Genomic DNA, 59,445 nt, shown 5'->3' with positions numbered 1-59,445 from the left:
TTGAGTGCCTGCAGCTTTTCCAGGCTCAGGGTGCAAGCTGTCAGTGGATCTACCATTCTAGGGTCTGGAGGATGGTGGCTGTCTTCTCACAGCTCCACTAGGCAGTGCCCCAGTGGGGACTCTGTGGGGGCGCCAACTCCACATTTTCCCTCTGCACTGCTGTAGTAGACATTCGCCATGAAGTCTCCACCCCAGCAGACTTCTACTGGACATACAGGCTTTTCCATACATCTTTTGAAATCCAGGCAAAGGCTTCTAATATGGCTTGGTTCTGTATCCCCACCCAAATCTCACCTCAAATTGTACTCCCATAAATCCCACATGTTGTGGGGGGACCCAGTGGCGATAACTGAATCATGGGGGCAGTTTCTTCCATACTGTTCTCATGGTAGTGAATAAGTCTCACAAGTTCTGATGGTTTGATAAGGGAAACCAGTTTTGCTTGGCTGTCATTCTCTCACTTGCCTGCTGTGATGTAAGACATGCTTTTGGCCTTCTGCCTCCCCCCAGCCATGTGGAACTCTAAGTCCAATTAAACCTCTTTCTTTTGTAAATTGCCCAGTCTCAGGTATGTCTTTATCAGCAGTGTACTCCTGTACTTTGTGCACCTGCAGGTTTAAAACCCCATGGAAATTGCCAAGGCTTATGGCTTGCACTCTCTAAAGCAGAGGCCCAAACTGTGTCTGGGGTCCTTTTAGCCATGGCTGGAGCTGGAGTGGCTGAGATCTAGAATGCTGTGAGCACTGTCCTGCACTTGCCCATGGTGGTGTAGCCCTAGGCCCAGCCCACAAAACCATTCTTCCCTCCTAGGGCTCCAGGCCTTTGAAGGGAGGGACTGCCACCAGCCAAGGTCTCTGAAATGTCTTTGAGGCCCTTTCTTCATTGTCTTCTATTAGCATCTGCTTTGCTTTTAGTTACCTAAATTTCTGCAGCCTGCTTGACTTTCAGACAATACCAGTGGTCTTACAAGTACTACATGACCCCTAACACCTTCCTGACTTCATTTCTGCAATATATTTTATTTTTTTACATCATCATGAACATTGAAACTTTTTATATATATTCACCTTCCATTTATTTTCAAGGCCAGTTTACCTCCAAAGAATTTTAGAATATAGAGTCTCCATAAGACTCTAGTTTGTCTGGTTTCTTGTTGTATCCCTTGACTGTGAATGCTTTCTAGTACATATAATACACTCAAAAGTACTTATGAATAAAAAAAGGAATGAATCTTCCTATTTTTCCTTCAAAATAGCCTTAACTCTTTGGTTTCCAACTTTATGTGAGGGTTTTTAGTAGTTGTCTCAAAAATGCAATCAAATTGAACAGGGTGTGTCTCCAGAATGAAGTTTTGATTAGGTTCAGTGTCTGTGCAATCAGGGCATGTCTCTTGGAATGTAGTGGTGATTAGCTTTATTAATTTTTTTTTTTTTTTGTATATAAGGGGAAGCCAATCAGAGGATGCATTTTCCCAGAGAAGGAGCATCTGAAGAGTTTAAGTCCTTGAGGAAAGAGAGTCTTGCTGCTTGCTTGTGGGACTTGCCTTGGAAGGTAGATAAGTTCACTGCATCCTCCAACTTTTTAGTTCTGGTGAGTTCTCCAAGCACTGAGATGTGAACTGGCCTCATTCCCTTACAATGATACTGTTACCAGTTGAAGAGATTCCAGTTACTGGCAGCATATCTGCATGGGTCCATAAGCAGCTTCAGTCGTTGCCTCCTCAGAAGAAAGAATTTGACTGAGGGGCATACAGCGGAAAAAGAGACTGAGGTAAGTTTCAGAGCAGGAGTGGAAGTTCATTTAAAATGGCTTTAGAACAGGAAGGAAAGGAAAATTCTCTTGGAAGAGACCCAAGCGGATGCCTGAAGGTCCAAGAGAGAAAAGAGAAGGGTCTTTAACCTTGATCCTGTGATGGGTTTGTCTCTTTTCCACGATTCTTCCTTTAGGGAGAGATTCTGGCATGCACAGTGCTTTCCTTACCCTTTGGAATTGAGCATGCACGGTGTGTTTAGGGAGTTATATGCATGTCCATCTGTGGCTTTCTTTCCTTTTCCGGTGGAGTGTGCCCCCGGAAGATTATACTTTGCCATTTTTGTCTCTTAACATGCATGCCTAAGAAGTTGCTTCTTCCTGGGATCTGCATTTAATTAACATTTTTGATGTTAACAGGTGTAGACCATCAGGAAATGGCCTCTCTCCGGTGCTGCCTAATTATCATTTTTAGAGAGGCAATGTGATAATTGACAGGCCATCACCTGACGTCTCTAGTGGGTAGGGGAAGAGCCCTCTCCTGCCCTGCTCATGCTCTTCTACCTGTAACAAGACAAGCCTTGTATATCATTAGACATTTGTCCCATTGAGGCAGCAGCTAATTATTAAATTTTATTGTGTGAATTGTTACTTCACATTCTCATATTCTGTGTCGACTATTTGTGTGCCTTTTCCATTTTTGTTTTGACCGTATCTCGTTATTTCAACTGCCTCCTCCAAGATTCTAGATTTGCATTGGCCAATATAGTAACTACTGGTCACATGTGACTATAAACGGTAAATTAATTATAATTAAATAACTAAATGGCATATCCTTAGTAGTAATAGCCAAATTCGTGGCCAAACTAGAAATTTTGTAACTACATATGTGTGGTAGTTACTGCATTGGATAATGCAGATATAGAGAATTTATTTAATCACAGAAAATCGTGTTGGGCATGTTGGCTGTCACTTATTTTTAAATTCTATTTGTGTGTTTTATAGTTAAATTATATTCTGCTTCTGTATATTCATTTCCTTTCATAGATTTTCTCAGGCAATTTTTAAATTTCATTCATTTACCTTATTGAGGTAAGTACTTAGATTTTTTTTTAAATAATGTATAGCAAATAATTTTTCCATGGATATTGTGTTAGCTTTATTGTATTGATACTTTTACGTACTATATTCAGGTATTATTATTTTTCATAACTTTAAAAATTGTGCCAAGTTTATTTAAAATAGATTTCTCCCTTGATTTTCAGATGTTACATTCTGTCTTCCATTGCTGTTATTTTAACTTAATTTTATTTTATTGTATGTAAATATATTGCATATTCCTTTTTTAAAAAATGTGAGATTTTTCCTCTCTCCTGTTACACAAACTTTGTATGCAGTGTTCATTATGCACTTTAAATATTTTGTTTCAGGGCATGGTGCTTTCACACATAAAACCTTAGAATGATTTTAAATTCCATTCCACTTTCACCATTCCTGAACTGCTTTGAATATATTGGATATTGGAAGCCATGAGAGGTTTTGACTTGCAATCCAGTCAAGATAATAGGATTTTCCATTTATAGTGTAATCTGATACATACTCGTTTTGGTTTCATACTTAAAAAAAATTATTCTCTTTTACTCTGTGGTGATCTTTGCTTTTCTATTTGTGCATTGCTAGAATGTCAGCTGCTGTTTCCCTAGCACCTGAGATGTCACTCAACATTGTATAGCACTGGTGTTGAGAACTGAGAGAATCTACTAAATAATATCACTTTTTGAGACTGCAATTCTGAATTAAAAGGAAGAGAAAGGACAGGCAAAAGAATATAGACATCAGCTACTTTTACTGAAGATCTGTTGGAGAACATGGTTTTGTTGTCCAGGAACTTGAGATCTAATACTGCATTCCTAATACTTCACTAACGTGTGTTTAAATAGCCGTGAAAGGGCTAGGAAGTCATAAGTCGGCCTCTTAATTGTTACGGGTGCTCTTAAAATATTAAGGTAATATTGAGGATGCAGAATGGCTCCTTCCTCATGACTTTTTAAGAGATCTGGGCTGGACACGGTGGCTCATGCCTGTAATCCCAGCACTTTGAGAGGCAGAGGTGGGTGAATCACCTGAGGTCAGGAGTTCCAGACCAGCCCGACCAAAATGGAGAAACCCCATCTTGACTAAAAAAACAAAATTAGCCGAGCACGATGACGCGTACCTGTTATCCCAGCTACTCAGGAGGCTGAGGCTGGAGAATTGCTTGAACCCGGGAAGTGGAGGTTGCAGTGAGCCGAGATCGCGCCACTGCACTCCAGGGCAACAAGAGCGAAACTCCGCCAAAAAAAAAAAAAAAAAAAAGAGAGAGACATCTGGAGGGAGATACTAAGCTGTGCAGGCTCTCATCTTGAAGTCACCAAATACATAAGTTGTTATTCCTGCTCTGGTGAGAAGTTTGTCAATACATTTTTTTCCATGAATTAATGAAAATTTTAGACCCATAACATAAGTTTTTAAAAGTTTCTCCTAAAGATTGCTTGTGTATGTATGTGTTTTGAAATATATTTAATCTCTATATCTTGAAATAATTTTTATAGATTCCACAAAATAGTCGTTTATGAAATAAGTATGCTTTAACTTTCTTATAATATTTGTCCTTTTTTGTCCCTGGCACAGTCTGTATATGACCAGTTAAATTACTTTTAGTTCATGTTTGGGTTGTAATTACACACAAGTATTCTCTAAAGCCGGAATCTTATTTTGATATTCAAGGAAGAGTTTACATGGTAATAATATTAAGGGTTACAGCTGGTTTCACTGAAGCTTTGTAGGCATTCTCTAATATCTTATTTTTTTGAAGGAATATCTGTTCTGCTTGGATTACAGACTACATAATATATATGCTGTCAGGTACATTCATGGAAGGGACAGGCAGATGGATTCGTATGTTACTGGAGTCTTGATGAACAGATGTAGAAAATAGTCCAAGGAATAAGAAAAATGTTGATATTGAGAAGTGCTTGTTGAAGTCTGTAAATGTGCATTAAATGTGGCAGTAAAAATAGACACAATGATGTTTGGGAACTGGGTTCTAAATGCTGGAGTCCCCAGAATCATAGAGAACCTTGGTTAAGGGAGTAATTTTGTCAAAAAGCAAGAAGAGGCAGCGACAGGGAGAATATAATTAAGAGTATTGCTGGGTCATTTTCTAATTTTGTAATTTTGTCATATTTTTCAAAATCTGTTGATCATTTATTAAATTGGTAAATAAGCTATAATCATCAGGGTTACTATGAGGGTTAAATAAGGAAATATATGTACATCTGTAAGCACAATGTCACAATTAATGCAAAGTTACCCTTTTTATTTTTCCTGGACTTCATGTACAAATGGGTCAGTAAGTTTTTTGTTTCTGATACATAATTATCATTTGTACCTAAAATATATTTAATTATTTTTATATTTTTAGCAGGGAAATAATACATGCATGTTTCCCCCTGTCTCAAACACATACATTCATATAAACATATGCACCTATATACCTACATATCTATGTATGACTATATACATGGCCATCGGTATTTCTCAGCAAATATGTATCATGATAATCAGAGATATTGCAACTAACAAAGACTAATATAAACCATGATTGCAAGAATTTTAGATACCATGTTAGTAAAATATCAGATTGAGCTGCTAAATTTCTCCCACCCCTAAGTCATTTTGTATTTTCTGAGCATCCTAGAGGATTTTGACTGTATACACAGGACAGAAACACCATGACTCAGGGTACTCCTGCTAATTTCTGATGCAAGAGATTTTAAGGGCTAGATTAGCAGGATGGGAGTGTTGACCCTCGAAATGAAATAAATCCCTGAATTGATTATCCCCATCCTAAAACAGATTTTTTTCTTTTTTTGAGACAGAGTCTCGCTCTGTCGCCCTCGCTGGAGTGCAGTGGTAGGATCTCAGCTCACTGTAATCTCTGCCTCCTGGGTTCAAGCGATTCTCCTGCTTCAGCCTCCTGAGTAGCTGGGATTACAGGCAAGCACCGCCATACCCAGCTAATTTTTGTATTTTTAGTAGAGATGGGGTTTCACCATGTTGGCCAGGCTAGTCTCGAGCCCTTGACCTCAGGTGATCCACCCGCCTTGGCCTCCCAAAGTGCTGGGATTACAGGCGTGAGCCACCGCACTCGACCCTAAAACAGATTCTTACTTGATTTTTTCCAAGTTCCAAGGGGAAATACAAAAGTCAGAGTTGAGAGAAAGTAAAAGTGGAATAAGGCTTCAGAGGGCTGTGATGGGTATTGGAGAAACACTGCTAGGGCATAAAGCTAGGATAATAAAATCTGAGAAATCCCACAGTGTTTATCTATAGGTGGAAATCATATTCCACATGTGGATGGAGTCAGGGATCCCTGTGTTTTAAAATCAGTGAGGGAATTGAATATCTGGACTTGTGCCAATTAACATACAAAACTCAGTGCTTTTGATGTTCTCATTCACAAGACATCTGTGTTCCTTCTTTATTAGCAACTATAGTCATAGGCTTCCTAATTTTGACCATGGGAAAAGAGGAGAGGCCTCTTCGTGTTTTTGTCTGTTGGTTAGGCTGTGGTGCAGGTGGTGTCACACTTCAGTGAAAGTCTGGCTTTTCGTCACAGGTTGATCTGAAAATTGTGCACAAGACTGGTGTCTCACATGTTCTTTCTCCAACCTCAGCTTTTCTTAGTGTCTGAAGTGTCTGCAAGTGGAAATCCAGAGGAAGACAGAGAGAAATTGAGTTCTTGACAATGCATCCACTGGTGAGTAGGGGATGCCTCTTTCTACTGAAATTATACCCATATTGCTGGCAAATGGGCAGTTTTCTCCAATTTGCATGGGTGTTTCATTTTTATTCTTTTTTTCGTTTTGTTTTTACGATGCAAAATCCACCCAGCCTGGGTCTTCCAAATGCAATCAGGAGGCTTTCAGGTGTCTGGTCTCCAATTAAGTTTTCTCAGGACTCTAGGTTGGGTATCATGTGTCAAAGACTCCTAAATTATCAATATAATTTCTAACATTACACTACTTTATTCCAGCCCCTATTAAGACTATTTACTAAAAAAGATATGAGAGATTTCATTTATATGTTTCTTTTTCTTCTATCCATCCTGTAATCTCATAGGGAAATAATTGACACATTAACTGTACTGTTGGCTGAAATAGACTTAGGATTGTGATAAATGCAGGCGATAGAGATGAGTGAAGAGCAGAATATCACAGCCCAACAATGAGTCTGATGTTCTAGCAGCTGAGTTCAATAAATCCAGTGTGATAGGACTTGGGCAAGAGCTGTGCAGTGTTGAGGGAAAAGAAGAGTTTGATAAAATATATTTGAGATTTTAAAAACTTTGTGAAAGGACAACTAAAGAAGTCATTATTATTCTTATCCCCATTCATTTTACCTTTTGGTAATTAACCTTTTTTCCTTCTGGTAACTGAAAGTAACATATAAGAAATATAATTATTTAATTATGGTTGCACACTCAGAAGAAGGAATATAGTAGATAGAGTACAATTTAGGGTTCTGTGGAAATGCTTTATAAGGGCTGGTTAGAAAATAAAAAAAACAATAAAGAGGCTTTTTAAATCCTTGAACAAGTGAAGTGACAAGGTAAATTTAAAAGGGAAACAATGATAACTGATGTTTGGATTGCCGAGAGAAAGTTGAGAACAGGAGGCTTCATATCACAGAAATCATCAGACTAAGACTTCTTCAGTATAGCAGCCTCAGCGGTCTTGTCTTGTGCTACTAGACTTTCTTTAAGCCTTGTCATGAACACCTGAATTACATAACATTAGAGAGACTATATGCATGAATTGAATCTTATATTCTGCATAAAGCTTGTTCAGTTCTGAAGAATGCTGGAGTCTGGTTCATTACTTTCTAACTTTTTAATGAATAAGGGACCAATGACTTATATTTAATAAATATTTGCTAGATAGGATACATGTTTTCTATTAGTTCATTAGATTATTCAAAGCACATAATAAGTCTTTTAACCATTCGATTGGTGAGAAACCTGTGGTTCATCTAGAGAAATAATTTATTTCATCACAGTCATGTTTAAAAATTAGTAAATCATGGTTAGTTGCCTTGTGACAAATCTGTAATTTACTTGAAATTCATGGTGAATTTCATTTTATTTATGAATGTTCAAGTGAAAATTTTATAATCAGTTATGTAGAGGTGATTAACACATTACTGAAAAATATCTGGGTTATATTATGCCACACCTCATGTGATATTTCTTTATAGTAAAGTTTAATGGATTCAGAGTAGGTATGTCTCTGTGAGTGAATCTGAAAGGCAGATACCAGCTTAGTACTGAGAATGAACTGGCTGGAACCCAAAACACTGAGTATTCTGCATACCCAGCTCCTAGCTATGTCATCTCAGCCTTCCACTTTTGGACATTGAAAGGGATTTCTCTGTCTAAACTAAAATGTGTGTGGTGTTTTAGAAGAAAGTGACTTTTGAAGATGTAGCTATTGACTTCACCCAGGAAGAGTGGGCCATGATGGACACATCCAAGAGAAAGCTGTACAGAGATGTGATGCTGGAAAATATCAGTCACCTGGTGTCCCTCAGTGAGTCTCTCAACATTCACGTATGTATGCAGACACACATTCACTCATTCATTCAATAAGTGTTAGAACAGCTTCCCTATACCTCACTCTAATCTCTTCTCTGATTCTCTCACAGATCTCATCTGAAAAAAGTTTGAACTCTCTAATCTGTCTGAAAGAAATATCTTTCTTGTTATTTTATTTTATTTAGTTTGTCACTCAATTAGAATGTAATCTTGACAAGGATTTCATAGTTTCTTTGGTACTCAGTCTCTAATACTCAGAACAGACCTGGGAACTTAATGAATATTTTCAATGTATTAAATTAAATATTTTCTAAATAACTCTTCTGCTTTAGTCACTATGCTTAGGCTGAGACCAATTAGTGAAAACAATAGCAATATCTTTTCCATACAGAACACCAATTATTTTTGTAAATCGAATGTCTTTTTTCATGCTGCATGAAAATAATAATAAACACACTGTGCAGAGATTTAATTACTCTCTTTCTGAAAAGACTGTGTATTATGCATTGTGTCTTGGAACTTAGGCATGGACTCAGCATTCATAGATCCTAAATGTTTTGAATTTCCTTTTCCTGATGGACCTTTGGTTTGGATTTATTTTCTAGTCTCATGTTGGGTCAGAAAAATCCTGGGGAGTTTTCTGTGTTCTAGGTCTTGTGGCCTGAGCTGACTTCACTGTTTTTATTCTTCCTTGATAGCCTGCCTTACACTTGGTGATAATGCACATTTATTGGCAGTGAACTCAAAACACATGTATTCTTTCCACTAACAGGGTACCAGATAAGCAAATCCTATATAATTTTGCAGCTGGAGCAAGGAAATGAGCTGTGGCAAGAAGGAAGAGAATTTCTTCAAGACCAGATTCCAGGTAAGCAACAGGGTCCTGTGCTCTAATAGGAGGAGGTGCTTTGTCAATAAACAATATCAGTTGAATATTAATTAGTGGCTTTATTAAATGAGTGATAATTTCTAAAATGTAGTAAACTTTCACATGCTGACTCTTCCTGATACCCCTGTGAAGACTATCCCTCTGTTTACCTGATAGCTCATCTCCATTTTAACTCTTTTCACATTTTAATTTTAAAAATCTTTTCTAATTGCTGACACTGTACAATCTATTTCTTCTATTCAAGTAGTTTCTTCATTTGACACACTTGCCACATCTAAGTGTCAATTTTTGAAAAAAAGTAAATGGGCCTTGGGCCTTTTCAAACAATTTTATTACCATAATACCAATGTAACAATTTATTTTTCAATTATTTCAGACAGGGAAAGTGCCCTTAAGAAAAAACACATGATATCCATGCATCCGTCATCAGAAAAGATGCATCCACCAGTATGACAATGGTAAGTTTTATAGCTGTGTACCCCAGTCATCTAAGTTAAAGACATGGTAATGGGTTAATTTAGTAATGAATCACAATCACCTGAGTGTAATTAGGCTGGCATTAAGTGCTTTCTAAGCAAAAAAAAATTGGATACTTTGAATTTAGTGAATAAGTTGACCTGTGTTCTAAACCATAACATGAGATCTCTAAAATAGAACAAGTGAATATACATTGCTCATGCCCAGACACTGAAAGATATTGATATCATCACAATTAATGCAATAACTCTGCAGTTGGGATTTTTTTTTTTTTTTTTTGAGACAGAGTCTTGCCGTGGCCCAGGCTGGAGTGCAGTGGCACGATCTCAGCTCACTGCAGGCTCTGCCCCCTGGGGTTCACGCCATTCTCCTGCCTCAGCCTCCCGAGTAGCTGGGACTACAGGGGCCCGCCACCCTGCCCGGTTAATTTTTTTTTGTATTTTTTAGTAGAGACGGGGTTGCACTGTGTTAGCCAGGATGGTCTCAATATCCTGACCTTGTGATCCTCCCGCCTCGGCCTCCCAAAGTGCTGGGATTACAGGCGTGAGCCACCGCGCCCGGCCTGCAGTTGGGATCTTACAGAAGAGAGGGTATCTGTGTCTGCAGGAGATAATGTGTATGCAAGTGTCAATCGAGAAAAATGATGAGACAAGTCTCAATCATTTTAGGAGATTTATTTGCCAAAGTTAAGGACATGCACCCAGGGGACAGGTGTATGCCTTTCTCCAAAGATGATTTTGAAGGCTCCAAATTTAAAGGGGAAAGGGTGGGATATTGAGAAGTACACAATTTTCATGTAAAAGGTGGGTAGAAAAAATAGTCATTCATGCATTTTTCTGGCTCAGTGAATCTGGATTTTTTTACATAAGATGATATAAACAAATGAGGCAGAGGAATAATGCAGGAAAGCTGCATTTTACATAAGACAACATAGGCAAATGGGGCAGGAAAACAATCAGATATGCATTTGTGTCAGGTGAACTGGGGATGACTGCACCTGTAAAGACAAGCTATCAGTTTGTATTGCCATGGTGTAATTTTAACAGCTAATGAGGAATTTCCTTGTGGGCAAAATATGCGGGGGTGGGGCATGTAGCTTTTCATCTTGTAGCCATATTATTTAGGAACCAGAAGGGGAAGGCAGGTTTGTATGACCCAGTTCCCAGCTTGATTTTTCCCTTTGGTTAAATGAGTTTGGGGTCCCAAAATTTAATTTCCTTTCACGCAAGTAACATTGGAAAGATTTCAACTGGGGTCTATCACTGAATGGTTGGTCTAGGATTCAAAGGTAGTGAAATGAATATATAGATGTATATGGGTAAACCATTAAGACTTTTAATCTTTGTCCCCAAAGGAGAACTCTCTCATTCTGGAGGATCCTTTTGAATGTAATGATTCAGGAGAAGATTGCACTCACAGTTCCACAATAACTCAGTGTTTGTTAACTCATAGTGGAAAGAAAACCTATGTCAGCAAACAGTGTGGAAAATCCCTTAGTAATCAGTTGTCCCCTAAACCACATAAACAAATTCACACTAAAGGTAAATCACATCAATGTAATCTATGTGAAAAGGCCTATACTAATTGCTTTCACCTTAGACGGCACAAGATGACTCACACTGGAGAGAGGCCATATGCATGTCATCTATGTGGAAAAGCCTTCACTCAGTGTTCTCACCTTAGAAGACACGAGAAAACTCACATGGGAGAGAGACCGTATAAATGTCATCAATGTGGGAAAGCTTTTATTCAATCCTTTAACCTTCGAAGACATGAGAGAACTCACCTTGGAAAAAAGTGTTATGAATGTGATAAAAGTGGGAAAGCCTTTAGTCAAAGCTCTGGCTTTAGAGGAAACAAAAGAATTCACACTGGAGAGAAACCACATACTTGTCTTCTATGTGGGAAGGCCTTCAGTCTGTCTTCTGACCTTAGATGATATGAGAAAACACGCACTGGAGAAAAGCCACATGAATGCCATTTATGTGGGAAAGACTTCAGTCAATGTACTAATCTTAAATAGCATCAGAAAATTCACCCTGGAGAGAAAATTATAAACTTCTTCAGAACATATTCTGACTTTAGATGACATGGTGTTAGGAATGCGGAAGAGACTTCAGCTGTAGTTGTAGCATCTAAACATGCCAAAGGACTCTACATTTTGAAGAAATACTGTAATCAACATGGAAGATACTTCAGTTACCTTTATTCTTCAGTCCACATCAACAAATTCATATGGAAGAGAAATTGTATGACATGTATGTACCAAAGACTTGTTAGTGATCTGATCATATATGACATGAGAGAGCTGAAACTGTCAACATAATAAACTAAAAGTCTTCAGCAACAGCTTTAACTTAAAACATGTGGGACTTTCAGGTAGAGGATCTCTAACTCTGCATTCAGTGCGAAAATGTTTTTATTTACAATTTATTGTCAAATGACATAAGAAAACTTTACTTGGATGAACCCTTTATTTGTATTTTCTGTGAATAAACATTCAGCCAAGCCCCAGGCTTGATGTTCACAAGAAAACCAAGTGATAAGATGCTGTTAAATGGAAAATAAGAGAGGAAAGCCTTTATAAGCTAAATAAGAAGGGAAAGTTTTTCCAAGGGCAGTGAATTCTCTTGGAATACCAAATACTTCTTACTGGAGAAGTTATGCAATGAAAAATCATGAGAAAGCCTTCCTTCACAGAGCAACACTTGTGGCACATGTGATATTTCACACTGGACAAAACATGGTTAGCATCTTGAAAGGAGAAAATTCTTTAGTGGTAATTCATTTCTTAGTTGACATTAAGTTTCTCACATTGAGGAGCTATCAAACTTGAAAATCACTGTGGAGAAATCTAATAGATTTCTCATCAGAAAAGTGAGTCAAGAAGGTGGACCTCTAGAAAAAACTCTTAACACATACTTTAGCAAAATAATTCAGAAATTTGAGAAAATGTCTATTCACAAAAATGTGGCATGTAAATGTATAATAGCAAAGTGACCAGGGAATAAATTGAATGCAGAATTATATAAGAAATCTCATTAAACTTTTCCAAAAGGTCAACACTTACAAATATTGAAATAATACAATCGGTTGTTGAAAAAACTTAGTATGTTGGTGAAGTCCTTGCTTCATTTATGCAGCCCTAACAAATCGGTTTGTATCTGCACTCCTTGGCTGAGATTCTTGGTTGAGATTCTACCCCAACTTCTGAGTCTCCCCAGTCTTCAACAGCTCTTTCCTCACAGCTCACCTCCCTTTACTTCAGTGTCTACTAAAACCACTTGTTTCCATCCAACCCTCGAGTTGACACACCAGGGATCTTCAGCCCCACTTGCCAGATTTCTCAGTGTGTCATTGCATAGATTTAGCAGGGAAATGGAGGCTGTATCAAAGACACTTAGTATATGCATTTGGGTGTCCCCGGCCCTTGCCTCTGTCTCTGAGCAGTTACCTGGGATCAGAGAATAAGGCAGCTCTTCTCTTCTATCCCTCAGAAGGCTCTTGAACTTTTGTCCCTGGAGCCTCTCTAACTGGAGGTAGCAGTTCATCTCATAACACCCCACATTTTATTCAGGTAAGTCCTGAGTTATTACACAGAGACAGACACAGCTGTGCTCCTTTTGCTGCAGTCCAGAAGATAAAACACCAGCATGATAAAACAGTTGAACCTCTCAGCCACCTTGCAAGCCTTTCCTATATTTGATTCAATGTACATTTCCCGAAGCAAAATGAAAGTTCTCACAGAGGGGACCTCCTCTGCCTTGTCCTCAGAATTGGAAAATGTATTGTCCATCAAGGAGCCTCAATACTGAACCTAAAACTCAAGAGAAAATGTTTCCTGAATATCAAGTGGGATGACTTGAAATTTTGCCAAACAGGCACAATCTTAATACAATAGGCCTTACTAAGGCTAAATGGCCTTATCCATGGTTGAAATTGACACATCATTATATTAAAAAATCTCCACAAGTGATTGATTTTACTCTGCAGCCAGGGTTTATGTCAAGTGTGAGGATAATGAGCAAGAAATTCAAGCCCTTGGCAAACTGGTTGGAGAGGCAAGGACTGTATCCAGACAGAGCTCATATCATTATTTATTGTTTAATCTATTTAATTAAATATGTAATTTACCCACAAACTGTGGCTGACATTATATTTACTCCTGAGCCACATTAAGATGTACTATTTGTGCTGTGAAATTCTACGGGATTTGACAAATGCATGGTGGCAGATCTCCAGCCATTATTAAAGCATAACACAGAATGCTTCTTTTATTCAAGCTCGTCTTCCCTCCACATAGAAGGAATCAACTGACTTTTGTATACTGATTTTTGAATTTGCTTCTTTATTTCCATCTTCTTTAATTAAAGCACAAGATATCGTACTCAATTTCCATTTGATCTTCCAAAAGAAAAGTACTGAATAATCTACACCTGAATTTCAGTGAGTCAGACTCAGGTCCACCGCTAAGGCCAAACGTCCTGTGCTGCCACCTCATGGCCGGCAGAGGGCAATGAAACCCATCTTTCTGGCCACGCAGGGCGCATGCGCGATCTGCCTCCCTCAGCGGGCCGGGTCTCCAGGGAGGACCTGAGTTTTCTTTACCCATGGTCAAGGAAGCGCCTTCGCCCTGGTTTTGGGGCTGGGGCCTCCAGGGAGGTTCCTGTAGGGGCGTTGGAGAGGCCACTCTTTTTGCAAGGCCTGAGACGGCAGGCTCTGCGCAGGCCGCCCTATTCCGCGCCCTCAGGGCGTCAGTATCCTCCTGAGGCCGCATACCGCCGCTGGGCCCGAAGCATCCTCGGCGCTGCCCTCCCAGAGCCCCGCAGAGGCTGAGGTGGCGCGGGGGGCCCCTGGCTCCGCGAGAAGCGGCGGCAGCGAGGGCTGGAGGACCCGGGCTCTGGGGCTCCGGGGCGTCTGGCCTGGGGGGGACTGAGCCCATCCAGGGACTGGGACTCCGGGCTTCTGGTGTGGGTGGATCCGGTGCAGGCTCAGGACCAAGTCCCTCTCCTTCCACCAAGGAGCGCCCAGAGGCCGGCAGGAGCTCCAGGTTCACCTCCTCCTCCTCCGGGTGTTTACTTTTCCTTTATTTCTGTGAGGCCAGAAATTGGCGCCATCCTTCACATAGGTGAATCGGGACCCTAACACTCATTACCTCAGGTTTATTGTTATTGCCATTAACAGTGTTGGTGGCATTATCACTAAGATCATCATTGTTGTTATTATTGTCATTCATGATTATTAGCAGATGTGTTCATTTTGTCTCACGATGTTTTTTTTTTTTTTTTTTTTTTTTTTTTTTTTTTTTTTTTGTGATTGGTTTTGTATGACGTTGAATTGAGCTTCTTTAATCTTGACCAGTGTTGTCAGATTTCTGAAGAGCATTCCGGAGGATAACTCCTGGCTTTCAGCGCAGCCACAGAATTTCGTGGGCACAGGAGAACACCTAGAATATTCCCCTTTCATTGCACAGCAGCTTTGGGAAATAGTGGCTGCCTGGCTCTGAGATGAGGTAGAAAAGACTGGATACTGGGGCAAGTGTAGCACCTCCACTGGTGTTTTTATGAAGCTAAGGGCACTGTCTCCCACGTAGACTTAGAATAAAATCTGATGGCTCTAAAGGGCCATGGCTGCCCTTCCTGGGACCTCCTGGGAATCTTTAAACCTTCTATGATTCCTGGAGTAGGTAGGTTGCCAAGTCTGTGCCTCATATGGTAGCACCAGTCTTTTCTGGGCCAACAAGGGCACTTAGAATGTTTCCAGAAGCTCAGGCATGCTGTCTCTGTTCCTCCCTTCTGTTCAATGGCAATTCACTGGCTGACATAGAACTTCCTGCAGAAGGTTGGGCTTGGGTGACTTCCTGGCCAGCCTTCCCAGGCAGTCACCTTTGAAAAACTTGAAGAGACTCACAGAGGCCATTCACTGGTATTTCATGACTGCAAGTGGGGTTTCTGGATCCTTGAGTTTGCTTAGAATATTTGAATGGCTCTGAATGGCCAAGAAACCCTCCCTGGTCTTAGAAGCTTCCAAAAGCTATTACTGGGCCTCTGAAGAGACTTTTAAATTTTTTCAAGTACATTTGGGCATAGGAAACTTTTCCAGGTCTAGCTGAGTCAGCTCAGGTCGAGTCCTGAAAAACTGGTGGGTATTGGGAGATCTCATCTTACGAAAGAGCAATTGATAGCAAAGCTGGGTCTCCAGGACAGCTGTGTGTGTGTATGTCTGTAGAACATGCCTTTTAGTCATCTTTGGTAACTGAACACCATTTGTGAATGGATAAACTATATTCATTGCTGTACAATAATGAAAAATCCATATTAACAATGGCAGTAATAAAAATATTGATGATACTAACAGGAATGATGATCATCATGATACTAGTACTAATGGTTTTAATACTGATAATAATACTAACCCTATGGACTTGGGACATATAAGTTTTCCATAAGTGGATAATAGGCATAAATATTTGGCTGCATAGGATTATTTCAAGTCCCAAAAAGCAAGGATGAACATCTAGAATGAGAGGAAAAACAATCTGGAGGTTGGTATGTGCACACCTGGGGACTCCTGTGTTAACTTCTGGTGTTTCAGCCTAAGAGGAAATGTTAATATAACCCTGGTCCTGGAACACCATGCTGACCAACACCTACCAGCTTTCAGGAGATAAGACAGCTGGCTGATGGGGCAGGGATTCAGAGAAGGCACGGGTCCAGACCTGCACATGTTGCCCAGTGGCAGAGTTCATCACAAGCAATAAGGCCCAGGACAATGTCATTCCCAGCCACCTGGCTGTCATCTGCTCTTTCATGGCCCCTGTCTTCTGGTACCTCTAGGCACTGGCATGTCCTCTAGTGGCTGTAGGAGGGCATGATACTCAGTACTGTCCCACCTGCAGGAGGCAAGAAAGATGGAAACAGCTAAATACCATGGCTTCTGGATTTTTTTTTTTGGTGGGCATGGCATATTTTGCGTTTGCTTTAATAATGGTGGAACCCAGTCAGTGGCTTTCAATACAGCTCTAGATTTCTGTGGACACCTGTAGAGATTTTGACAATTTCCAGAAGGTCACAAGTTCTTGGAGGACTTTTTCATGAGTTCTTTGACTGAAAAGGTGGTTCAAAGAGCTTCTATACTGACTTAGAAAATGTTGCAGAGGCCAGGTGCGGTGGCTTACGCCTGTAATCCCAGCACTTTGGGAGGCCAAGGCAGGCGGATCATAAGGTCAGGAGTTTGAGACCAGTCTGGCTAACATGGTGAAACCCCCTCTCTACTAAAAAATACAAAAATTAGCCAGGCATGGTGACACGCACCTGTAATCCCAGCTACTCAGGAGGCTGAGGCAGGAGAATCGCCTGAACCTGGGAGTTGGAGGTTGCAGTGAGCCAAGATTGCGCCACTGGACTCCAGCCTGGGTGACAGAGTGAGGTTCTATCTCAAAAAAAAAAAAAAAAAAAGAAAGAAAAAGAAAATGTTGCAGACACTCTGGTGAACAGGTAGGCCCTCTCCTGCCACTCCAGGTAAAAGTTTCTTGGCCACAAACCTGATTTAGCAATATCCCTTGTTAGGTGGGTAACAGAAAGCCATTCATGACCTATCCAAGCATGGAGGGGGAATTTGACTTAGAAAACTTTTAGGTGGACTAGTTGGTGAAAGAAAGTGCATTCTAGGGCTCAGAGGCCTACACATAGAGTTGCTATCACATAAAGCATATGTATGAATTATTTCTGAGCCCATGGCAAGATGAGGGTGCACTTCATCAGTCTCCTATGCTGGTATGAATAGGTACTTGCCTGAAAAATAAAAGAATAATTCAGGAAGCCCATTCTTTTACAGGACACCAGGCAGTACAGTAGGAGTCCTGGGGTTGCTGTGGTATTTATGTTTTAAGGTTGCCTTTTAATCATCTTCAGCAAATTCAACAGTCTTCAGGAACATAAAAAAATTATTCAACATTGAATAAAAACTACCACAAATATATCCATGATAAAGAACTGTACCAATATAATAATAACATTAATAACAATCATAATGGTGATGATATAAATGTCAATTTAATGAAGAGAGTAATAAAAAAGCAGATATTTAAGAACATATTCCTGTAAGCCTGTGACAATGTTCCCATACGAGCCCTCATGTTATTGATTAGAAGGAGAAGCTTAGGGCTACATCTTGAAATATCTTCTGTGATGGCAAAGAAGAGTGGCAGTAGGGAGAATAATTCTGAGCCACATGAGAGCATGGGCAAAAGTGGAGATACCTGTGCCACGTGGAAATGTATTACAAATGGACTATGGCAAAGGGTCTGGCCAGAGTCTTGCCTGACACAGGTCATATAAAAGCCTTCAGTAGTTCACCCCAAGAAATAGCTAGTCCAGGCTGTAGATGAGAGACACTGGCAGACAGATCCACACCTGCCTCCTGAGTCTCAGAAGTCTGGTGTGCATCGAACATTAAGCCCCTAGCCTACTGAGACTTCACCTCCCAGCTGGTCTTCTACCATCTGATTCTTGAGCCCCATCACGTTAGTGTCATCTCCATACTGGAATTGCCAACAATGTCTGATGGAGGGTTTCACCCTGGGTACTTGGTACCAGCAATGGATGAAATACCAGAAGGGAGGCTCCAGGGCTTCCATAGAAGACACATTCTAAAGTTACTCAGGTGATCAAATGGCCATCTCAGAGATTTTCAATAGAACTGCAGCATTTTGTGAATACCTGAGTGAATGCAGAAAATATCCAGAGGCCTGGGCATTCTGGGAAGCTCCCTGTGTAAATCAAATACAAGGAATATCTACGTCTGTGCTCAAAAGCTAACTTAGAGAAAAAAAAAGTGAGATGCTGGCAGAAGGCAAATAACTCCACTTTAGTTCCCAAGAGAAAAATGGTTCTTTAACCTCTGAGTTTATTTAGAAAAACTTTGGAGCCTCAGGAAGACCGAGTATATCATTCCTGATATTTCCAGGACAGATTGGACTGCTTAGGCCTTTGAGAATATTCTAAGTCCTCTCAGGTTTCCATGGGAGACTGTAACTCTACTCCTAGAGCTCACACCACCCCCAAGCAAGCTCATTGTTTTCTAAATATTCCAAGGAAGCCCATCCAGGTTATGCCTGTATTGGTGAGTTTCACCTTGGACTGGCAGGAGAAGACTGAGAATGATACATCCTGAGTTCACTTGGTAAAGGTAGGGGAGCCAAGAAGTCCAGATCTGGAGAGCATCTGAAACACCAGATGGCAGAAGGACAGTAAGGAGGTAAAGTCAGCTATGGAGTTGGAGCTTCATGTTTACTGCATATAGGATTCTGAGTTCCAGGACTGATGGGCTAGTGGGGATCAGAGATACATCTTCTTTGCAGGGAACCAGGCCAAACCAGCCATCTGGTTGCACTACTGAAAGCTTTTGTGTGCCCAGTGGTAGGCAGGACACAAACAAGAGTCCCTTCACCTCTGGCTGGTAATTCTTGATGAGAGAGGTTTGCACACAAGTGTTCATATTAACCCATGGTCTCCTGTGGCTTGCTTTTCTTTCACCTCCTGTTTTTGATGTTTGCCATCATGGAACACACTTCATAGAGAAATTCTTTGACTGTGACTCCAAATTACACAAGGAGGACCCAATTTGTGAAGTTTTCATATATTTAGGAGAATCTCCATATTAATTTTTATATCCTTATGTTCATATTGTCACCAGTATTAAAATTTGTACTATTTAGGTCATTGTGTTCATTATCATGATTATTAATTTTTTTCATTTATCATTTCTTTTTATTGGTTAATTTTTGTGGCAGCTGTTATATAACAATCACTAGAGTTTCTCTATTCATGAAAGGTGTCCAAGTTAATGAAGAAAACTAGGAGTGTTACTTTACAGGTATGTAAATACAGATAATCTTGGCTGAACTGTTGCTATATTGTCTGGTGGCACTTTGAAGGTGAAGACTCTTGTATTATTCTAAGTGACCTCTGGAGACAGAAACTGTCTCATAATTGCAGGGATGACTTGAGAAGGCATCCCGAGCCTATACAGAAATGCAGAAGCACTTCCATGATCTAAACAACCTATGTGAAGACCTGAAAGCCAAAGCAAGTTCCTCTTATTACAAAGCTGTCCAACAAAAAGTTTTCCAAGTAACACTGGAGGTCCATCAGTCACTCTTCCTGGTCTGGAAATGCCAGAAATGTCCTCCTTGGTCCTTCTGAGAGTTGAGATCTTTTCAAAATCACCTCAAGAACCACAGAACCACTCCATCCTTCCTGAAATTGCAGGATGACTCTTCTTTTGACCAGAGTCTCAAAAATATATTCGTTGATAGTTTTCATTCCTGGGAGCCACAATTGCTTGCAAAAGATGTGCCAGAGACTAGACATTTTCTGTCTCCTCACTTGTCCAGGGAAGACTGAAGTTTTACTGAAACACAGAGATGGGAATCTGACCCTCTGAGCAGCCTCAGGATTTTCTAAGTCTTCCAAGCAGAGTGGAAATACTGGTGGGAACCCATTGCATCCCCTGATGGTCTGGAATCACATAGGATGATGCCTTCAAACAACTCTAGGTGGAGATACATTTTCTGAGATATTCCGAGGAGGAGGGACACAACTGGACCAGATGTTAGAAGGACAACTGAGCATTAAGTGCCTATGTAGTGTTTGCAGCTTAGTGTCCCATGCAGAAGGGGAACCTGGGCCCTGGTGTTAGAATTCAGTGTAATTCTGGGTTCCTGCTTTCCTTCCAGGAAATCCCACTTCCAACTGGATGTCTGGATGAACTACTGAAGGCTGCTGAGTGTCCTGCAGCAGGTGAGCTGTGGCCAGAGCCCAAGGATTAAGGGGGCTCCCTCAGTCTGCGACTGTGAAGAGGAAGCCTGAGGTGTAGCAGGCCCAGGCCCCAGAAGTATGGGAAAAATAAGGTAGAGAGGGAGGGGACCTCAGGAGAAGACTGAAATCTACAGAATCCCAGGGTCAAGGGGATGATGTGGTGTCCTGGCACTGTCCTTGATGTTCCAAGAGGGGCGAGAATCCATCTCCTGAGTAAAAGCTTCACATGGGGTGATGAGGGGAGAAGTGAACACAGAGGAAGCAGGGAAGGCCAAGACAGCGACCAGCCTTACAGCAATTTTAACCAGAAATGGACACAGAACCTGGACCCCATTACAGAGGTGCAGGCCTAAGACCGTCTCCAGGCGATGCATAGCTCCCTTGTCAGGTTAGCGGGTGCAGGGATTGTGACATCTGCAGGGGTGTGGAAGGCTGGGCAATGAGAGCAGCTTACTGGGCTGGACCAGAAATAGTGAACTTCTTTTCCGTCAGTGAAATCCGCTTCCAGGTCAGAAAAAACTGCAAGTTCTAGAGTGGCAGGGCCTAGGAGGAGGTCAGGGCCTGAGCCTTCCTGGTTTGACGCCCCCCCACCCCATGTGTTTCTGGGTCTGTCCTCACTTCCACCCAGTGGATCCTGAGTCTCCTCCTTTGAGTCCCTGCGAGTGTGTTGTGTGCAGTGGGGCCGGGCTGCTTCATCCACTGCGCGTTAAATGTTTCCAATACTTTCCAGCCAAAGCTTAGAGTTGTCAGACGACTGACTGAACGTTGACTTGGTTCCTTGTGGAATAGGGTAATAGCTATTGAAGTTTAAGGTCACTTTTCTGCGTGGATGGTGAGGAGGAAGGATGTCCAGGCATAACTGCCCTCAGGCCTGGAGGGTGGTGGAGGTCACCATGGGCGGTGGGTGGATCTGGAACCTCTGTGGCTCTAGACTTTCAAATACTTCATTTTTTCTTTTGTAGTTTTTGTTTGTTGCCTGTTTTTTTACAATGGGAATTGGAATGTAAGATACCAAACTCATCCTGTGGGGAACATGGATTTTCACAACAGCAACCACAGAGCGTGGTTTCCATTTCTATTCCCTGTTCATGTGGGAGGCAGAGAAGGAAATCAGGTGCTCAGTTCCAGGGACATCACAGGACTAGGACATGTGCAGTGAGGGTGGAAGGCAGAGGCATTGCTTTAGGAGAATAAAATTACTGCATGCACACACATATGTATGTATATGGATGTATGTACACAAACATGCATATTTATAGATTCTGTTCTCCCTCTGTATATATAATTTTCTTTGTTTCACACTTGATGTGATTTCTAAATTTAAATACCTTTGAGACAAACGTGAATTGTGAAGGGATTTAAAAATGTCAGTGAAAAATGAAATTAAAAATAAAAATATAAATATGAACTTTATTTCTCAATATAAGCTCTACTGAGGTCAAGACACTCCATTAAGGGATGATCCCAGCCATCCAGTCCATTGCTAAAGAACTGAGGGTAACGGGAATTTAACCGTGTCAATGCAATCTTCTATTATTAACTAAAGAAAAATGGGTGCCCTTTACAGTTATTTTAAGATTAGGGAAAAAAAGGTCAGAAATAAACAAATCAGGTCTGTAATGTTGATGCCTAATAATTTTCCATGAAAACTCTTGCAAAATTACCCATGTTTGATGAGAGAAAGGAACAGAAGTGTTGTGGTGCAGAGGGACTCTCTAGTGAAGCTTTACAGGGCACTTTTCTGAAAAAGTATTTGCTAATTTTCTGTAAGAACTCTCCTAGTAAGCAGACGTTATGGTGCTTTGATCCTACAGAAAGTCAACAAGCAAAATGCCTTGAGCATCCCCAAATCCTCCATGGCTTTTGCTTTTGAGAAGTTTGCTTTTGCTTTGACTGGACCACTTCTACCTCTTGGTAGCCATTGCTTGAATTGTGCTTTGTCTTCAGGATCTTATTGAGAAAGCCAGTTTCACTCCCTGTTATAATTCTTCAAAATAATGCTTCAGGATCTTGATTCTGCTTGTTCAAAATAGTCACTAATAGCTCTGCTTTTGTTCACTGCTGATCTAGGCACAAGGGTATTTGGGAATCATCAAATGTAAAGTTTCTCAACTTTCACGTTATAGTCAGTATTGTGTAAGCTGAACCAATTGAGATGTCTGTGGTGTTGGCTATAATATCTCTTGTTAATTGTCAATCCTCCTCAATTAGGGCATAGAAACGATTTTTTTTCTCAAAAATTGGTATGGATGTCCCTCCTCTGTGGGCGTCATCTTCAACATTGTATTATCTCTTCTTAGAATAAGGTATCCATTTGTAAATGACTGATTCTTCAGGTCATTTTTCCCATAGACTTTTCAAAAAGAATAATCTTTTTTTTTTTTTTTTTTTTGAAGTCTCTTGTCACCATTGAGTTTGCCATCTCGCTCCCACTCCGCCCCGTTCACCCATTCCTCCTCAGCCTCCGAGTGCTACACGCCCCCCCCCCGCTATTTTTTTATTTTAGTAGAACGATTTCACCGTGTCTCATCTCCTACCTGATCCCCCCCCCCCCAATCTGATACAACGTACCACCCCCCCAATTTCACCATTTTTTGTACCCCAGCTTCACCATAAATTTGATGTTTGTTCTTGCTTCAGGTTTGGCAGAATTCACGTTGCTGTCATAGAGGGGCTCTTTCCAAACAAATGTCTTAAATCTTGTTCAGATATGTTAAAACAGGGCCAGGCACGGTGGCTCACGCCTGTAATCCCTGCATTTTGGAAGGTTAGAGAAAATAAAGTTTTTTAAAATTTTATTTTATTTCATTTTAAGTTCTGGGATACATGTGTAGGATGTGCAGGTTTGTTACATAGGTAAATGTGTGCCATGGTGGTTTGCCGTACCTATCAACCCATCACCTAGGTATTCAGCCCACATGCATTAGCTATTTATCCTGATGCTCCCCCTCCCTACTCACATCCAGACAGGCTCCAGTGTGTGTTGTTCCCCTACCTGTGCCTATGTTCTCTCATTGTTCATCTCCCACTTATAAGTGAGAACATGTGTATTTGGTTTTCTGTTCCTGCATTAGTTTGCTGAGAATAATGGCTTCCAGCTTTATCCATGTCCCTGCAAAGGACATGATCTCATTCCTTTTTATGGCTGCATAGTATTCCATGGTATATAATGTATCACATTTTCTGTATCCAGTCTAACATTGATGGGCATTTGGGTTGATTCCATGTCTTTGCTATTGTGAATAGTGCTGCAATGAACATATGCACGCATGTATCTTTATAATACAAAAATTTATATTCCTTTGGGTATATACCCAGTAATGGGATTGCTAGGTCAAATGGTATTTCTGATTCTAGGTCTTTGAAAAATCACCACAGTCTTCCACAGTGGTTGAAATAACTTACATTCACACCAACAGTGTAAAAGTGTTCCCATTTCCCCACAGTCTCACCAGCATCTGTTGTTTTTTGACTTTTTAATAATCACCATTCTGACTGTCATGAGATGGTATCTCATTGTGGTTTTGATTTGTATTTCTCTAATGATCAGTAATGTTGGGCTTTTTTTTCATGTGTTTGTTGGCTGCATAAATGTCTTCTTTTGAGAAGTGTCTTTTCATGTCCTTTGCCACTTTTTAAATTTTTATTTTTTAAGACAGAGTCTTGCTCTGTCACTCAGGGTGGAGTTCAGTGCACAATCTCGGGTCACTGCAACCTCTGCCCCCCAGCTTCAGGCAATTCTTCTCTCTCAGGCTCCTGAGTAGTTGGGATTACAGGCCCCCACCACCACACCCAGCTAATTTATTGTATTTTCAGTAGAGACGTGGTTTCACCAGCTTGGCCAGGCTGATACTGAACTTCTGGCCTCAAGTTATCTGCCCACTTCACCCTCCCAAACTGCTGGGATTACAAGCATGGGTCGCTGCACCTAGCTTTTTCCCACTTTTATATAGGGTTGGATTTTTTATAGTTTTGGGTTTTACATTTAAGTCTTTAATCCATTTTCAGTTCATTTTTGTATAAGGTATAAGGAAGGGGTACAGTTTCAGTTTTCTGCTTATGTCTAGCCAGTTTTTCAAGAACCATTTATTATTAAATAGGGAATCCTTTCCCCATTGCTTGTTTTCATCAAAAATAAAATGGCTGTACATGTGCAATCTTATTTCTGATATCTCTATTCCATTCCATTGGTCTATGTGTCTGTTTTGTACCACTACCATGCTGTTGGGTTACTGTAACCTTATAATCTAGTTTGAAGTCAGGTAGCATGATGCCTCTAACTTTGTTATTTTTGCTTAGGATTGTCCTGGGTATATGGGCTCTTTTTCCTCTCCATATGAATTTTGAAGTAGTTTTTTCTAATTTTGTAAAGAATGTCCATGGTAGTTTATAGGAATAGCATTGAATCTATGAATTACTTTGGGAAATATGGCCATTTTCATGATATTGATTCTTCTTACCCATGAGCATGGAATGTTTTTCCATTTGTTTGTGTCCTCTCTTATTTCCTTGAGTAGCGGTTTGTAGTTCTCCTTGAAGAGGTCCTTCACTTGCCTTGTTAGCTGTATTCCTAGGTATTTTATACTCTTTGTAGCAATTGTAAATGGGAATTCATTTGTGATTTGGCTCTCTTCTTGTCTATTGTTGGTATATAAGAATGCTTGTGATTTTTGCACACTGATTTTGTATCTTGAGACTTTACTGAAGTTGCTTATAAGCTTAAGAATCTTTTGGGCTGAGATGATGGGATTTTATAGATATAGGATCATGTCATCTGCAAACAAAGACAGTTCAACTTCCTCTTTTACTATTTGAATATGCTTTATTTCTTTCTCTTGCCTGATTGCCTTGGCCAGAACTTCCAGTACTATATTGAGTAGGAGTGAGAGAGGGCATCCTTGCCTTGTGCCAAATTTCAAACGGAATGCTTCTAGTTTTGCCTATTCAATATGATATTGGCTGTGGGTTTGTCATAAATGGCTCTTATTATTTTGAGGTATGTTCCATCAATACCTAGTTTCATGAGGTTTTTAACATAACGGAATATTGAATTTTTATCAAAGACCTTTTCTGAGTCTACTGAAATAATCATGGGGTTTTTGTCTTTAGTTCTGTTTACGTGATGAATTACATTTATTGATTTGCATATGTTGAACCAGCCTTGGACCAAAGGGATGAAGCTGACTTGATCTTGGTGGATAAGCTTTTTGATATATTGCTGGATTTGGTTTGCCACTATTATATTGAGAATTTTTGCATCAAAGTTTATCAGAAATATTAAAGTCTAGTAAATACATTGAAAATAATAACAGACTGATTAAAAGACTAAATAATATGAATCCTAAGTGTTCTCACAACTGATTTATAGAGTAAAAGCATTGTCAAACCAAATGAGCTTGGCCAAAAACTGCACAGAGTCTGAGATGTTGTCTGAACTTCCAGTTACTCATTGTGAGGTGGACCTGCAGTAACTATATTTGGTGCAAAATTTCATGTTGATGGAAACTGAGATGTCCCACAGTCTCAGAGGGACAGAATTCTGGTATATCTCCCTTTGGCCTATGAGGAATGAAGATCTAGGCTCTGAGGGTTTTGTCAAAATTTATAAGATGTAAGAAATGGGGACATATTTAGGCCATGAGGCAAGGCCTAGAGGTGTAAAGAAACAGCTTCTGACCCAGGGCTCATGAAGTCAGGATAGTGTCAGAGGTGATGGTAGAGTGAGCATAGTACAGTCTTTGGAACCATTCCTTACCCTTATTTCTTCATAGGCCAGGTATGCTCAACAAGGGGGCATCTCGGGCCAGATGAACAGAGTCCTGAAGAGACAAAGGGGCAATCCTGAGGAAGAGACTTGACAGGGAGGAAGGAGCCACCATTTTCACTCCTGAGAAAACTCCTCCTCCCTAGTAAACCATAGGATTTTCCTTGGTCCCAGTGAGAGTTTTCCCGAGTGAAGAGAAAAGACAGAACAAGAGACTGATGTGTTATCTGTTTCCACTAACTGCAGTGATTCTGAAACTTTGGGGGACAGGAGAATTATCTTCAGAATCATGAGCAATCCAGATGCCATGGTTTCACACAAGACACTGGAAGTTCTTGTCTCTGGGGGGTACGCACTAGGCATTGATATTCGTTAAAGCTCATTCACTGATTACAAAGTGAGACAAATAAATACTCTGCTGCAGGTTTTACTAATGGCATTTACTTCACACACAATGCACTTGTCTTCAGCACAAAGACCTCTTGATTCCATGCCTATGGACACACTGTAACTGGGTATTCGCAATTCATTCTTCTGGATGTAAAAGAGGACATAGGCTTGTTGACTCAGGACAGAAGTGATGCCAGAGGCAGTGACCTCAGCATCATCCATTTTATACCACTGGCCTTCTTGAGTTTGACATAAGAGAAGTAATGTCCATTGTGACAACTCCACCCAGTGTGGACCAGCACAGGATAGAGGACATAGACAAGAGGTCCTGTGTTCTGCCGAGACATATATAGCTGCATGTCAAGGCACTCAGGATACTGCACATTCTTGGCAAGTTTGTTGCCTGTGACATCAGAGAATCTCTTCAATACAAGGATGAGGACCTTGGCAGAAGTATGTAAAGTTAACGTCTTGGAGGCAGGCGCCTCCTGGAGACAAAGACCACAGTGGTAGGCATTCTCTCCATTGAGTTCTTTGGGCTTCACCAACTGTTCCAAAGCTTGCTTCACACTCTGAGCTGCCTGGATATCCAGGGCGATGTCCAGGTAAGGGTCAAAGGTGTCTGAAATGCCCTGGCAGTGGAGACACTTGATTTAAGATCTCCAGTCCCCTCCAAATATTTGGTGGATGACGGTGGTGTCCTTAGAGTGTTGATCTACCTGCTTGTGCCTGGGAAGTCATGCCTTTTTTCATGGCAACCACAGTGAACATCAGAAATTCATGGGCATCTTCCTGCTTGCCTCTATGGAAGCCAGTGGCCAATGCCTGTGAGGGCTGGATGACATAGGAGGGCCCGTGTGATGTGAGCTTGCATAGTACAGAGAATCAGCACTTGTGATGATGACAAATTAGAAAGTGCTCTCGGGACAGCATGTAGTTGGCAAGGGGTGGTGTGAATGTCAGGCACTGCAGGGAAGCATTCACGTAGCAGGTATTTCCCATACTCTGGAGCCCACAAGCTGTCTTGCCACAGTAGCCAAATCATCACAGAGGTCAACACGGGTCTCAGATGACAGTGGTAACTTCTCAGGGAGAGAAGTCCGCTGGATTTCAGCAAAAGCTGCATCTGGCCGAGAAGATGTGAGCTTTGAAAAGTGGTTGAACTGCCACTCACCTCCCAAGTAGAGTGAGTCGTCATCTATGTCGCCTGGAACAAGGATCACAAGGTTTTTCTGCTGGGACCGCAGGTTGCAGAAAGACGCTATCTCTTCCGAGAGAGTCTTGAAATAACCAGCTCTCTGGCCACATCAGCCCTTATATAACTCACCCCCACCAACAGCGAACACCCCACCCACCCATCAGGTGCACGATAAACCAATCCACTATCAGCACTCAATTAAGGAATGAGTCACAGGGTGCGCCCCCTTGCATTCCTGGGAATTCAACAGACACAGCCCACATCATGATTTCTAGAACACCTGAATGAAACTGCTCCTCAGGATGATAGGCATATATAATATGAGTGTAACGGGTTAGGACAGTGGCCACACAGTTGCCTTATTTTAGTTAAAACAATGTCAGGGAAGAAATCTTTACCTATGAAACCGTGTGTGTGTGTGTGTGGTGTGTGTGTGTGTGTGTTTGTACTGGGATGTACTTCCAAGTATCTGCTTTTGGCGGATATCATCATCCTTTCAGCGACTGAAGGACAAGAAGTCAGAAGTGCGCTTTCTGACTTGAGAATAGTCAATGAAGTATAGTAATTAGCACAGCATATTTTTTCCTTAAAAAAAAGGAGTGATCCGTGGAATCAAATAGATCTTCCAGCAATAACCTTTCCATATTCAGCCTATTGATTCTATATCCGAGTGAAATTACCTGCCAGTGGGGAACAAGACAAGTCTTTGCATGAAATGCTCTTGTGGAAGCTAGATTCCCAAATAATAAAGCATCAAGTGGTAGAAACATGCACTGAAGTTTGAAGACAAACTCAGCGCACAAAGTAGACTGTGAAACACTTTCTGGAAATCATGCAATCACGGAGAGACTAATTGATGACATTCCCCAAATTTATGTTTGCCAGAAAAGAGAAATAGTCATGACATTGTATAGTCAGTGGTTTCGGACGTACGATGGCAGTTTAAGAAAACATGAAACAAAAAACTTGAGAAATCAGAAGGTATCCCAACTAAAACCTTTGGTTTATTAAAGAAATGATGAAAATAAAAATGATGTATCTCACAGCATGGGTGATAATATTTTCACACGTATGTGAGAATGGATCAACATTTGATAGAGATGAAATAAAAAGTTCTAAATTTGACAAAGCAAACAATGAAAATATACCATAGAAAAGCCTGGGTGACAGGAGTGAGGCCCTGTCTCAAGAAGAAACCATCGGAGAGATTTAAAAGCAGACAGAGGATTGTATAACATTGTTAATACTGGCACTTGTTTCAGTGGCAAAAAGCAAAATAAGCCGTGTATCTCATGGATTCTTGCATCAATTGTTCAGGATCCGAGATGTTGCCTCCATTTCCAGGTATGCATTGTATGGTGGAATTGCAGTTAGCACATTTGGTGCAAATTTTAATGCTGATGAAAGTGGACATGTTCCCTGAACTAAGAGGGACAGAATTTTGGCGTGTCTTCAGGCTCTCTGGCTTACCAGGAATGAAGATCCTGGCTCTAGGGATTTTCCCAAAATATCTTAGACGGTAAGAAACAGGGCAGAATTTAGGCCTGGCTCCAAGGCCTTGAGGTGTAAAGAAACAGCCCTGGCCTCAGGGCCCATGAAATTAGGATGATTTTAAGGAGGCTGGTGGAATGAGAGGACTGTGACCTTTCTTTTATCTTTTCATGGGCCAGGTGTGCTCACTCAGAAGGCTTCCTGTGCCTGATGTAAAGAGTCCTGGGGGAAGAAAGGAGCACTGCTTAGAAAGACGCTCCACAGGGAGAAAGGAGCCACCATTTCCAGGAGAATGATCCCCAGAAGCATGAGGAATCCAGATGCCGTGGCTTCACACAAGACGCTGGAGGGTCTTATTCCTGGAGGCGGGACCTGGGCATCGGTGTCCTTTAATGCTCATAACTGATTTTGAGGTGATCCCAATCGATAACCTGTCTGCGAATCATGCTCACCACACTGTAGTTTTCACACGCGTCACACAGAGACCCTGTTCGTATGCGCACTTGGGTGCTCGAGCCGGGTTGCCCCCAAGATTCTGTGGTTCTACGGAGCCCTGAGTTGTGCCCTGGACAACTTTCCTCAGGGGTTGGTCAACTTTGATCACTGCACCTAACGAGAAAGGGACCGTGAAATCTCATCAGCAAATACAGAAAAGGAAGGGGCCATTTCCCGCAATCATTTCCACTGAAACACCACGTCGGATAAAGAAGTCTGATGACAGGACAGGGACTGTGCTTCAGAGATGCACCTTTCGCAGCTGGACGACTGACCTGCAATCTCCCCAAATGCCATTTGTAAACACACCAAATGAGATTTATTTCAGGGCTTTCTGATTTGATTTTAGTTGAATACACACACTCCTATGTTTGATTTCCTTTATTATCCCTACGACTTCCTTCCAAATGGCTTACATGCCCGTGGGAAAATTTTTCCTTTCAATTCGTTGGAAGTGGACACCGTGAAACAGGCAAGTCGGTCTGTGAGTTTCCGGCGTTATGTGGGTTCCACCGAGAGCACAAGTCCCAGGGCGCCTGAGGTCCATTCAAAAACCAACGTAAAAACGGCGAGCCAGGGTACAAAAGAAGAACACCCTTCCTGTCTTCCAAATGCATTCCAGTTTCTACTATTCAAGGTGGCAAGGATGATCCACAGATGTCCCACATTAGCAAAATTTCACCTTCTCCTGCCGACCAACAACTGACAAATGAAACACACTCCAAGAGAAAATAGTAAAACCAGTTCCCTGCAATAACCTCACATGCAAACCTACATGTCAATATGTCATATTCAGAAATGCACACTGAATGTCATCTGCCATAAACACAAACACACAGACAGTCCCTCCACTGGTTCAGAGCACTACTGACTCCAAAACTCAATGTTTTCCATGTGTCAGCTCATCCTTAGACACAGCCATCACTCTCCAGTTTTCTCTCTTGTATAGACAGAACCCTGGTTTCCTCATTACTTTATGTAGGATTGACAGTGTAGGTGTTTGTGTGTTTGTGTTCATGTGCCTTTGTGAGTGTGTGTATGTGTTTGTGTTTGCTTGTGGGTGTATGCGTCTGTGTGTGTATATGTGTGTCTGTGTGATTGTGCTGGGATGTACTTCTAAGCATGTGCATTGTCAGATACCATCATCCTTTCAGCGATTGAAGGGTAAGAAGTCGGAAGTGGGCTTTCTGACTTGAGAATAGTCAACGAAGTATAGTAATTAACACAGCGTATGTTTTTCCTTAACAAAAAAGGAGAGATCCGTGGAATCAAATAGACCTTTCAGCGATAACCTTTCCATGTTCAGCCTATTGATTCTATATCCAAATGTAATTACTTGCCAGTTTGGAACAAGACCTGTCATTGCATGAAATGGTCTTGTGGAAGCTAGATACCTGAATAATAAAGCATCAAGTGGTAGAAACATGCACTGAAGTTTGACGAAATACTCAATGCACAAAGTAGACTGTGAAACGCTTTCAGGAAATCCTGAAATAGGTGAGTTACTAATTGATGACATCCTCTGAATTTATGATTGCAAGAAAAGAGAAATCATCATGACATGCTATATTCAGTGGTTTCGGACGTACGACGGCAATTTAAGGAAACATGAAATAAAAAAAGTTGAGAAATCAGAAGCTTTCCCAAATAAAACCTTTGGTTCATTAAAGAAATGTTGAAAATTAAAACAATATATCACACAGCATGGGAGATAATATTTTAATATGTATGTGATAACGGATCAACATTTGGTAGAGACAAAACAATACTTTTGAAATTTGACAAAAAAAAAAACAAAATTAAACACTGGAGAAGCCTGGGTGACAGGAGTGAGGCACTGTCTCAAGAAGAAACAGAGAGATTTAAAAGCAGGGAGTGAAACAGAGGTTTTTATACCATTGTTAATACTGGCACTTGTTTCATTGGGAAAAGGCAAAAACAAGCCTTTTATCTCATGGATTCTTGCATCGATTGTTCAGAATCTGAGATGTTACCTCTATTTCCAGTTAGGCATTGTGTGGTGGAACTGCGGTTACCACATTTGGTGGAAAATTTCATGCTGATGAAGGTAGACCTGTTCCCTAAACTAAGAGGGAAAGAATTTGGGTTTGTCTTCAGGACTTTTGGCTTACCAGGAATGAAGATCCTGGCTCTCAGGATTTTCTCAAAATTTTTCAGACAGTAAGAAACAGAGTAGAATTTAGGCCAGGTGCCAAGGCCTTGTGATGTATAGAAATGGCCCTGGCCTCAGGGCCCATGAAATCAGGATGATTTTAGGGAGGATGGTAGAATGAGGGAGTGTGACCTTTGGCCTTGTTCCTTTCCCTTGTCTTTTCATGTGCCAGGTGTGGTTAATCAGAAGGCTTCCCCTGCCTGATGGACAGAGTCCTGGAGGAATAAATGAGCACTGCTGATAAAGATGCTCAACAGGGAGGAAGGAGCCACCATTTTCAGGAGAATGATCCCCAGATGCATGAGAAATCCATATGCCATGGCTTCACACAAGATGCTGGAGGGTCTTATCTCTTTAACCGGGACCTGGGCATTGGTGTTCTGTAATGCTCATAAGTGATTTTGAGGTGAGTCCAATTGATAACCTGTCTGCGTGTCATGCTCATTGCACTGTAGTTCACACACATGTCACACAGAAACACTCTGAATAAGCACATTTATGTGCTTGAGCAGTGTTGCACCCAAGATTTTGTGATTCTACGGAGCCCTGAGTTCCGTCCTGGACATCTCTACTCTTGGGTAGGTCAACATTGATCACTGTACCTAATGAGAAATGGACCATGAAATCTAATCAGCAAATATACAAAAGGAAGGGGCCATTCTCCACAATTGTTTCACTCCGGTAGGTCAACTTTGGTAACTGTACCTAACAAGAAATGGATCTGTGATGATTCCAAATCAAAGAATCTGTTGTTTTTTGCCATTGAGTGAATTCTGTTAACATTTAAATAGAGTTTAAAACCTGAGATTTGGCATGAAATCTAATCAGCAAATACACAAAAGGAAGGGGCCATTCTTCAAAATCGTTTGCACTGAAAGACGACCACTGATAAACAAGTCTCATTGCAGGACAGGGATCCTACTTCCAAGATGCAGCTTTCACAGCTGGATGATTGACCCAGAATCTCCTCTAATGCCAGTTTTTTACACTCAAAATGAGATTTATTTCAGGGCTTTCTAATTTTATTATAGTTGAATACACCCACTCCTGGGTTCCAATTTCTTTCAAACACCTTTAAATAATTAAGTATCTTGCTGCATCAGCCCTCATATAACTAATGCCCACCCACCGAGACCATTACATTTACCCATCAGTTACCCTATTTACCAATGAAATATCAGCATTCAATTAAGTTTTTTGTCTTAGGTTGTATCCTCTTGCATTCCTCAGGGAATTTAATGGACACAGCTTACATTGTGATTATGGAACAGTTGAAGCAGATTTACTTGTCAGTGTTATCAGCAAATATGACTGGAGTGGAACCAGGTTAGGATAGTGGCTAAACATTTGCCTTATTTCATGTAAAACAATGCTAGTTAAAAATTGTATACACATTAAACAGTTTGTGTGTATGCATTTGTGTGTTTGTGTCTGGATGTGTGTGTATGTGTTGAGAAGTACTTCCAAGCATATGCACTAGGAGATAAGATCATTCTTTCAGCGACTGAATGACAAGAAGTTAGAACTACACTTTCTGATTTGAGAATTTGCAGCAATGTTATGTAATTAACACAGCATATTCTTTGTCTTAATTAAGATGGAGAGATCAATGGAGTCAAATAGACATTCCAGAGATAACCTTCCCATTTTTGGCCAGTTGATTCCATATCATGTTGTAATGATCTGGCAGTGGGGACAAGTCTTTGCATGAAATGGTCTTGTGGAAGAAAGATATGCAAATAATAAAGCATCAGATGGGACTACTGCCTTCAATAGTGAATGTAGAAACATTCACTTAAGTTTGATGAAATTCTCAATGCCCAAAATAGATTGTGAAACTTTCAAGAAAACATGCTATAACCCAGAGACTACCTGACAATATCCACCGAAGTTATGACTGCAAGAAAAGAGAAATATTCACAGCATTTTTAATCCAAGGGTTTCTTGTATATGACAGCATTTTTAAAAAAGTCAAAATCAGAAAAGCTTGACAAATTCGAAGATATCTAAGCTAAAACCTTTTGTTCCTTAAAGGAATGATGAAAATAATTGCAATGTAACACACGGCATGTGAGATAATGTTTTAATTTAATACATATCTAAAAATGCCTTGAAATTCAATAGAAATAAAATAAAAACTTCTAAAACTTGACAAAAGGAAACAACAAAAATTACACATTGGAAAAGCCTGACTGACTGGAGTGACATCCTGTCTCAAGAAGGAACAAACAAGCACACAAACAAGCAAAGGATTCTAAAAGCAGGGAATGAAACAGATACTTGTACACCATTCTTCCTACTAGCACTCTTCATAGTAGGAAAAGGCAAAAACAACCCAAATGTGTGACGAATTACTTCATCAGTTTTTTAGGATCTGAAATACTGCCTCAATTTTCAGTTACTCATTGTGGGGAGAACCTGCAGTTACCACATTTGTTCCAAAATTTTATGCTGATGAAGGTAAACCTGTCCTGCATTCTCAGAGGAACAGAACTCTGGTGTTTCTCCAGGTTCCTTGGCTTACCAGGAATGAAGATCTGGGCTGTATAGACGTTTTTCAAAAGTATGTACGTATGTACATATGTATGTATGTATGTATGTATGTATTTCCTCTTTTTAAATTAAAAAATACAGGATACATGTGCAGAACATGCAAGTTTGTTATATAGGTATCCTTTGCTATGGTGGTTTGTTGCACCTGTTGATTTATCCTGTAAGTTTCCTTCCCTCACCCCCAGCCCCCAACGGGCTGTGTTGTGTGTTGTTCCCCTCACTGTGTCCTTGTTTTCTCAATGTTCAACTTTCACTTATTAGTGAGAACGTGCGGTGTTTGTTTTTTTTTGGTTCCTGTGTTAGTTTGCTCAGTATGATGCCTTCCAGCTTCATCCATGTGCCTGCAAAAGACATGATCTCATTCCTTTTTATGACTGCATAGTATTTTATGGTGTATATGTACCACATTTTCTATATCCAGTCTAGCACTGAAGGGCATTTGGGTTGCTTTCATGTCTTTGCTATTGTATATAGTGCTGCAACAAACATACGTATGCATGTGTCTTTATAGTGGAATGATTTATATTCCTTTGGGTATATAGCCAGTAATGGGATTGCTGGGTCAAATGGTATTTCTGGTTCTAGATCCTTGAGGAATCGCCATACTGTCTTCCACAATGGTTGAACTAATTTACAGTTTCACTAACAGTGTAAAAGCATCCGTCTTTCTTCTGAGCCTCACCAGCATCTATTGTTTCTTAACTTTTTAATAATCACCATTTTGACAGGTGTGAGATGGCCTCTCACTGTAGTTTTGATTTTCATTTCTCTGATGATCAGTGTTGTTGAGCTTTTAAAAATATATTTGTTGATTGCATATATGTCTTCTTTTGATAAGTTTCTGTTCATATCTTTTGCTCACTTTTGATGAGGTTGTTTTTTTTTTCTTGTAAATATGTTTAAGTTCCTTGTCAACTTTGGTTATTAGACCTTTGTCAGATGGGCAGATTGCAATAATTTTCTCCCATTCTGTAGGTTGCTTTTTTATACTAATGATAGTTTCTTTGCTGTGCAGAAGGTCTTTAGCTTAATTAGATCCAATTTGTCAATTTTGGCTTTTGTTGCAATTGCTTTTGGCATTTTTGTCATGAAGTCTTTGTCCATGCTTATGTCCTGAATGGTATTGCCTAAGTTTTCTTCTAGGGTTTTTATGGTTTTGGATTTTACATTTAAGTCTTTAATCCATCTTGAGTTAATTTTTGTATAAGGTGTAAGGAAGGGGTCCAGTTTTGGTTTTCTGCCTATGGCAAGCCAGTTTTCCCAGCAGAATTTACTGAATAGGAGATCCTTTCTCCCTTGCCTGTTTTTGTCAGGTTTGTCAAAGATCAGATGGTTGTAGGTGTGTGATGTTATTTCTGAGGTGTTTGTTCTGCTCCATTGGTCTATATGTCTGTTTTGGCAGCAGTAGCATGCTGTTTTGGTTACTGCAGCCTTCTAGTATGGTTTGAAGTTAGGTAGCGTAATGCCTCCAGCTTTGTTATTTTTGCTTACAGTTGTCTTGGCTATATGGGGTATTCTTTGATCTCATATGAAATTTAAAATAGTTCTTTCTGATTCTGTGAAAAATGTTTGATGGGTATAGCATTGAATCTATAAATTAGTTTGGGCAGTATGACCAATTTCACAATATTGATTCTTCCTATTCATGAGGATTGAATGTTTTTCCATTTGTTTGTGTCCTCTCTTATTTCCTTGAGCAGTGGTTTGCAGTTGTCCTTGAAGAGGTCCTTCACATCCCCTGTACTCCTAGCTGTATTCCTAGGTATTTTATTCTCTTTGTAGCAATTGTGAATGGGAGTTCATTCTTGATTTGGCTCTCTGCTTGACTATTGTTGGTGTAAAGGAATGCTTGTGATTTTTGCACAATGATTTAGTATCTTGAGACCTTGGTGAAGTTGCTGATCTGTTCAAGAAATTTTTGAATTGAGATGATGGAGTTTTCTAAATATAAAGTCATGTCATCTGCAAACAGAGACAACTTGACTTTCTCTCTTCCTATTTGAATACCCTTTATTTCTTTCTCTTGCCTGATAGCCCTGGTGAGAACTTCCAATACTATGTTGAATAGAAGTGGTTACAGAGGACATCCTTGTCTTGTACCTGTTTTCAAAGGGAATGCTTCCAGCTTTTGCCTATTCAATATGATGTTGGCTGTGGGTTTGTTATAAATAGCTCTTAATATTTTGAGATATGTTCCATCAGTACCTAGTTTATTGAGAGTTTTTAACATGAAGGGATGCTGAATTTTATCAAGGGCATTTTTGCATCTATTGGAATAATTGTCTGGTTTTTGTCTTTGGCTCTGTTTATGTGATCAATTACATTTATTGATTTGTGTATGTTGAACCAGCCTTTCATCCCAAAGATGCAGCCGACTTGATTGTGGTGGATAAGCTTTTTGATGTGCTGCTGGATGCTGTTTGCTAGTATTTTATTAAGCATTTTTGAATTGATGTTCATCAGGGATATTGGCCTGGATTGAGCAGGTATGTGTGTGTGTGTGTGTGTGTGTGTTTCTACCTTGGTTTGCCAGTAGATTGATGTGTGAGTGTGTGTGACTTGTGTGTCTGTGTGTGTGTGTGTGTGTGAATGTATGATAGAGAGCCCAACTAGGGCAGAGGAGGTTCCCTGGCCTGCCATGACATTAAATGTTCTGAATTCAAGATACCAAGAGTGGCATGAGACCGAAGGTCAAAACTTCATGATGTGGCCAGGTTTCAGCGGTTTCTGGGAGCTGCCAGTGGGCATGTCTCAGGCTTGCTCCCACTGACAATCCATGTCTTCTCTCTAAATTGGAGATGGCTCTGTATGGAGAACAGGCAACTGAGAGCATGATGTAAGGGATCTACCTCATACTCACTAGGAAAGAAAACAGTTTTCATCATCTCTCACTCCATTCCCATTGTAAATCTATAGACACAGGGGTCAGTTATCTGAAATGTTAGCGTAGCTAAAGTCCTCAGACCAAATTAGATGCCCTACCTTATCATGTGGATCAGATCCTAAAAAAACAACTGCTTCCTGTGGTCATAATCTTTTATCACAGGCCATTTCCAATCCAGAGGAAGACCTTCTAGAAGAGGTGGTGGGTGGGAGAGTGCTGACATACTATGTGAAGCTATAATTTGTAGTTGGACATGAGTGCATGTGACCTTGCACCACACAGGGAATGTGAGCTGGATGACAAATGCAGATTTGGACTTGTGATAATTGGCCGCTGTGTCATGGTTTGGAAGACTGACTGGTCCGTTTATTTCCTGTAGCTTGACTACCACACAAATGAATCCACTCAAATGTTGGCAAGTGGAGCAGAGTCCCAGGACAGGTAAGGCACTTTCCCTGCTTTTTCTTAAGATCAATCCCCATGCCTAGAAATTAATGTCAAATCCCACCAAATCATTAAAGTAGAGAGTGCATTCTGCAGGATGAGTGAAAAGGCATTTACAATTCTTGGGGGCAGATGTTCTGCAATTGGCCTGTGCTAGTTCATGTCTTTCTGCAGATCACATCCTTAACCTCTAGAGAGTCTTGCAAGACCAGAACCTTACCTTTCCCAGTCCACAATCTCTACAAGTACAGAAACACCCCCAGTTCAAGGATCTTCACACCTGGATTTAAGCCTACTCCTGCAACTACCCCAGGTAAGTTTCCTTGTTCTTAATGGCAAAGTTTGGACAATGCTGTTCAAACTCCAGGCAACAAGCAACATCTAGGGAATGTGCTTTTAGGTAGGGTCAGCATAATATCCCATTCTGGCGGACATTTTTATTTTAAAGTTGTAGAGGGTGATGCTGCTGGCAGCTCCCTCCCAATCAGCACCATTTGCAGCCTCTTGAAGACAGAGAACTGAGGGCTGTCCTTCGAATGGAGCAGTGTGATTCCAAAAAAAGAAATGCTCCTTGTGGTCCTGGGACCAGGGATAGGACTCCAGTTGAGCCTGGTGGAAGAGGTTCAACAGAGAGCCCTGCAGCTGAGCTTGGGTAATGTGGTCCATGTGGTTGTTTCTGAGTGTGTCCTGAGGTTGATGGATGGCTTGCAGTTCCCTATGCAGATCCAATGCATGTTTTGCTTTCTTGCTTCTACAACCTGGAAGTTATATGTCCAAGATGGAGCCATCTCAGCCATGACAACAGAGAATGTACCACTCTCACGTGAGGAAGAGGGGTAGGCAGTGCTCCTACAGCCTTTGATGAGACCCTGAGGAAACCACATCATGGAGATCAGCCCTTCTCTCCTGTAAGGAACTCATCCTATGAAAGAGCAACTGGTGGCTGCAAGAGCTGTCTCTGGGACAGCTGTTCATGTCTATATCTGCAGGGTAGCCCTCATAGTCATATGCAGTCATATCCATAGTCATATCTGGAGTCAGACTCCAGTTTGACTGATTGAGTGGAGAAACTAAACATTTATTACTGAATAATAACATTAATCAACCATCTTAATGATAGTAATAATAAACATATTGATGAGCATTAACAGGAATGATGATGATTATTATGATACTAATATCCATAGTTAATAATTTTAATATTGATAATAATACTAACCCTGTGGACTTGGGACCTAAAGAACCGTTTCCTCTGGCAATTATCCCATATTTGGCCACATGGGGTAATATTGAGTTCCAGAAGGCGAAGATTAACATTCAAAAAAATAGAAAAAACAACTTGCAGGTAGGCATGTGCACACATGGGGACTCTATGGAAATCTCAGGTGTCTCAGCCTATGAATAAATACTAAAGTGACTCTTGTTCTGGATCTCCATGCTAACAAACATGCACCAGCTTTCAGGAGGTAGGACAGCTGGCTGATGGGGCAAGGCTTCTTGAAAACATGGCAGGAGTAAGAAATCGCACATGCTGCCCAGCAGCAGAGCTCATGACAAGCAGTAAACCCCAGCGAAAGGACCTGGCTACCCTTCTGCCATCTGCTTTCCCATGGCCCCTCTTGACTGGTACATCTAGGCACTGGCATAACCTTCACTGGCTATAGGAGGGCATAATCCTCAGCATTCTCCCACCTGCAAGAAAGACAAAAATTAACTGAATACCATGGCTTCTGGGTATCCTTAGTGGGCTTAGCGTATTTTGCATTTGCTTTAACAGGCCATTTATCCAGGCAGTGACTTTCAGTACAGCTACAGTCACCTCTGGACACCTGTGGAGACTTTAAAAATTTCCAGAAGGTCAGGAATTTTTGGAGACCTTTCTCATGGCTATGTCGCCTGCAAAGGTGAATCAATAAGCTTCTGAACTGACTTAGAAAATGTTGCAGAGACTCTCGTGAGCAGATAGACCCTCTCCTGCCACTCCAGATAGACATATCTGGGTCACACACACCTGATTTAACAACATCTCATTATCTCAGGTGGGTAACAGACAGCAATTTGGATATCCCAGTGTGGATGAGAGATATTGAGTTGGCTTAGAAAAATGTTAGATAGACTAGATGGGGCAAGAAAGCCCGTTCTGGGGCTCAAAAGCCTGCACATAGAGTTGCTGGCACATAAAGGGTATGTATAAATTCTTTCTCAGCCCATGAGAAGATCAGGATGTACTTCATCAGTATACCATGCTGTTATGAAGAGATTCTTGCCTCTAAAGGGACTCAGAATACTTCAGGGAACCTGTATTAGTCCATTTTTACACTGTTGTAAAGACACTACCCCACACTGGGTAATTTATAAAGGAAAGATGTTTAATTAATTCACAGTTCTGCATCGCTTGGGAGGCCTCAGGAAACTTACAATCATGGTGGAAGGCAAGACAGAAGCAGGCACCTTTTTTCACAAGATGGCAGGAGAGAGAAGTGAGTGCACAGAAAAAGAAACCTCCTACTTTTTTTTTTTTTTGAGACGGAGTCTCACTCTGTCACCAGGCTGGAGTGCAGTGGCATGATCTTGGCTCACTGCAAGCTCGCCTCCCGGGTTCACGCCATTCTCCTGCCTCAGCCTCTCCGAGTAGCTGGACTACAGGCGCCCCACCACACCCGGCTAATTTTTGTATTTTATTTTAAAACCATCAGGTCTCCTAAGAATTCACTCACTATTGTGAGGATAGCATGAAGTAAACTTCTTCAACACATGGCGATTACAGGTCCCTCTGTTGATATGTGGGGATAATAATTCGAGATGAGGTTTGGGTGGGGACACAGAGCCAAACCATGTTATTCTGCTCCTGGCACCTCCCAAATCTCATGTCTTTTATATATATTTCAAAACCAATCATGCTTTCCCAACAGTCCCCCAAAGTCTTAACTGATTCCAACATAACTCAAAACTCCAAGTCCAAAGTCTTATTTGAGACAAGTCTCTTCTGTCAATCAGCCTATAAAATTAAAAAAAAAAAGTTACATCCACAATGGGGACCTTCTGACCCTGACCAGTGCCCTATCCTACTATGGCTCAACTGATATCCAAGAAGTAAGACAAAGTCGTTTTTACTCTTTCCTCTAATCTCCTCTAGCAGAAGGAAGGGGTCTTTTTTGGAGCTGCAAGCTGGGCTGCCTGGGGTTGGAGGAGTGGTAATGCAAGTACTCCTTTAGCTGTCGTGGCTGGTGTCTCAGTAGGTTTTATGGCCGCTCAACTCAGTACACTGGCTCTGAGCACAGTACTATTGTGTCTGCAGTAGTGTATGAGATGGAAAATAAGTCTCCATTCTCCAAGACCCTTCTTGAGCATCAAGGCTGCCTGATTGTTGGAATATAGCTACAGACTTTCCTCGCTGAGCCTAGCATGCACATGTTCTTCTGCTGGAAAAAAAAAAAAAAAAACCACCAAACAACTTCCCATAAGTGGAATGTTCTGGGACTCAAGGCCATCTACATTATTTTGTCCCCAGGGTGCTCCCTTGATGTGGTGTGCTTCCTCTTTCCTCAGAGCAGGAGTCCCTGAAATTCAGATTACTGCATATGCTGCTGCTGCTTCTCTGGGTCTAGCTACCCAGTGGGGCTGCCGCACACCAGGCTGGTGCTCAAGAATGTCTGCAATGGATCCAGTGATGTAATCTGTCCTCAAGTCTCACAGCAGCGTGTATCAGCAGCTGATCAGATGGGGATAGCAGGGGAGTGATGTAGACTCTGAGAGATTCCTTGGTTATAAATAGTCCTAGTGTTTTGTGTGTTGGATTTCTCAAATGCCAGTTGTAGTAGTAATGAACTCATCACATGGACAGACTCAGGGCCTCCTGGTTAGCCAGAGTGATGCAAGCAATGGTAACAGTTGTGGTCACTCACAACTTTTCTCCTTCCTGGGTGCTATGTTATTCTACCTGCAGATGCTGTAAAGGACTGTGTCAGTAGGACTTCAGCCAGGAGGTGGTGCTTCCAAAAGGCTGCCGGCTGTGGTGGCAGCAGTGAGATTTGGACTTGCCTTATGTTACCCATGGGAGGCACTCTGGTGTCTCAGGAAATAGGTGGAGCTATAGAGCTTCTAAATGTTTCTTCTGTTTTTTGTGTTAATCTACCAGAGTAGGTGGTTGAGCAAAGCCAGGTGGGAACTAGGTCAGGTAAGGTGATGCTCTGGCTCTCTACGTGTGGGACAAACAGTGGCTCCAGTGGGAATTGGAAGGCAGTTCTTGGGCCACTGGGGTAATTTTCCAGAGAGAAGTGAAGCTGTCTCTGCCTCTGTACAAGGAGAGTCCATATGAAGAACGGGGAGTAGCAGCTTGGTAGTAAGCCCCATCCAGCTCCCACACACTTGGCAAGGCAGGTCTCACACCCACAGTGTTCCACTGGGAGTAGCTAGTTAAGTTTCAAGAAGTCGGAGCTCAGAACTGAAAACTGATCTATACCATAAGCCTGTCATATGGAGACAGCAACTGCAACCTTCAGGCCACACCCTTCCTGATCCACCTGAAGAGTAGGGCCCCCAGCTCCTGTGCTTGCTCCTGCAGCACACTTCCCACTCACCTATCAGTTCTGGCCTGGGCAGTTTGTCCCCAGTCAAGATTATATCAAACATTTCAGTTGGGAGGTTCTCTCAACCTGTGACTACCATCTGAGTTAGCTGGCAGACTTCTAGGAGGTCCTCTCTGAGGTAGAATCAGAAATGGCTTGCCTCCATCCTGCTAGAAACTGGGAATGTGTTGGAGATTCAAAGCACATCCCAATGCCACTCCTCATATACTCACCACTCTTCCCTAAATCAGCTCCAGCGCTGAGTAGAGTTAAGGCCTTCCCTCACGGCCTGGATTGATAGGTTTCCCAGTGGAAGTGTATATCTTAGAGTCAGTTTACCCCCCTCGCACACCCTGGAAACTTACAATTTTCTGCCTAGCTTATGGTGTAAGCTGCATCCTGCTGCTTCTTTCAAATGGTCTGTGGCTTATTTCAATTTTCCTGTTAAATTTCTGTGTTGCTTCTTGAAAGAAAGTTCACAGTGTGAATCTCTACACACCATTTTGTCTTTCCAAGTGCAAGAGGCAGACTAACAATGCCTTCAATCCACCATCTTGGAAAACAAAATTGACAGTTTTCTCATTTTTAAAAGTTTTGTTAAGATCTGTTAATGACTCACAAAGAAATAGTACTTGGGTATATTTGAAATTAGTATTTATTCATTTGTGTTCATAAGTGAAAATGCAAGATGGTTATCAAGATGGAAGTACTTAATATGTATATTTTAATATTCTTAGATGCAAACAACTTCACTTTTGATGTATTTTTATTTTATCTCAGTTTCATTTCAACTTAGGTTTAAGGGTTCTTGATAATCTGACATAATAAGTGGTGTTGGAACTGGCATTAAAATCCACCCTGCTCTACAGCACTTCATCCTTCTTCGGCAGGCACCAATTTGATCTTCTACTACTTTGCAGACATCTCTTCTGCAGACACCAGACAAATTGAGATAATGACCTTCCGCAGCACCCAAACCACCTCTTACTGCAGGAAAGAAGATCCAGTGAGATAGTTAGTCCACAAATGGAATGTAAATCCATAAACACTCTTAAGTAACAGAGTAAATTTAGTATGAGGGTTTTTATGTGGGAGCTCTTGAAATGGTTGCTGCTCATATGTCAGAGACACATGCAGATTGAGAAAGGTAGCAGTTCCAATCCTGGTTTGGCCCAACAGTCACTGCATTTTTGGTGGGGAAAAGGGATGTGGGAGGAGATGGTACATCTTCATCTTTTTCTCTGGGTTTTCTGTCAGAAAGGGCTGTTGCTTACTCCAGTGGCAAAAAATGCCAGTGTCTTCGCCAGAGTGGGTTACTGAGGGCCATGATGGTTCCACCTTGTGGCTGATACAGATAGTCCCTTTCTGCTTTTGTTTCTAGCCAAAAAAGATGTTTCTGGCATCTCAGGTATGCTGATTTCAGCAGCTGTTTGTTCTATGTGGCTATTCTTTTTTTTTCTTTCACTCTCTCTTTCTCTCTCTTTTTTTTTTTTTGGCTTCACTATGTTGCCATAGTTTCTTAAATGGTACCTTGAACCCTCCCAGGGCTATTTTGGTTTGTACATAGCTATCTATATATTTTTTTCTTGGGGGAGGGTGTAGAGCTAAAGGCTGGTATATCCTGCTCCTGCTCCCCCAAGTGACGTTACTCCCCCAAGCTAACATTTCAGGCTTTCAATTTATTCATGCTTTCATCTGTTCAAACATAATTAGAAATTACTTTTTCTCTCCACATTTAGATTGATCTATCTACTTTAATTGCTAATAGTGGCTTAGTCATAGAATAGATTAGTTAGAAAAAGTATGTTTTGACATTATAAATGGTTCTTTCAATTTGTGTCTAAAAGTGGAAAATACTAGAAAGCTTAACATTTATTATTGTATTCAGACCATTATTTCCTCCAGATGACCTTTGTTACAACAAAGATAATTTAATGAACATTTCTCTAATGGTAAAGCTGATGGCTTTGTGCTATTACAGTATCCTTAAAATAAAGTGATGGTCTGGTGAAAGAACAACTAAAGCAAAGACTAGGAAAAAAAAGTTAATACCTTCATTTTGATCTCACTCTGCATTAGAGTTTTCAATGTGTTAAAGATTTATTATACATTAAGTAATTTAATTTCATTTAATAATAAATGGGTCCTATTAAATATGATTTTTAAAATTATAATCACATTACTTTTATTCACATCTGTCTACTGATGCCATTCTTAGATGAGAATGGTATAACATTATTTTATTTTTTTCATTTTGCCACATCTTTATTTCTTAGGTTTATGCTGTATCAAACAATGTATGTGTGGGAGTAATGGGTGATTCAGGAATGCATGAGAAGGAGGCTTAAGCTCTTTAACCTTGAACAACTAAAATTAGCAACATAATATTAAATACATACATAACACTCAAGTGGTACTTTCAAAATAGTGTATATTTCCTCTGTTTATTTGTAGCTTTTAAACCAGCTAGAAGCATTGTATTTCCTTTAGGCACCATAAGTCTGAAAGTCTGTAGTGAAAACTACAAGTAGTAAATGATGCTAATATATGTGCTCCCACCTGTGGAAGAATTCATTGTCTTAGATAAAAAAAAAGATGTTGCAATTGGTGTACAAAGTATCTAGAATATAATCTGGTGGTGGTTTTTCTGTTTCCATAGCAGAGTAACATATATAATATACCCATTTCATCAAGTTATTTAAATATGCCTTTAAACGTGGAGAATTGAAAATAATACTGTGAATCCTGGTAAACATTTAAAAATAATGAAAGAATATTGCCTTTACAAAGTCAAAATTTGTCTGAATACAAGCCATATAGCAATTTCATAGCAAAACACTTCCTTCAATCCTATTAAAATCAGAAGGAAAAGAAGAATACCCACTGTCAATGCTGTATTAATATAGTTCTAGAAGTTTTGGACAATGAAATATGTTGTAAGAAAAGAAGTCAGGGTAGACTTGAGCCCATTCTTTTTCCTCTCCTTCTATACCTCCCAAAATACCATTGGAATGTTGTAACATTTTGGAGAATCTATAGTAGTGTCCCAAATCATAGAATAGTATGAATACATCTGAATCTGAGATATCTCCAAAAGATACAAAATAGGTGTCATTAGAATGAAAAAAGATTTAGGCTTTTGGTCATGACTGCAAGTTAGCTGCTCTCAAATGACTGCTGCTATCGAACAAATACACTTTAGAGGATCTCTTTGAAACATTTCTATTCTTGAAAATGGTTAGGCAAGTTCTTAAAATATCTCCTCTTTGAATCACAGAAATAGTCTGTGAACTGGAGCTTGAACACTGAGCACGTTGTATTGGCTAGCGGACGGAGGGGGGGGAGGATTTCCCAGATCTTCTGGGAAGATCTGCTATTATCAGCAATGCTAATGGTGGTACTACTGACTCTTGGGCCATCAGAAATTCCAGTTCATTAATCCTGGAACTTCTATATTGAGATAAAGTGTTGAGTCAGTTTCACAGAGGAAGTTTGGATAATAGCATTTTCATTTCAGACCGTAGAATGATGGCAGATTAAGGATGACAATGAGTTCAGTATTAAAAATGATGATGTAAGCAAGACACCATGAATAAAAGTTAATGAAATGAATAGCACATTTAAACCCTTGAAAACTAAATGTATTGAACTTGTCAATGTGGAGAAATTATTAAGCAGCTGTGTATCGACTGTTTAAAGAAACAATCTACTATTACAAAGATGTAAAAACAATAGTAAAACAATATAGATGATAGAAAAAATGGCAGGTCTGGCTGGGCGTGGTCGCTCATGCCTGTAATTGCAGCAAAAAAAAAAAAAAAAAAAAAAAAAAAAAAGCATTTGGGAGGCCGAGGGGGGATCACGGAGGTCAGGAGGACCACTGCACTCCAGCCTGGGCAACAGAGTGAGACTCTTGTCTCCAAAAAAAAAAAAAAAAAAGGCAGGTCTGAATAAAAAAATTTAAAAATAAATGCAAGTTATTAATGATATGTTAGATATAGGTAACAGGATAATTAGTAAAGAAAAAAATGTTTAAATGATATACCCAGAATGTAGCATGGAAACACAAGGTCTAACATTTATTTAATTCAAATATGCGGGGAGAGAAGTGTAAGAGGATTCACCATTTCAAGAGGTTCTCAAAAAGAAATTAGGAAAAAGTATAAATCCACTGATTCAAAGAATAGATTTCTAACAGATAATATAAAAATAAATTCACATTAGTTAAATTATAAAACATTAAAACCAGACACCAGACCATACAAACATTGAAAAAAGGACAATTTATAATGAAATAATATTTATCTGAATATTATAGAGAAGCAAAAACTAAAAATGAATAAACTAGTATCAACAAATGTTGAGAGAAAATAACTGTTAATAGAAGGGATCAGAAGCTGCTTTAAGAAAAAAAAAAAAAAAAAAAAAAAAAAAAAAAAAAAAAAAAAAAAAAAAAAAAAAAAAAAAAAAAAAAAAAAAAAAAAAAAAAAAAAAAAAAAAAAAAAAAAAAAAAAAAAAAAAAAAAAAAAAAAAAAAAAAAAAAAAAAAAAAAAAAAAAAAAAAAAAAAAAAAAAAAAAAGAAGAGAGGAAGCTGCCCTTGATGGAGATAAGAAGGAAACAAGTGAACCTCAAGCAAATGTTGAAAGGCTGAGTGTGGGCTTGTGATAGTTGAGCATCAGTGGGGTCCCAAACACACTCACTCTCACTCACTAATGCTTTAATGCTTCTCTTTCTTTCTTTCTTCTTTCTTTCTTTCTTTCTTTCTTTCTTTCTTTCTTTCTTTCTTTCTTTCTTTTTTTTTCTTTCTTCTTTCTTTCTTTCTTTCTCTTTCTTCTTTCTTTCTTTTTCTTTCTTTTGCTTCCTTTCTTCCTTTCTTTCTTTCTTTCTTTCTTTCTTCTTTCTTTCTTTCTTTCTTTCTTTCTTTCTTTCTTTCTTTCTTTCTTCTTTCCTCTCTTTCTCTCTTTCTTTCTCTTTCTTTCTTTCTTTTCTTTCTTTCCTTCTTTCTCTCTCTCTCTTTCCTTCTTTCTCTTTTTTCTTCTTCTTTTTTTTTTTTTTTTATTTTTATGGAGTCTCACTCTGTAACCCAGGCTAGAGTGCAATGGCGCGATCTTGGCTCACTGCAACCTCTGCCTCCAGGGTTCAAGTGATTCTCCTGCCTCAGCCTCCCAAGTAGCTGGGACTACAGGTGCATGCCACCACACCCAGCTAATTTTTTGTATTTAGCAGAGATAGAGTTTCACCATGTTAGCCACTGACCTCGTGATCTGCCTGCCTCAGCCTCTCAAAGTGCTGGGATTACAGGTTGAGCCACCATGCCCGGCCCCACTAATGGTTTTTTCATGACCTGTCTTGTGGGCTCCTAGGTAAGATCAGATGGAGAGCGGGAGAACTACCTGAGACACTTTTGAGGGACAGGCATGTAAGAACTGCTGCAATTTGAGGTCAGAGCAAGGTAAAGATCACACTGTAAGAATCGTGGAAAATCCTCTGTTACTGGGGAGTGGGTTGGGGAGCTGAGAGAATACCCCCTTCACTCTCTTTTCTCACAGGTGCATAAGAAGAGAGGCCTGATGAGGTCTGAAGGCAGGGCAGGGCAGGTAGCTGAGAGAAGTAGATTCTCTGGTCTTTCACTGAGTGTGAGGCAGCTACTGCCCGAGGTTGGGCAAGGGACGGGAGCCCTGAGAGATTCTTGATGTGCAGAGATAGAGGCTTGCTGAGGATGAAAGTGGACAGGAAAGTTAAGAGAGGCTCCAATGCTGACCATGGCACTCCACAGGAAGAGAAAATCTGTATGTAGAGGTTTCTGAGGGAAAATTGTGAGTTTAATTTTGGATATATATTACTTTTGAAATTAAGTGTCCAAGTAGATATACCAGTTATGCAGTTGGATAATTTATTATAAGCCTGGAGTTCAAAAGGAGGTCCAAAAGGAGAATTTAAAAGGATGAGACTTGCTGAGCCCTTCCAAAGAGTGTGTGGTGAGTGAGAAGAGAAGACGACCAGGAACTGAGCTCTGGAGCTCTCCAATAGGAGGTGTGATGCAAAAAGATGAGGAAGAAACAAAGGAAGCCAAAGTGGTAGCTCCATTGAGATAGGCTGAGAATCAAGTGAATGTGCTGTCCTGGAAGCCAAGTGAAGAAAGTATACTGTGAAGAAGGAAGTGATTATTTATGTCAAATGCTGCTAATAGGCCAATTGAAGTTGTAGTGAAAAATGATCATTGGATATGGCAATACGGAGAGTATTCGTAACTTTGACAAAAGTGATGTCAATAGCATGATCAAAAATGTGGAAAGAGCCTGATTGGGATATATTTAAGAAACAATGAGAGGAGAGGAATTGAAGACAGAGAGTATGGACAACTATTTTAAGATGTTTTGTTTAAAAATAGAGCAAAAAATGGGATGACAGCTGGCATCAGAAGAAAAGCAAGGACATCCTTTTTCTTAGATCATATAAACAACAGCATATTTGTATGCTGATGGTAATAATTTACTAGCATCAAAAATGATGACACAGTCATGACATAGTGAACTGCAACAGGAAAATCCCCAAGTACACAGTGAAGAGGGAATATAATATACAAATTTAAAAATTATTTGAATCTCTGAATCATCTGTTTTGATATTAACCTTTCATTCCTGCAATGGTTGTTTTAAACATGTTCTAATTTTCTCTTGCTCAGTATTGCCAGATTATTACAAAGTTTATTAGACTTTTTGAAAAACATTTTTTAAAATACTAGTTTTTTCTCATTAGTTTCATTAATTTATATTTTGTATTTATAATTTTCCCTTTATCTTCTTTAGGTTTATTATGTTGTTTTTTTTTCCAAAAGCCCCCAAAATGCATGCTTAGCCCATTACATTTTAGCCATTTTTGTATTGAAAGTTATGTTACCCATTTCTGTGTGGTTACCTGTAATATACCATGAGCAGCACTTCTTGGTGCATTTCCTCCTTATTAATTCACTTGTCTGAAGTTCCTTTAACTCTGCTTTCTAGTCTTCAGTTTCACTTTGCAAATCATTTTTTATTCATAACCACACAAAACATAATTTATTTTGAAAAGTCTCTCATAAAATTTTCACTTATTCTAGGATTATAATTTTTCCGTTTGTCTCTTTGAAAAAATCTTTCAGATTTGTCAACACTCATTTAGCAGTAGCTCCTATTGATAGGATTCCATCCCTCTCTTTTGACCTAGTGAGTGTATATAATAATAGATGCCACAGAAATTCAATCCTGTCAGATCTAAGTTGCTGCATATAAATTTCCATGTCCCACAAAGGCATCTCATTGAGATCACATTCTGTTGTATCCTTACTTTGTATCTTGAGATGCCTTGGTGGGGCATCGAAATTTATGTGTAGGCAGTTTGATCTGACAGGATTGAATTTCAGCAGCATCCATTATTATATCCACTCACTAGGTCAAAAGACATGGATGGAATCTTATCAACAGGAGCTAGGGCTAAATGAGTCTCTTTTCTATTTTTCCCTATTATAATCATAGTGAAGCTGTAAATATTTGGTTCTTGAACCCACAGGACTGATTTTAGGATCTTGTCTGGCCAGGGATAGAGCCTGCTAATCTGCAGAAACTTATAGTAATCAGCTACCAACTTACCTGGGGATAAGATAATTGAAAAAAGAAGGAGAATAAGGAGAAGCAAATGGAGTCTCATGGCTGAAGGGCCAGCATCAATGTGGGTTGAGCCTGCAGTCTCTGGGCATTGTGTGTCTGGGCCTTTTTATGAAGCTCTCTGAGTCTGTGATTTGTCCTTGGTTAGTAGAGCCTAAAGAAAAGAGAATAACTGAATCTCCCACAGGAAACTTCCAGGGACACACAGATACATAAATGTGGTGATATCTCACATTTCTCAATGGATGAGAAAGCAGATGAATGCTATTTATTTCCCAAAGATTCAGGATGTCTTTATTGTCACCTGCTTTCTTCATTATTTTCGACATGCACATGCAATAATCATTGATCTTACTTTATACGTCTATTGTTTACCAGGCAATATAGTAGGAACTGAAGTAAAATTGTTATACACAAACAGTACATAATTAATGGATATAGTTTGGCAAGTTTGCACATATATATTACTCTTGTTACCACAACCAATATCCAGGTAATAATATATCCATCACCTCCAAATGTTTCCTACGTCCCTTTGTTATTGTTGTTGTAGTTGTTGCCAGAACCCCTAAGATCGACCCTCTTAACAAATTGTTAAATACAAAATACCTCGTTAACTATAGGTACTATGTTTTGGAGCCTATCTCTGTAATTGACTCATTTTGTATAGCTTTAACCCTTGAACACTAACTCCCCATATTGTTCTTTCCCCACTCAATAAAACAGCAAACTCTTTTAAAGCACATTCTGTATAATCCACTTTATGAAGCTTTTCCTAACGTTCTTTTATCTGCTCCCCCCCATTAAAGGGAACTACTAATATAACAACTACCTATTTTGGATTATTGTGTCTTTTACATACATTCCTTCATGAACCCATTTAACACCTTATCTCCCATTATCTTATTATGAAGTAAAATAAAATGACATGATTTTAAAAATGAAATCACAAAAGGGCTTTGTAAAATTATGATGTATCATTGCTTATTTGTAAGAATTCAAGTTACACTAGGGGTTTTTAAAAATCTTTTGTTTTTATTTGTTGCATATTGTGAGCACAGTGTCTTTTCCAGCTATTTGCTTTGGGAAGAAAAGTTAGAGTTACAATGAACATCATAGGCTATCTTGTCTAGTCACTTACATTACAGATGAGGAAATGAGCTGAGGGAAAGGAAGAAATTTGCCCAAGATCACCCAGTGATCTAGTGAGGAAGGTGATAGGGACAGCACTAAGGCTTGGTATTCTGAGCCTCATTCTATTTTCTCCTCTTGGCCTTTCTCTGTTTCCTCCTCTCTTCCCAAGCCTTACAGAAAAACTTTACAGTGCTGCTGCAATGTCTACCTAAGGACACCCAGAGGAGACTCCACTTTTCATTAGACTGCTTTTTTAAGCACTGTCTTGCATTTTCTTCTTCAGTCTTGTTGTGTCCCATTTTTGGCTATAAGTAATGCTTCTGCTGTGCTGTTCTATCCAATTAGTTTCTTCTATTTTCATTGAGTGAAAATTAAAACAAAAAAAACCCATTAGTTAATCTAAATTTGGAAGTTTTAAAACTTGATTAGAATTTCCTGGGGATATGGATATAAGACATATATTTTAAAATATTTTTCATTTTCAAAATTAAAAATCAAACCCATATATTTAGCCAGGATGACTACTTGATAACTACTAATCAGTTGGGTCTTCAGTAATGCCACAAGGATAATAATCTTATAAATCAATTCCCTGGTGTTGTGTGCTACTGAATTAATACAATTTGATATGGTATCACCTTTAACCAGGCTTTACGGTGTCACACAAAGGAACAGCACAACAGAACCATAGGGTAAGATGTATAGGGAAAGCCGGGATGTAAAACCCAGCGTTGACACTGACATTTACTCCACTGTTGGGAAAAGCACTTCAGTTCCCAGAGCCTTAATATTTTCCTCTATAAAACAGGAAAAATAGAGCCATATTCAAGGTTTTGTCAAATCTTGTTGCTGAGTGATTTTATAGTGTCTGCAGCTATCCTCTCTGCTAATCATAACAAGGCTAACGAACTGTTCTTTTGTTTAGTTAAAGATATTTTTGCATTTGTTTACAAATTCTTATTCTTCCCTTCACAAAAAAAGAAGCATTTTCAAGGTAATTTGTAAAATGTTAAGAGTCTCTTACATATCAACCCTTCACAATGTGATAGAGTAGCTTAACCCCATCCCCAAGAGTATAGTTTCAGATCAGCCACAAACCTATGCGGAGTGTGGGATAGAGAATATATTTCAAACACATTCAAAGGCACACACACACACACACACACACAGTATTACCTAAGGCAGAGGTGCAGATAAAAATCTTGGATAGAAAACTCAAAATTCTTAGTACTAAAATAATCCTAATAATTTTCCTTCCAAAGTCACCACCAACAATCAGATCTCTTAAGGGTTGGTGCCTTAGGTTTTTGAGCCTTGTGTAACTTTTGGCTTTCTTTTTTGGTCGTGTGCTATTTATCTCATAGAAAGAAACCTCTTCTTCATCCTATGCCAGTGCCATATTGTAGGGGCTTGTTGACATCTTCCTGGTATGTAGCAATCCAGGTGACTGGCCTCTGGCTTCTTAGGAGCAAGGCCATCACATGCTTTTGTTCTTTGTCTGCTTGTTTCCTTGTAAGGGCCCCACATACAATGGGTGCTTAACAAATGTTTGATCAACTGAACTCATTTTCCACCTCCGTTCTCTCCACTTCAGTCTCTCCCTTTTGCTTCTTCCAGATTAGTTTTCCTACAGCAAAATGGGAATTGTTCAAAAACTGTCCTTCATCTTTATAACTTGAAGGATTCATTAACCCTAAGCAGTCCTTTGAAATTTACTATCACAGACTAGATAAAAATGTCTGGGTTCACCACGAATAGGCATGTGTGCCATCATATTTTCTGCTAAAAACTTTGTAAAGTGTTTTTAGCAAACAATGTAAAGCGTAGAATTTGATGATCTCTGACAATGTGAAAGGATCATCCGCATTCTCACATGTTCATGGCTACTTTCCCACTCCTTCCCCAACCTTGAAATCCTGAATTCAAAAGAAAATATGAGAAGATAGTTTGCCTCATATAAGGCAACATGTTGCTTGATCTTTCTTGCCTATACACATTCAAGAGCTCCAGAAAATTTTCTGATCTACTTAGGATGCCTGATCATTTTCTTGGGTAAAAGCAGTAAGTCCTACACATAATCACCAAAACCATGTCTGTTCAAGGGGTCTTATACCTGTGATTCATGATTGCATGCTAAATGCAGAATGGTATGCTCTGTTGCAGGGTCATATCTGGTCATTGTGTTTAAGCTCTAATTTAGAAGACTTGTTGCTGAGAAGGAAGAGGGAATGATAATGTTAGGAATTGGAATGCAACTTAAGGGGAAAAGTCAAGTACAAGGGACCAACAGTACTGCGGGGCAATACGTTGAAGATTTCTTAGATTACTGTAATATCTTCAAGGAGACCCCCATGAATCCTTCCTGGCTGACCCCACCAAAGCTTTGGCATAACCTTTATGCCAAATGTCTTAGGCTAACTTTTCCTAAAGAAAATAGAGGAGTTATGGAGACCAATATTTAGTAGAATAATGCCTGATTATTTTGCTTTTGAGGTCTAGTAACTGCTAGTAAACTTGCCTAATTAATTCACGTTTAGAGGTAGAGTAAAGAGGGTTTCAAGCACTTGAAACACCACTGACTTCATTTCATGTGAGAATTGCTATGGAGAGCTAATAAACTATGAGGCTGCAGGTCTGTCAGCCAACAGGTCTTCTAGATTTCCTTTGTGACTCCCTTTTCTTGTCATAGGCAATTTTGCTCTTACTTTGAGTATTATAGCACCATAAGGTGTCAGACACTCTACTCTTACCAAGTCTTACACAAAGTTTATCTTGTTATTTGGTGGAGCTCGGCTCATAAAAAAAAAGAGAATGAAAAAGAGGAGGACAGCAATCCTCACGGCTGAGGAAAGAAGAAAGCTTGGCTTTATTTCCAGTAGGCAGAGAAAACTTCCATCTGTGGCTCTCTAGCACCAGTGGAATGTCTCTCTTTGGATAATAAGTGTCCTTCCATACCTCATTAGGCATATTCACAGACAGAGATATACTATGCACACAAAATCACCTTCATGGGATGACTGAGAGTCCATGTTTTATTGGACACTAAGTTCATTAGAATGATGTGGGTGCACAGTTTTGACCAGAAAACCTTGTTAAATGGGAACATAAACTACCAATATTTTGGCAAAAAATTAAGGTTTATGAACAACCATTTATATTAAGTTGCAATTAATTAGGCCATGCTGAGAAACCATTTAGTTTAGTTAATGATTAGAACATTTTGTTAGTGAACACTTCCTAGAATTTACTAGCCCTATTAATCCCTGCTTTGCCCCTGGTCTGAACACCCACAGTGCCTTGTTTATGGTACAGTGCCTACTGCCTTGTACGTTAGATTAGTGAATGTATATTTGCCTCCTCTACTACTGCAGGAGCTTCTTGTTTGCCGGGACAGGGCTATATTCCTCAGAGCTGAGGAGGAGTTGAATCATGTGGTCATTTTTTTCTCAAATCCTCTTCATCAAGTGAAGCAAAAGAGTACAGTGAAAGGTCACTGCACATGGAAGCAGGAGGTCTGGATTTCAGTTCTAAATCTCTAGATCTGTTACTAACTGGAGGTATGGATAGAGTCAGGAAAATTTTCTTCCTTAAGTCTTGATAGCACCTATGTAGGTCCAGATCCATTGGATCTAGATAAGGGGATTCTCAATAATTACTGTGCATAAAATCAACTGAAAGAGTTAGTTTGCAATGCAGATTATTAGCCCCATTCTATGAAATTTTTACTGTTTTATAAATTGATAATTTTTATTAGACTATGTAAATTTCCTTACTTGCACCAGCATACAAAAATATTGAATAATATTAGCAGCAGAATCTTTCAACAAAATAACTATGTATAGCTATTAAACCACTTTGTTTCACTGCTTTCTGTTTTCTTTTATTTATCACCATTGTCTTCATTATTATCATCATCACACATTATTGAACACCAATCATGGACCATATGACATAAACATTGTTTCTTCTCATAAGGAGTATGCATTCTCTACATGTTTGTAAAATTAATGCCTGAATAAGTTTGCTTAAACAAGGCAGAAGTTGATTTCTTTTTCACTTAAAATTAACCTGTAGTTATACCATTCAGGGCTAGTACAGATACTTTCTAATATCATTAGGGATGCAGGTCTCTTCCAGCTCTCTGCTCTGCTATATTTTAGAAAAGGCCCTAGTTTGGCTGCTAAATTCCCACCTATTATTTCTGAATTCTAGACATCAGGGAGAAAACAGGCATGAGAGAAGGCAAAGGAACATCTACCCTTCCTTTTTAAATTTTTTAACCAACCCCCCTTAAAAACACTTTGTTGAGACTTGATTGCATTCAAAAAGCTGTACCTATTTAATGTGTATATCTCAGTGAGCTTGAGAATAAGGATACATTGTGAAAGCATCACTACCATCAAGATTATAAACATATTCATCACCTCCCAAAGTTCTCCCTCTCATTCTAATTATTATTTTTATTGGTAAGAATAATTAACATAAATTCACCCTATTATATTTTAAGTATGCAATACAATATTCATAGCTATAAGCACTATGCTGTAAATTAGACCTCCTGAACTTATTTATGTGGCATATCTAAAACTTTGTACTATAATCACACCTACACATTTACCTGCACCACAGCTCCTGGCCAGTCTACCCTCTGCTTCTGAGTTTGTTTTTTTGAGATTTTAAATACAAGTGAAATCATACAGTATTTGTCATTCTGTGTTTGGTTTATTTCACATGACTTCATGCCCTTCAGATTCATCAATGTTGTCACAAATAACAGGTTTTCATTATTATATAATACTGAATAATATTCCATTGTGCATATATATATAAAAAACATTAATTCATCCGTCCATGAATGAATGACAACCTGTATGTCTTCTTCATAGAACTTGACTATTGTGAACACTGCTGAAAGGAACATAGGAGTGCAGATATCTCTTTCACATACTGATTTCAATGACTTCATATATATATATTTTTATATATATGGATATATATTATATATAATATAAGTGGAATTGCTGGAACAAAATGGTATTTTTATTGTTAATTTTTTGAGAAACCTCCATACTATTTTCCAAGGTGGCCATACTAATTCACATTCCCACCACCAGTATACAAAGGTTCCCTTTTCTCCACATCCTTACCAACACTTGTTATCATCCATCTTTTGGATCATAGCTATTCTAACAGGTGTGAGTTGATATTTCTTGGTAGTTTTCATTTGCATTCCCATGATGACTAGAGAGGGAAAGAATTGTTTATATATATGTTGTCCATTTGTAGCTCCTTTTTTGAGAAATGACTGCTCATATATATTTGTTCATTTTTTACGTTTTTAATGTTTATTTTAGACACAGAGGATACATGTGCAGGTTTGTTACATGGATGTATTGTGTGCTGATGGGGTTTAGAGTATGAATGATCTCATCACACACGTAGTGAACATAATACCCAATAGGTAGTTTTTCAGGCCTTGCACCAACCCTCCCTCCTCCCTCTGAGAATCTCCAGTGTCTGCTGTTTCCATATGAGTGAGAGGTAAACAGTGTATAATCCAATGTTTAGCTCTCACTTATACATGAGAATATGTAGTATTTGATTTTCTGTTCCTGCGTACCACACCAGACTGGGCTAATTTTTGTATTTTTAGTAAAGATGGGGTAGCTTCAGCATGTTGGCCAGGCTGGTCTCGAATTCCTGAGCTCATGCGATCCACCCACCTCACAAAGTGCTGGCATAGCAGGCATGAGCCCCTGCACCTGGCTTTTCTGAACTTTTTTAGCTTATGTTAGATTTGTCTGTTCTAGAATTTTGTATACATTTATGTATGTTATAGGACACTTTTTAGCTTAGCTTTCCCCAGTCGGGGTTAGAAAGATTATATTGATCCATGATCATGATGTTGATTAATAGAGTTTATTATTCCCCTTTATTGCTAAATACTACTCTATAATATGCATATAATTTATCAATTTCCTCTCAATAGATATTTGAGTTGTTCCCAGGCTTCAGCTATTGTTAATAGAACTCAAGGACACGTTTTTAAAAGAAAAAATTTCAACCCAAAATGTCCTTTCCTTTTGGCTCTCCAATATTGTGTCAGAGTTATATTTTTGTTGTCTTGAAAATCCAATTACATTGAACAGGATGTGTCTCTAGAATCAAGGTTCAGTGTATGTGTGGTCTGGCTGTGTCCTGGAATGTAGCCCTTATTAGTTTTATTAAGCATTTTCCTATATAAATTGAAATCAAGTAGAAGACTCATTTTTCCACAGTAGGAGAAATAGAACAGTTTAGGACTTTGGAGAGATAGCAACTTGCTGCTTGCCTGTGCAACCCACCTCAAAAGATACAACTCCTGCAACTTTTGATTTCTGGTGACTTGTCCAAACAATTAGATATCAATTGACCTTATTCCCTTACATTACTACAAGTCGATCTTCTGCACCTGGCCAAATACAGTATAAAATTGATGAGCATATGTTTCTTTTGGTTTCATACTTTCTATTTAAAGCTATTCTTTTTGGCTGGGCACTATGGCTCATGCCTGTAATCCCAGCTGATTGGAAGGCCAAGATAGGTGGATCACTTGAGGCCAGGGATTTGAGACCTGTCTGGCCAACATGATGAAAGCTGTCTTTCCAAAAAATACGAAAATTTTTTGGGCATGGTGGCATGTGCATGTAATCCCAGCTACTCAGGAGGCTGAGGCAGGAGAATCACTTGAACCCAGGAGGCAGAAGTTGCGGTGAGCCAAGATCCCACCTCTGCATTCCATCCTGGGTGATAGAATTAAGCTCCATCTCAAAAAAATAAAAAGCTAATCTATACCTTTCTTTTGGTGCATTATTAGAACATAGAAGGCAATAAGGCAAAACTATTGTGGGTATATTAGTGTGTATCTGTAGCTAGTGCCTAGCCCATCACTTGTGTTGAAAATTAAGAGAACCTTCTTAATATCACTTTTCTGCACTCTAGTTCTGAATTTAAAGAAAGAAAAAGGTAGGTTAGCAAATATAGGTATCAGTTATTTCTATTGACAGATCATTTGGAGAACATGATTTTGGGTGTGGGAGAAAAAAAGGTCACTAACTCTCCACCCCAGAAATAATTTTGCTGATACAAAAATCAGCCAGACATGGTGACACATGCCTATAATCCCAGCTACTTAGGAGAAGGAGTTTGAGGATAAGGATACATTGTGAAAAAGGTGGGAAAATCACCTGAACCCAGGAGGCAGAGATTGCAGTGAGCCAAGAGTGCCCCACTGCACGCCAGCCTAGGCAACAGAGAAAGACTCTGTCTGAAAGAAAAAAAAAAGTTGTTGCTATACAGCACATAATTTTATTGTCATCTCATTTAAAATTGAATAGTGCATTTGGGTTGAATTCTTATGCCTGCAGAGACATTTGCTTCTGGCTTAAAATCACTGGTTCTAGGAGGAAACTCCAGCAGAAGGCATTGTAAGGATTTCATAGTGTCTAAGGTCATCTTGATAATTCCTCAAATAATTCCTGGCAATTATGTTAGGTCTTGAACTTCACTTACTTCTTACATGTTTAATAAAAATAAGTTCAAAACGTTGCCATGGCTGTTGAATTCCCACAGGCTTGTCTTCCCTTTAAAATTCATCACATGATTTGTACTCTTGTGCAGATATAATACGTAAGTTTGGAGGTGGATGCTTTGAGCCATTAAGTTCAAAAGTACTGCTACGTGGGCCAAGTGTGGTGGCTCACACCTGTAATCCCAACCCTTTGGGAGGCCAAGGCAGGCAGATCATGAGATCAGAAAACTGAGACCATCCTAGCCAACATGATGAATCCCCATCTGTACTAAAAATACAAAAATTAGTTGAGTGTGGCAGTGTGTGCCTGTAGTCCCAGCTACTCGGGAGGCCAAGGCAGGAGGATTGCTTGAACCCGGGAGGCAGAGGTAGCAGTGAGCCGAGATTGCGCCATTGCAGCACAGCCTGGTTACAGATTGAGACTCGGTCTCCAAAAACAAACAAACAAAAAGTACTGCTACACAGACATCCATTGTCCCAGCATCTCTGCCATAATAGCTGAGGAATTATCGAGAATGTCTGTTAATTTCTTTAACTCCAAATTTGTGTAATGTCCCTTGATCTCCTGT

General features: G+C 39.8%; 2 protein-coding genes and 1 pseudogene across 2 annotated transcripts; 1 reads left to right on the top strand and 2 right to left on the bottom strand.

Moving 5' to 3' along the window:
- Positions 1-6,538: 6,538 nt before the first annotated feature.
- On the top strand, positions 6,539-11,688 carry LOC100580152 (zinc finger protein 705A-like). The gene is given in 6 exon segments (XM_030808378.1): positions 6,539-6,550; positions 8,252-8,378; positions 9,156-9,251; positions 9,649-9,693; positions 9,696-9,730; positions 11,104-11,688. Coding segments are annotated over 6 exon segments (900 nt in total).
- A 15,035-nt stretch (positions 11,689-26,723) lies between these two features.
- Positions 26,724-38,984, bottom strand: LOC101177868 (annotated as a pseudogene).
- A 4,332-nt stretch (positions 38,985-43,316) lies between these two features.
- LOC115833658 (beta-defensin 109-like) lies at positions 43,317-50,215 on the bottom strand. The gene is made up of 2 exons (XM_030808377.1): positions 50,158-50,215; positions 43,317-43,516 (listed from the first exon to the last, which is right to left on the bottom strand). Exons 1-2 carry the CDS (start codon positions 50,213-50,215, stop codon positions 43,317-43,319), a joined length of 258 nt encoding a protein of 85 aa, XP_030664237.1.
- Positions 50,216-59,445: the final 9,230 nt, after the last annotated feature.

The sequence above is a fragment of the Nomascus leucogenys genome, unplaced genomic scaffold, assembly GCF_006542625.1.
Source record: "Nomascus leucogenys isolate Asia unplaced genomic scaffold, Asia_NLE_v1 Super-Scaffold_518, whole genome shotgun sequence".
Lineage (NCBI taxonomy): Eukaryota > Metazoa > Chordata > Mammalia > Primates > Hylobatidae > Nomascus > Nomascus leucogenys.
Note: the sequence above shows the minus strand (reverse complement) of the source record. Positions and strands in the feature narration are given on the sequence as shown.

Coding starts and splice junctions, on each gene's coding strand:
- LOC115833658 (XM_030808377.1), bottom strand. CDS start 50,215: ATGAGACTCCATTTGCTTCTCCTTATTCTCCTTCTTTTTTCAATTATC. Junction 43,517..50,157: donor TTCAATTATCTTATCCCCAG/GTAAGTTGGTAG, acceptor TCTTTCCTGCAG/TAAGAGGTGGTTTGGGTGCT.